General features: G+C 34.3%; 5 protein-coding genes across 5 annotated transcripts in view; 3 read left to right on the forward strand and 2 right to left on the reverse strand.

Moving 5' to 3' along the window:
* The window catches only part of LOC120629952 (protein takeout-like), a 13597-nt gene extending 7753 nt beyond the window's left edge, over window positions 1-5844 (reverse strand). Inside the window, exon 1 of the mRNA XM_039899045.1 lies at window positions 5695-5844. Within this exon, the coding sequence (XP_039754979.1) occupies window positions 5695-5773 (79 nt within the window). The 5' untranslated portion in view covers window positions 5774-5844. The remainder of the gene's footprint in view (window positions 1-5694) is intronic.
* Window positions 5845-26993: 21149 nt separating this feature from the next.
* On the forward strand, window positions 26994-42049 carry LOC120629836. The gene is made up of 5 exons (XM_039898894.1): window positions 26994-27057; window positions 33085-33310; window positions 34990-35141; window positions 39027-39185; window positions 41862-42049. The coding sequence occupies exons 1-5, from the start codon at window positions 26994-26996 to the stop codon at window positions 42035-42037; spliced, it is 777 nt and encodes a 258-aa protein (XP_039754828.1). The 3' UTR covers window positions 42038-42049.
* Window positions 27873-30578, reverse strand: LOC120629835 (protein ALP1-like). The gene is made up of 2 exons (XM_039898892.1): window positions 30162-30578; window positions 27873-29419 (listed from the first exon to the last, which is right to left on the reverse strand). Exons 1-2 carry the CDS (start codon window positions 30446-30448, stop codon window positions 28537-28539), a joined length of 1170 nt encoding a protein of 389 aa, XP_039754826.1. The 5' UTR covers window positions 30449-30578; the 3' UTR covers window positions 27873-28536.
* A 4475-nt stretch (window positions 42050-46524) lies between the features above and the next one.
* LOC120630134 lies at window positions 46525-51591 on the forward strand. The gene is made up of 5 exons (XM_039899284.1): window positions 46525-46591; window positions 47841-48069; window positions 48794-48945; window positions 50208-50366; window positions 51416-51591. The coding sequence occupies exons 1-5, from the start codon at window positions 46525-46527 to the stop codon at window positions 51589-51591; spliced, it is 783 nt and encodes a 260-aa protein (XP_039755218.1).
* A 4164-nt stretch (window positions 51592-55755) lies between these two features.
* On the forward strand, window positions 55756-59299 carry LOC120629892. Its single transcript, XM_039898968.1, has 5 exons — window positions 55756-55838; window positions 56846-57071; window positions 57563-57714; window positions 58498-58656; window positions 59049-59299. Exons 1-5 carry the CDS (start codon window positions 55775-55777, stop codon window positions 59225-59227), a joined length of 780 nt encoding a protein of 259 aa, XP_039754902.1. The 5' UTR covers window positions 55756-55774; the 3' UTR covers window positions 59228-59299.
* Window positions 59300-60948: the final 1649 nt, after the last annotated feature.

The raw sequence follows: 60948 nt of genomic DNA on the forward strand, positions 1-60948 counted from the left end.
AATATGGGTGTGAAAATATTATAAAGAAGTAATGTTAATATCAAATTATATCATCGTCATCATATCAACCCACTACCGGTCCACTACAGACACGAGTCTCCTCCCACAAAGAGAAGAGGTTAGGGCCGTAGTCCACCACGCTGGCCCAGTACGGATTAGTGGACTCCACACACCCTATGAAAACATTACGGAGAACTCTCAGGCACGCAGGTTTATTCACGATGTTTTTTCTTCACGGTTGTTGCAAGTGATATTTTGTTTACTCAAATCATATAAATATAATAAATGCGAAATTGTATTTCTTGTTGGTTTGTCCTTCCCCTCACGCCCTAACAGAGCATTCAATTTACTTTATTTTAGCATAGCGTTAGTTGAAAGGACGAAGAGTAACATTAGTAATAGGAGAGTTACAGTATTTTTGCAAAGGAAACCGATAATATGACATAACGCGTTATTGACGATTGGAGAGTGCCTGTTTGTTTATTTCTTTCTTTACATTGTTTGTCTGAACAACGACACAACTGGAGATGAAAATTTAAAAAAAAACAGCTCAACAAAATCTTGCATGTAGTTTGCATTCTGGAGGCCAACGCAGTAGGTATATTTATATCCCAGGAAAAATTATTTATGCGGGATTTTAAAAATCGGAATAAGCGTGGCCGAAGAACGCGGACAACATAAGTACATCATCTAAAGTAAAGTGTAACAGCAAACCTTTTGCTAGCAATTAAGAAAAAATATGTAAAAAAAGAAACCGTAGTACGTAGCAATGACAATATTAATGCCACGTAAAATCTACAAGAAAATTATGTTTAGGAAGATACTCGTACAGACACTTATTACTGTGAAAATGTTTAAAAAAACTGATTAGTGTTACAATAAACTTATGATTAGCCGACTTATCTTTAGCCACATACATAAAAAAAATCTGAAATATTACTCAATGATCGAAATTGTCGAATATATTATGAATGTTTAGTAAGTCGACATCACGCCACTTTGTGAAGCAATATCTAGAGTTTCGCGATTTATGCACGCGAGCTATTAAGGCGATTGCATCGTTAAATAAAAATTAATCTTTTATTTTGCTTAAAAAAATTAAAATGTATTTAGAACTCGAAATTATATTTTTTTATATTTTTTGGATCTATTAAATGTTTCTTAAGAGTTCGTAATTTGAAATTGGAATTGTTACCGGAAACATTGGATGGATGGATTACTGGCTATTTATCCGCAAATTCATCCACGATTGAATTTATTTTTAAAAATCCCGCGGGAATCGTTGGTTTTCCCGAGATAAAAAACATCTAGTGTAAATCGCAAAACTGTGCGTAGGTAAAAGGACATTTTTTTAAAGCCGGAGGTATTCCCGGAATAAATAGCGTTTCTTTGTCTAAAGTGGTACCTTTCACAAAAAAAAAACTGACACACTTTCCACAGCGTTTTATTATATTTGCGCATACCTCTGCAAAAGTAACCATAAAATTATACTATCAAAAAATTGAGCATATTTTCATAACATTGGAGAGTAACCGCTTAATTGATTCCATTCGGTTTAATTAGAAAAGTTTCCAAGTTTCCGAACAAATATAGCGTGCTTTGTAACTTTGCACGAAACATTTTGTACACATGCCTCGAGGGTGTTTAAAACAATAAACGTCTAAACTAAATAATTAGGGAAACTTCACACCAGCTTATATAGGAAAGATTGTGTTTATGGTTAGCGAATTAACCGAAGTTTAACAAAAGCAATGTTAGTAGGCTAAGTGCCAAGGGCACGAGCACAAGAATTATATGCGTTATTGCTGGGTTCTATCAGGTACCCTTGTTTATATAAGACTTATCTGTGGAAACCTGTTATTAGTTTTAAGTCAACCAATTTGTTAACTATTTAGTATCTACAACTGTTGGTTTTCCAATTAAAGAAAAAATAAAATAAAATATCTAGAGTATTACATCAACTTAACATAGTGATAGACATAATATTATGGATAGCTAACATAAAACAAGCCTTGGCACCTGACGAGTGCCAATCTTTATTATGAAACCAAGTCTCTCATATTATGAAACAAAGTGTGTCTGGTGGGAGGCTTATGCCGTGGCTAGTTACCTCGCCGACAAAGAGTCAGATTGCCGGTATGATATCGACCAGAAACAGATAAGTGGCGTGGGTATAATTGCCGTACCCCTAATAGTTTAGCTCGCTGTCATCTTAGACTGCATCAAAATGACCTGGTGTATTTGTAGTCAAGGGCTAACTTGTAGGAGAATAAGAAAAACATGTAGATTTTCGTATAAATACGTAAATGTGTTTGTTTGTTTATTTATGTATTACCATAACACAGCTTAGTGGCTTAAACAATACTCAATTAAGCACATAATAGCATCGTCATATTAAATATAGACGAAATCGTGGTCAAAAGCTAAATTTATATCTTGTTGAACATAAACAGTTAATTATAAAGATTGTCAGCAAGTTTTCGCCTTAAGATGTGTCATATTTGCGTGTTACGCGGTAACTTTAGCAAATAACACGTTTGTATAAGTCACGTCTCTTAAAAAGTGCGCTGGATGTCTTACTCTTCAAACTCTAAAACTTTAATAATAAATTATTTATTTATTAAAAACATTGCCTACTCTCTGCTAAGATGTTCATACCAAAATAACGAGTTAGTTTTGTAAAAATAACTTGTTTGTACTTTTCACATAACTTGAAATAAGGGCAAGAAGTCTTAAGAAGCTTCATGTTCAGTTAGTCAAAATATGTTACTGTTCGTAACTAGTTTTTATTGCTTTTACATGAAATATATATTGCTTATACACTGTTTTTCCCAAATACGCTTTCTATGGATGTCATTCCGACACGAGAAATCCTCGGGTTCGTTTGATTTTTTTTTTGCCTAGATTAGACCTAAAATATTTGTGTTGCAGTTAATGTGCATTATATAAACAATATTTCTGATACAAAACTTTACTCAACTCAAACAGGTTTATTTAGTATGAATAAATATGGTAATTAAGTATGAATTCAAAATTATTCCAGTAATTTGTACGATAATTTATAAAATGCTCACTACAAAGGTCTGTCAGCGCTCTTTTTACGTGGCATTACCAACACACGCTTGTTGTTGTCGTTTTGGTGAACGACAGTGGGTCATATACCAAGGGCAAAGTATAACGAAAGTCTACGTGATGATACATTCAGATATATTCAGTAGACCATATCGAGGGGAAGGCCACACCGGTTTTCATGGTTTAAAGTTAATTTTGTTCCTCATATCGCAAGCTACACACACACAATCTCGATTAAGAATTAAAATTACGCAAGCCAACCATGCCTATCCATTTGTTTGATTCGGTTGAAGATTATGGCATTTTGAATAACTTAATGCATTTTATTACTCAATATTAATACTATCAATTAGTGCAGTATAAAATATATAACAGAACAACTGATATTACATTTTTGATCGTGATGTGTATCCGATTTGGGACCTAGTTGTCAATAATTGAACATGATAATCAATTAGACCAACCAGCCAGTTACAGTGTAATAAAATAAATGATCAAGAATATTGTTGCAGAAAATTGCTCCAATTCCTCTTTCCCGTATAAATAATATTTATTTTAACAGATATAATATAAGCGTGTAAAGCCTCATACTGTATCCAAAATGTTTTCTATCGACCATAAATTTTACTAGGATGACAATATTACGTCATATTTCAACGATCATAATATCTACTTTAATACAATTTCACTCTCATCATTTTAGCTTAACAACGATTGCCAATATCAATTGAATATCACCACATAGAAAATTGTAAACCAGTAAACTTCATACCACCTAAAAGTTGTTTTGATGCAAACTATTCTTAAGCGGTTAAGCCACACCGTCTATTGAAAGTATTCGAAAGTTTGACACTTGACATACAAAATTGCGAATTAGAATTTTCCAGCTATTTGCTACTTTCCTAATTTGTTTTCCATAACCCTGTATGACTTTTCCTCCTATTAAGGGGGACATAATGAAAAAAAAATCAAATCGGTCAATCCTATTAGACAATAATCTGATGTTGCAAATCTTCGTCCGTTCCCGCTGAATGAAAATCTTTTCCCGGGCTTTCAACCAACATCCATTTCCCTTCACCCGTAGTCGTAACGCTAAACTTAGCTAACCATATCATATCCACGCTAGCGTAAATCTGATATTTTATATGGGGGTACAAACGTCGAACTTAAACAACTCCATACAAACTTGACAGATTAACGTTCCTGCAAAGATTACTAACTTGTTAAGTTACAGTACAGGGGGGGCATAGATCACCATTTTAACTTTTTTATGAGCAATTCCTCACGTATACAAAAACTACACCAATAAGAGGCGCAGAGGTTATGTTGGACTCTTATTGAAGAAATCCCAGGGTAATCAAACTTATCAACTGGTGACTTGGTGACAGGCACAAAGCCGCAACCGAACCAGTGGTGCCCAACAAGGTAGATCTTTCGCTAAGTAAGTATCTCCAGTGTAAGTTCGAGATGACCGTAGAAAAGACACTGGGGGCACTTGTTGTGCCTTCCGATTCGAGGACATATCTCCGACTAGGGCCTCTGATTCGACTAGACAAGTGTAATTAGTAAGATTCGGTATCTGAATTATATCTGCAGGAAATTGTTGCGTGTACTTCCAATTTCAAGTGATAATCACGATTTGTTTCGCCGAACTTTGAAGATCAGTCATAAGTGCCTCAAAAGACCTGCTGGTTACATATGCCATTACTTGTTAAGGCACTTGTTAAGCCTTCCGATTCGAGGACATATCTCAGTCTAGGGCCTCTGATTCGACTAGACAAGTGTCATTAGTAAGATTCGGTATCTGAATTATATCTGCAGGAATTGTTGCGTGTACTTCCAATTTCAAGTGATAATCACGATTTGTTTCGCCGAACTTTGAAGATCAGTCATAAGTGCCTCAAAAGAACTGCTGGTTACATATGCCATTACCGCCAAGTAGGTAGTAAACTTTTTTTTTTTACTTTGAGATGACAGCTGAGGGCCAAATAAGCTGCTAAATTTAACCAAGACTTGAAGTGTCAAAATTGCTACATAATTTTTCAATGCAATTCAATAACTCTACAGGATCATTTAGTCTATCTGCTGGATACAAAGCTAGTACAGAGAGAAGACTCACTCAAAGGAGTAATGGATTAAGACAGTACAGCCTTCGCGTTCCTCGAATGCATGTTGTTGGGATATGATAGGATTTGTATTTTATTTATAGTGATATCAAATGAGGCCGAAGGCTTTCCGTAGCATGTGGTGGGCAAATTGCTGTGCTGGCATTAAACATTTGTTCACAGAAAAGATTCAATATCTAAATTCTATTCCTGGCAGTCGAGCCCTGGATTCTCAGAACTGGACTTCAGTACGCGTATTCAAAGATCTTGAGTAATACATCAAAGAGGCAGTTACGAAATTCAGTGTTATGCTTACAATGATTGATTTGGTACACAGCAGAAATTAAATTAAAATAAACAATTAAATATAACTGGGTTTTAACGAGGATGTTAACAAAAATAGTGAAAACTAATTAATCAGTTTTGCAACTTGCAACGGTAAAAACCGGTATGAATAATAGTAATTATTTATTATTAGAGAAGAAAACCTTCATGATTAGAAACTAAATAGACTTACGCGCTAGCAGGGCTGCGGTGTAATTCTCGAAGGCCACCGTTAAAATCAGTACAACGAATAAAACACGTTTTTCACACATCGTTATTTTCAAAACAACACTCTCCTAGGTCTAGAGACCCTTCGTCACAGATTAATGTGGTCTATCGAAGACCCACGGGCGCACTGACTTATGACCTTGCGTTCTTCTTATGTAAATTTAAACGGGTTCTTTCTCATTTTAGGTTGCATAAATTCGGATAGCTCTTTGCCAACATGAAGCCCGCTTTTCACGCAACGTTGAACGGTAATCCGTTTTATAAAATGTTTTTGCTGTGCACGCGGTGCGTTTGACTGCGTGCATTCAAAAACGGGCCTATTCTGAACTCACGGAGGCTAGCCAGACGTGGTTACACGAATTTGGTACGTCATATATGCCTCCGATTTATACTGCCTTTTACTACTGCATTCTTGTAGCGTGCGGAAGCGAAGGTACCTTTATTTCCATGTTCCTGTATTGAATTTCGGATACAATATCTTTAACCTTTAGATATCACTAATACACAAAGCAATATATTACACGTAATAATACGTAACAGTACACTAAGATCTTCATTACATTGGTTTAAAAGGATACAAAATCAACCTCTCTTCTAACAATATACTGAGTAATTCGGTTAAGGAGTTCGGTTTCTTAAATCCTTAAAATTTAAATGGGAACACACAACACAAATTAAAAAGTCCTATTCTAATAATAATTCATCAAATTCGTATGTTAATAAATTGAACTAATGCGTCAACGTCGATAAAGCTAAGTAAAGGTAACATTGAAAATCTCGTCTCTTACAAAGTAGGTGGCATCATAACGATCAGAACTATATATAACTTATTTACAAACATTATATAAATTCAATTATTATGGTTATAGAAAGATAGGTAAAAGAAGTGAAAAAAAACTAAATCCAGTAAAAGAATGATTTTTTAGTGGTAATTTTATTATTCTATTATAATTTTTATATTTTAAGTTAGTATATATGTAGATAGTGTAAAAGTAGTTTAAAATAAAAACCTGCAGTTAGAAATTTTTGCTGTTTATGAAATCTTGATTGGTTTAATCGTTAATCAGTATATTTTAAAACTAGAAAATATAAGTAGAAATACTATTAAATTATTTATTATTGCAAATCCATGGGTAAGTTTTAACGTGTAAGAGAAGAGAGGAAGGATTTTTTTTATAAAATTAATTGTTGAACCGGAACAGAGTAGGTTGAAGGTTCTACGTTTCATGCAAGAATTTATTAATAATTAATACATTTTTTAAATTAATAACTACTTTGTTTTTCATTTTAACTGCACGAAAGTGAGAAATAAAAAATGTAGGGAAAAAATTAAAATACCGTTGATTCCAAGTGAACTTTATGAAAAGTTCGCACGCTTTTATCGCAGGAACAAATTTTGTAAAAAGGTTAATAGCAACACAAATTTCTTTTTTGAATTCTTTATTAAATACTTTTAGCGAAAAATGGTGAATACAAAATTCTTCTTAACTATGTCTTCGATCTTATATTTTTAGGGTAAATGTTTATAAGATGAAAAGACAAATTTAACGATGAACCGGTACATTTTCCGTTCTAAAGCCTTTGAGTTAAATACGGACACTTCAAAAAGCAAACATTTTACAATGGTTTGATTTGTTTTTATACATTTCACCGTCAAAACAAGTGACATCTGATTGCTTAAATCGAAAACGCACATAAGTGGTAGTATATTTAGCAATGGTGATTTTTTTATATTATTAATAGCTGTTGCCCCCTTTTTTCGTCCGCGGTTTACGGTTTTTTACAAATCCCTTGGGAACCAATTGTTTTCCTGGGATGAAAAGTATCCTATGTTACTCTCCATTCTTACAACTACCTCTACTGCAAAAATCAAGTTGATGGGTTACTTGGTTATGGCGTAAAAGAAGGACAGACAACCACACTTTCATATATGGATGGTTATCGCCATCATCTCACTACCGAGTAATTCGCATCAAAAGTGCCACCTATGGGCCTACTTGAATAAAGATATTTTTGACTTTGACTTATATATAATAATAGTAAGAATTGTCGGTCAAAGCAGATGGCTCACCATGTGGAGCAAGGGACACGTGTACAAAGTGCAGCCCTGTATCCATCAACCTTAGACGCAAGTGCTATGCCTGCAAATACAGCAATGCTGCGAGGCAGCAGATATGAGCAGTAAGCATGGTCATAGTCTTACTTCCCCAGACGAGCTTCCCCAGACGAGCTTTGTCTCAAAAAGCGCTACTACTTCTTCTGATGTCGATGAAGTCAGTTATTATAGTCACATGCAAGATGATACGTAATTTACACCTTTGGAACTTAATACCAGAACATATTAGACACTGCCGATCGGTGCACTCTTTTAAACACAATGTAAAGGAGCATTATATATCGTTGTCGTTGTATAGTATATTTATCACTGTTTACTTTAGTTTATAAACAAAATAAACTAAGCTAATTAAACTAAAACATAAATAATTAAATATTAATTGTAATTATACAGCTTTGTAATTAATCAAATTCTGAATGTTATTAATTATTTTTAAGTTAAGATTTGCATGCCTTTAAATGGGCTAAACATTGTACTGTATAACTTTTTGTAACATCTATAATTTGGCATGTTTTTTGCAAACAAATGATTATGATTATAATTACTTATTATAGATATATATTTATATTTATATTATATACATATTTATTATATTATTTTTATGTATTTTGTATATATAGTATCTTCAAATTTTATTGTATTAGTATGTAGAATTTTGTTATTATTTAGATATATTGAATATCCTTAGTAGTTATTATGAAGTATATTTTACCTTTATTTGACCTATATCACAATTAAATCATTACTACTTACTCACATCCTGGTTTAGCTGGAAGAGATCTCTTAAAGAGAAAAGCTTTCCTTTGTACACTTCATGTATCTTATGTTCACAATCACAATTTATGGTACATAAATAATAAATAAATAAATACGTAATTTACTGACCTTAATACAGGAAAAGGTTGATTTAAAGGTTCTTAATTCCTATTGTATGTCTTAACTTCGAAAACATTCCAACTGAGGTCGATAAACTTTACTGATTTTGAAAGCAATTTTGTCATTTCTTAAATCAGAAATTTTAACTGCTTTAATATAATTTATAGCCTTCCTTACATACAAGATACAAGTTGTGCATCAGGGTTTTGGGTTTTGGGGGTTATTCAGCTAGTTTGTGGTTCAAATTTTAACTAACATTAGATAAGTAATTTTAAAGAGAATAATGAATAATTTGGTACATAAGAAACACCCAATCGTGACCAAGAGCTTTAACGTTTATAGTTACATGTAAGAGATGGATTATGACCAGGAGTCAAGTTCTTTTCGAAGCAGGTAGAAAAACCCAATAAGTAGGTCTTTTAATTGAACGTGTCCCAACGAACCGACCAATGATGCATTTTAATTACTTAATGTACATATTTTTATGCAATAAAATTATTACGAGAATTAATTCCCTATCCGCACTGGGTTGACCTCACAACTCAATTTCCGGTGAAATTTTTACTACTTATAATTAATACATTTTTATCAACTTCCCTGTGCTCTTATAAGTTGGAGGTCTCGGATTTGATTCGCTGCAGGGAATTTATAGTTTCTGATATTTTATAGCTATGGATACCAAGTGATAAGGCCGCCTTTTGTATTCTACTTCTGTCTTTGTATTTCTATTGTTTTTTTTTATTTTCCTAACTTGATAGTGGTGTACAAATAAAGAGTTAAATAATAATAATAATAGTAATAACATCCTATCCGACAAGACGATCATGGCTAATAAGCCAGATATTGTAATAATAGACCGGACGCAGTCTAGGGTGTTTTTGGTGGACATCACGATTCCGTATGACTAGACCTCGTGAGAGCTGAGACCGAGAAAAAACGTAAATATCTTGATCTAGCTCACGAGGTTACCGCCATGTGGCACGTGGAGTCCTCTGAAATCATCCCTATAGTTATATCTGCAAATGGTTTAATCCCAGTTTGCCTAGCACACCATCTAAGGCGACTGGGGTTCCGTGGCAATTCACTGGCAGCCAAGATGCAGAAACTAGTGTTGCTGGACTCGGCTAGGATTGTCCGACGATTCCTAAGCCTGTCGCCCTGACCCTCGGCCGTCTGGTCTCCTCTGCCGGGGTTTATCCTCCGCCCGGTGAAAGTATGTATTTAAGTGTATTAATCTCTATGTATCTAAGTAAGTATATTAATGTTGTTTTGGCTCTTTTTATGTATTTATTTTGTACACGGGCGTGAGAGTAAATCTCGAATAGTAACCATTAAATTAAATCTGACTTGTGACGTTTTGGATTAAATTGATTATTAACGTCCATTAAAATGTGTGTTCTATATTTAATAAGAAAAGATTTTACTTAGTCATTTAAGCTAGTAGTTCTTGTTAAAAATAACAGCGCTCTCATCTCTAAAACTCCAAATCAGCACATCGCGCGTCGCCTTTCTCGCCGACATCTCTTTAAGGTTTAGCCTTGACCGTTATAGTAAAGTTGCAGTGCTCAGCACGTTGTTAAGATAAGACCGACCTTCCTTGTGCAGTAGTAAGTGCTGTGGTATAATAAGTTTGATGTTCCAGGTTCGATGTCCAGGGCAGTTTGAAAGTTAACCTAGTCAAGGTTGTGCTTGTAATGTAAAAAGTGTAATAATATGTGAAAAAAATGCACACGTTTTGAAATAACGTGGGGTTTTTGAAGTAAAAAACACCTCTATTTATGAGAGAGGAGAGATGCACCTTTGCATATGGAAATTTCCTTTTACGCCTTTGGTTGCCTGCAAGAAATCGTTACTTACTCCATTTATTTACATTTCTGTAACTTTTTTATCTGTGTGTACAATGAAAGTGTCTCTATTTACACGTGCATTCATTCCCCCGCAATGGGATATTGTTAGGTTGAGGCTGATTTTAGCCGTATCCTAAATCTTCATCAAGAAGAGGTAGAGGCTTCATAATTCAGGTATTAGTAAACAATTTTACCTTCAACACATTTTAATTTTAATTTCAAGCCGTTATTTTTAAAAACTATACCTCACGTTGTTCAAAATATATAATAAGGCAATAGAAAGAGGTTCAGAAATAAAATGGTAGTTCGGTTACAGTATTCGATTCGCAAAAGTTACCTTACAATGGCTTCACGCCAATAATGCAAAGATTCGACAGGGAAATGGTCGGAAACAATTAGATATTAAAACAGCAACCTTAACCTTTTTTTATTTCCTGTTCAGTTTTCTGGCATTATTGAGCAATGCAATTCGAATGAAAGCTAAAGAATTGTTTAAATTCATTAATTCAAACTAGTCCTTTTTTTTACCCAAATGCTTACTTATAGCTAAATCATTTTCTACCACCCAATCTTCTGTCTTAATGTTCTTAGAAATACTTCTATATCTACCGGTAATGTTACCTGATAATCTGATCAGTTTAATTAGTGGAAATAGAAAGTTTTCTGAGGATGAAAGGTTGCACATAGAGTTACTTACCTAGGTTGCTGAACTAATACAATCGACTGATGGCTCACAACTAGGTCACAACTAGGTCTCACAACTTACGACCCTGAGAAGACAACCGCTTGCTAAATACTATAGCAAAGCAACCAGTGTTGCCTGACCTCAAAGCAACGTACTTACATGAAGTCGGGAATCTCCCCGGGACGAGCTACAAGTGTTGTGCAAGGGAGGCACCGGTGCGTTCCTAGGACATCCCAGAGTCTCACAAAATGTATGAGGCTGGCGACAGGCTTAGGAATCGGTGAAATTTCACATAACCCAAATTCTCCCGCAGAGAATTGGGTATCTTTTAATGATCATATTAATTGTTACATTCCCAAAGTTACATTGTACTCTAGAATCAACTAGCAATCTTCGTGCATTAGTCCATTTTTGCAATTTGTATTGCGTAACGACAAACGTTGCGTGCAACGTTCGCGTTAAGACAATCCACAGAATATTGAACTAAATAAAAATAAAACATTTGTTGAAACTTATTAACTTACAAAAATTTATAGATAACAATTGATTTGTTAAATCTATAAGAGATTTCTAAAACTGGCGATAATAAAGGAGCACTAAGGATTTTGGAAGTATCTATAGAGCAAAGTCTTTGATCTATGAGCTACCAGTGACAGCTTGTTGATAACTATATATGTTATGCTAAGCAGCATTGTCGCAATGTCCCCGATTTCTGACGTCATCCGTGCTTAGGCTCACACCACGGCCTCGGAGGCATGCGGGCTAATCCGACACCCCGTCACCCTAATCGTTGCCTGATCCGAGGTTCGACCTCATATGAGGTGCCGACGTTCCCTTCGCTCCTTATGGCCCTAGGGCTCAAACTCATGACTGGCAGCACCTCTTTCCGAGCTAGAATGACTAAGTATGCCGGTATACCCCTTATTAAAATTAGATACTGACACCTAAAAGCGCAATTTGTGGAGATATGTAAAAGTTATAACAAAATAAATAAATATACTACGACAATACACACACCGCCATCTAGCCCTAAAGTAAGCGTAGCTTGTGTTATGGGTACTAAGACGACTGATGAATATTTTTATGAATAATAGACATAAATACTTAGAATATACATATAAATACACTGACCAACATTCATGCTCATCACACAAACATTTTCCAGTTGTGGGAATCGAACCCACGGCCCTGGGTTCAGAAAGCAGGGTTGCTGCAAACTGCGCCAATCGGCATAACAGGATACAAGATGAAGGATGCCGGTGTCCCCGGTACCTAAACACGTAATTAATTTATTCGTATTTAATTTCTGCAATTATATCCTTACTGGTGCTTGCAGGATACTAAATAAAATAAATAAATATATGTGATAGACAGCTGTGATAGCCCAGTGGGTAGGAGCTCGACTTCACTTTCGAGGGGCCGAGTTCGCATCCCTCGCACCTGTAACTTTTCTAAGTTATATCACTAGCTTCAAGGGTGAAGTAAAACATTGTGAGGAAGTCTGCATGCCTGAGAGTTATCCATAATGTTCTCAATAGGTGTGCAGAGTCCACCAATCCACACTGGGCGAACGTGGTGGACTTCGGCCTTACACCCTCCTCACTGTGGGACGAGATCCGTGCCCTGTAGTGGGCAGATAATGATTTGATACGATGATGATGATGATTTGATTAGAATCAGAATTTAAAAAAAATGACACTTTAGAACACTCGTTAGGTCTTGAACGTTGACTTATTCAATTAGTAAGAGATGTGTAATTACATACCGCCCTATCATTATGAATCAGGTAACGCTCTAGTTACCTTACCTGACTGCACAATAATTGTTGTCGGGAGGTAGCATTGTAGGGTGGGTGTAACTAGAAGGGCAATAGTCTTCAATTACAACTCAATCAGGTTCAATTTGCATGTTAAAATATTTTACTAACACCCTTGTTAGGGAAGTTTTGACAGTAGGTAAGTAGGTAGGTTTTAAGTGGGTGGTCAATATATTTTTAATTTCTGAATTTTCGAATAAGCTTTACGGTACGATGCCGGTCAGGGCTATGGTTTTAATATAACTGATGAACCCCTAATAGGTCATACCGTTAATATCTTAGACTGCATTTTCACCCACCAGCAGGTAAGATTGCACTCAAGTGCTGATTTGTAGTAAAAGAAAATTAAAGAAAGATATATATGTATAGGAAAGCTATTTTAAGTACATCCAATTAAATTGAGTTTACGTGTTAAATAACGTGTTGCATTATTTTGATACTAATATTATCTTACCCTGAATCATGGCAATGACCAGATTAAGAGGTGTGGTGAGGTGTGGTGTGGTTTTAAGGACTTCGCATACGTAAACAATCAGTGAACAGATCACTTTAAGCAAGACGCGAGAGGTAGAGGCCTTAAAAATTATGTGTACCTACTAGAAACAATTCATCGGATGACTATGACGACAATGTTCACGTGGTGGAAAAACTCGGCTGCGAATTTTGTACCATCTTATTACTTTACGAAGCAATCAATCAACCAACGGCATGGAGTCAGTTTAAAGTACGCGGAGAGTATTGTAATTATTACCAGGGATATGAACGGTTCCCACGGGAATGATAAAAACCGTCATATACGCGGACGAAGAACGCGGGTAGCAGCTAGTAGTTTTTATCACTCTTGAAAATTATCTCGTTTGTCTGGTGATTAGCAGGTTTCTACTACGGATCACGAGGTCCCGAAAATGGATTCTTAATGGGTCAAAAAAAACTGGTATTGGATTTGATATCAGCTCAGAGTGACGAAGTTGAAAATGTCCACGTCCGTGCCTCGGAGAGCACGTTAAGGGAGCACGTTAATCACTCCTCATTATTATCAACCCATTGCCCATTATTAGTTTTTAGGCTGCAGTCCACTTTAGACAATTGCGGATTTTTACACGTATTTGAGAACATTATCAAAAGCACTTAGGCGTCTTTTACCGTTATAACAAGTAATGTTTAATAAATTAATTAAAAACGTAAATAGCTCCAAAAAGTTGGAAGTGCGTGACGGGGAATGAACTAGGTCCCCTCCGAAGGAAGGCAGAAGTGTTAACCATTATCACGTAATAATCGTTAAAGCCTGCCAACCCGCGTTAGAGCAATGTGGTGGGTCAGTGGTCTATAATCTTTTCTTCAACGAGAGAGGGCTAACGATAAAAATGATCTTCATAAGTCATATATTATTACATGTAAAAATAACATTCCTCGTGTTAACATGTAAAACAGTAACTACTAGTAGTATAAGTAGGCGACATGTTCGCCCTATAATCCAGTTCATACACATGAATCAGTAACGCTCTACTTAACTTGGCTGCACAACGTTTGTTGTCAAGTAATCGGGTACTTTGGAGGAAAAATAACTAGATGGGACACAGTTCTTAATTTTACAGCTATATTAAACATGTTGCCAATGCAGGGTAGATTTTTGATGTCAAAAAAATAATAATTTAGTATGTAAGTTTTAAGTAAGAAAAGTCAGAATCTACCCCAGTGCCGGTGTACACATTTTAGAAATAATAGGGTGGCGATTTCATACTTTAAAACTTACACTAGAATATACGACATTAGGTGTACTCATAGTTCAGTTTAAACCTGTATGTAAAAATAAATGAATGAAAATATTTTTTTGGAATATACCCTCTGTTCCTCTGATTCTCTTTTTCTCTCTTTCGCTGCTGGAATGCTTATAAATACATCGACCTTGTATAAAACATTTTTATATTAATTATTAATTTTCTCCTTGTTCAGCTTACAATTTTCTTCATAATAATATTCTTGCATCCTGTTAAAATTATAATATGTACTCGAACAGTTCCTACGCAGATTGATTGCCAACAATATTTTCTTTTATAAATTCAATTTTTTTTTTACTGGCTAACATGAAAACATTTTTAACTTCCAACGGATAAGCGATGGGTTGTTATGAGTTTGATGAATTAGTCGTGAGTGTTCTTTACTATTTTTGATTGCAATCGCTCCAAGATGGACGCCACCACAAAATGGCGGTTACTGATTTTTTCACAGCTCACTCAATATGTTTATTTAACTAGGGCTTGACTAGTAGAATATTATGACATACCTACCATGAAAATTTTCAAATCCAAGATCACATGATGGCGTAAGTACTACAAGTTTATGACAAAACTCTCAATATGGATATCAAATAAGAGGCTTGACTAGTAACATCATCATCTTTTAATTTTTAAAGGATGAATGATGAAAACGAGCAGGCATCTCTAACTTTTCTAATTTAATTAAAAAAAATTAAAATCATTTGTTTCAACGGTAAAGGAAAACGTCGTGAGAAAACCTGCATGCTTAGGAGGTCTGCATAATATTCTGCATGTGAAATCCACCAATACGCACTGGGCAAGCGTGGTAAACAGTCCACCACATGGACTAGATGCTATATAAACCTTCTCATTGTGTTAGGAGACTAGTTAGCGCCGATAATTGTTGATATGGTGATGATTATGGTGAGATATGTTAAGTAATAATATATAAAAGTAATATAAATTACCACAAACTAAAATCACAATAGTAATACGTTGTACATGTTTACCATCTAATGCCAAATTAATATCTAGAATAACTTTTATTGATCAACCAATTACTTACGCATACTAGTGGTCGCTGACTGGTCGAAATTCGCATATTAAAGTTTGAATATTATTAAGTATTTTGTCATAGACTATAATCACAGATTTAGGCTACACTTTAAGTTTGCCTGTTTTTTTCAAACAAATTATGTTCTGCTTCTATAGGCAGTTATTGTTGGCAGGTGTTATAAACATATGGTATTACTTAGCTAGTTAAATATGTACGTAATTTTCAAGTAAAATTGCTCTAATAATATCCGTAGGTATTCCGATTACACGAATCAAACATTTTTCTGTCTTTAATGATAGAAGCCTGATACATATTTTTCAAAAGAATTGCACGCCGTCTAGATGCCTCTCGCTAATCTGACGTCAGCTTGGCGGTGCATTTTATTTTTAGTCTCTTTTTTTTTTACGTCGAACTACTAAATATTTTTGCATCGGTATCAAATACTCCTACTACACTACTTCATATTATATCATCTTTCATTTAATTTCACTACTTACCACCAGCAGTTCTGACATACACACCTTATAATAAACCAGTTTGTAAATTACGTATTCAGGAGAGTTCTCGTTTTTCTCTGAAGCTTCTACAGTGAACGGTATTTACACAGATGATTTCTTCAAAAGGTAACACAGATCCAACTAAAAGCAGTAAGGTTACTTCAGAAACGTTGCAATTATACAATTTCCTTGATTTTTCCATCATCCATAGATGCTCGCAATTGCCCCACTTTCCCCTATTCACAATTTCAACACGGTCATACTCGTACCTAGAACTAGTTTGTTAGGTAATATCGAACGAACTTAGAAATAACTAACTAATACTTGTATCGGATCTATACTGACACACATTTTGATGACTACTGACCTAAACAAGATTTCAAGGGTTTTTAGCATGCTTACGCTAAATAATAATTACGGAAAATATCTCCGGTTTTTTTTTCGCGCGCTTAGGTAAACCTATAGATAAGGTAAACCTATACCTAAGATACAGCCAGTATCTTTCGCTGCATATAGCCTATATTAAAATTTAATAAAGTGAAGATTTTCGTTTTTAAAACATTTTTAATGTATAACTTGTTATGAATTGTGAATAATTTGATAAAATTAAACGTTCACTTATTTATTCATTTTTTTGTTTCGCAAAACCTATTGTTTTAAAAAAAAAACTGTATTACCCGGCTAAATTAAAAATAGTCCATTTTCATACATATGACTCGCAGTGAGGTATAAACAAGTAGGTTAATTTTAAATAAATACCGCGTGTCTTATGTCTTGGATTATGAGCCTTATATCGATGTTATAAGGTGGGAGCAAGTGTGTTGAAAAACTGGCACAGAGCTATTAAAGTTTTAACTTCTTGTAAGAAAAGTAGCGTACATTTCTCAAAAACTCTGAATCAGCACATCGTCTATCTCGCCGACAGCTCTTTAAGGTTTAGCCTTGACACTAATATAGTATATTACTACTACGGTAAAGTTGCGCCCAGACTACGTACGTTATAAATTTGGGTACGATAGGCTTTATGACGAGTATGATTACTATACGTCTATGACATTAATAATTATGACTTCTTCGACGACTTCTACCTATAGAACGATTGTACCTATGAAGTATACGGCTTAGCTTTCAACGGACGATTGGCGCAGTGGACAGCAACCCTGCTTGCTTAGTCCAAGGCTGTGGGTTTGATTCCCGCAATTGGAAAACGTTTGTGGGTGTTTCTCTGTATATTATAAGTATTAATATATATTATTCATATTTGTTCCATAAAAGCCTGTGTGTATTGTCGTAGTCAGTGGCGTGCATAGAGGGTATGCACAGGGTATGCAGATGATATAAAATGAAGAAAATCTCCAGTATGAATTATAAAAACTTGAGGGTAGGCTTTTTATAACTCTTACAATGCCTGTCCTTAAGTTTGTTATAACTCGTACTGGAGATATTCTTCATTTTATATCATCTGCATACCCTGTGCATACCCTCTATGCACGCCACTGGTCGTAGTGTATTTATTTATTTATCTCTCACAAGATAGAAAACCTAATGTTAAATTGTAAATTATCGCTGCTAAGTTTAATTTTCTCTCGGCTTAGTCTCGGTAGAGACTATCTGCTGAACTAGTAGGAGAGTCACTACATACAGACAGAGTTGTTTTTTCAAACTTGCCAATAATAGGCCTTCTTGGAGGTATTACATTTAAATGTTTTAATTACATAGTACCATTCCAATACTTTAATTTCAATTGAGTCCGTATGTCTATGTGGCGTGCGAAGGCTTTTCTACTAATTAATTACGCGTCAAGTAGGTACAGTTAATCGGACTCTACATAAAATTCCGATCAGAAAATAAATCTATACTTTAAACATGGTTAAAAATCATTTGTTTCAACGGTAAAGGAAAACGTCGTGAGAAAACCTGCATGCTTAGGAGGTCTGCATAATATTCTGCATGTGAAATCCACCAATACGCACTGGGCAAGCGTGGTAAACAGTCCACCACATGGACTAGATGCTATATAAACCTTCTCATTGTGTTAGGAGACTAGTTAGCGCCGATAATTGTTGATATGGTGATGATTATGGTGAGACATGTTAAGTAATAATATATAAAAGTAATATAAATTACCACAAACTAAAATCACAATAGTAATACGTTGTACATGTTTACCATCTAATGCCAAATTAATATCTAGAATAACTTTTATTGATCAACCAATTACTTACGCATACTAGTGGTCGCTGACTGGTCGAAATTCGCATATTAAAGTTTGACAGAGTTGTTTTTTCAAACTTGCCAATAATAGGCCTTCTTGGAGGTATTACATTTAAATGTTTTAATTACATAGTACCATTCCAATACTTTAATTTCAATTGAGTCCGTATGTCTATGTGGCGTGCGAAGGCTTTTCTACTAATTAATTACGCGTCAAGTAGGTACAGTTAATCGGACTCTACATAAAATTCCGATCAGAAAATAAATCTATACTTTAAACATGGTTAGGCTCCTAAAATATTTATTTCTTTATTTTTACTTCTAAAACTTTGCTATTATACTTTATATAAAACACCTTAAAAGTACAACCACTTTTTGGTATAAACATTTATAAGGCGGTTGCTTGTGTAACTGCTTATGTCTACTTTTCATCATTTTGGCATGCAAAGACTTTTAAAAATGGCTACATAATACATATTTGTTTAATTTCAGATCAATATAATGGCATTGCATTTGCATTTTGTCATAAAGGGTTTTGATGTTATATTCAACTGTATCATTAAAATTGTACAATATCAATGCTAGTGCCTACAATATCAATGAAAACATGCAATCTCTTGATAATTTTGCTATACACTATGACATTATCAACCTACCACCAAAGTGACGCTCGCGTACCAATGTTATACCAATCACTTACGCGTCAAGTAAACGTTTATTTTCAAATAACCTATACTTTAAACGTGGTTAAACTACTAAAATCTTAACTTCTTTATTTTTGCTTCTAAAACTTCGCTATTATACTTTATATACTTTTTGCTATTAACATTTACTAGGCGCGATAGCTTGTGTATTTTGCTATGTGTAGGTATACTTTTCATACTTTTCAGTGTCATATACTATAATTAACAATGTCCTATCACTGGTACCAGGCTATTTCTCTATTATATGTTACTGATGAAAACTGCGATTGTGACGTGCTTTGTAAAGTACGGTGGTAAAAAACGCCAATATCTCAACTCCGGATTTGTGCTAATACAATTTATTTGTCAGAGACAACCAATATCTATAATATTTTGACAATATAGGTACGAGCCTAACATAAATAAAAAAGGAATAAATATGTTTTAAAAATGATGACGTTGGGAAAAGAGCAATTGCTGAGTTTCTTCACGGTAGAATCTGTCTTCTTCACAGGTGGTAGAGTTACTACAAACATACAGACTTGACGTTTCAAAAGTGCATAAATTAGGCCAACTGGAAATAAATGAATTTCAAATTTTACTACACAAGGGTAAGTACTTTGGTCTTATCCCGGCGTACTTTTCTGCATACCAACGACTAATTAAAAATCTCGGCTTAAATACCTGTTAGATGTATGGGTTTAATTTTTATTTACCCCATCAAATTTGCCGCACTACCATTTTATGCTGCCTAATCGTTTAGCAGTCAGGTAAGATCGTTCTTAGTACATTCAAAAATACAGCATTAAGGTGCAATATATTATTATGATATTGTAATGATATTATAAGTGGTTAAACTTCTTTGTAGCTTATTCACTCTAAACGACAACACAATAAAAACAATAATTTGTCCGTTGTAATACGCGTAGATCATCAACCCGTCTGCCCAGAATGGTGATTATGGGCAAAACCTCCCCTCCTGGAGATGGGTTGAGTTCTAGCCCCGGAACGTACCTCTTAATTTTTGGAGTTTAGTACGTTCATTTTACGTTAATATCACTTGCTGTAATGACGAAGGAAAACATCGCGAGCAATCCTGCAAAGCAGTTCTCCACAAAGTTCTAAAAAAGCTACCTAAAAAAAGGTCTACCTAACCTCACCTTGCCAGCGTGGGAGATCGCGACCTAAACCTTTCACATTGTGAGAGGAGATCCGTTCAACGTAATGGGCCGGTTATGTGTTTATGATAATTATGACTTTCGTGTATTTTAGGACTTTTGTTAGCTGGTATATTTTTAACAGAAACATCTGATGTGCAAAAACATGCACTATGTACTGGCAGTCATCTTCCTACTTGGATAGATCCTTTCAGGGGATGGGTTGCGTGGAAGAAACTTCAGCAAGGTAGCCAGTAGGCAATTAACCAAAGCACAATAATGTTAACGTAATGAAATTAGTTCCACCGGTATTTTGAAATTTGATAAAAAATATACTAAAAATAAACTTAAAAAAAATAGATTGTATATTAGTAGAGCTTTTTGAGACAGAGAATTCGTACTACCCCAATTTTTATTTCTGCAATATTGTAATGCTCTGTTCCAGCCTAAAGGGCAGGGTTGCCGGTGTAATAACAGTCACATGAGACTAAACACTTACACCTCAGGTTGATGGACACAGGCGGCATGTGGCAAGACATAATATGTGATCATTGCCTGCATGTTTCAGACGATGGTTTTCCTGGGATGATGGCTGGGGGGATGGTTACCTTCAGGGGAGGCAACTGCTTGTTCTGTCAATTAATAAGATAAAAAATTGGTTGTCTGTAAAGTCGGCTTACTGACGATAGTTGAACGTGACAACGTCGTAAGAAAATACTGATGGAATGGTTGCATTTTTCAAAAGAAAATTTTAATTTTATTTGTTTGATAGATATTATCGTTGCTATAAACAATTGACACCACGTTCACTTTTCACTGCACTTCATCCTTGCCGAAAACATGTAAATGTATTATGGTATAGAAGCTGTCCACGCGGACGCATCGCTCACTCAAGTAGGTGAAAGACAGATGTCGAACGCGGAGGCCAACTGTGCCTCTTTGTCGCTCGTTCCGCGCTCTTGCTTGCACTTCAAGCCTTGAATGGAACACCTCAGAGCGAGGTAACGCCGCATACGTCATGTTTTTTTGTGAGTGCAGCCGGCTCCATCGAATTATAAGACGTTGTCACGTCAAAAAGGGGCGAGAAAATAATATGAAATGACTATGGTTAACAATATGGCATTTCCTATTTTAAACTACAAATTATTTTTCATTAAAATAAACGTACCTACGTGATAAATGACGGCCTAAGATCTACATCAAGCTTCAGATGTAATTATAACCTCGCCATGGTATGAAAGATAACATCCAGTACGTACTATCTCAAGTCATGTCATATGATGTAATGATTTTTACCTTGCATATTGTTGTAGCTATGGTTCCCTTTTTTATTACAGTGATACAGCGTTTTATAAAAAAACTGTAGCTCAAGAATGAACGAACTACACGATTAAAGTTAATGAAATTTTAATGGGACCGAGAGCTTCCTCTTCCGAATGTAAAAAACCTTCTAAACTGGCAAAGAAACCTCGATTTAATCGTTCTACATACACAAAAAAAAACTCTACAACAACAATATAACAAATATGAGTATTATAATGCAGTATGTAATAAAATTATTAACACATTTTTTTTCTTTTTAATTACTATATTTGCAAACATATCATAATATTTAGAACTGATTATTTCTTATTGGCTGTTGCCCGCGTTCTTTATCCGCGATTTTCAAAGTTTCATACAATTCCCGTTGGAACCGTTTTCCTTGGATAAAAAGTAACCTATGTCTATGCCTATAACGCGTTAAGGAAGGACAAACAAACAAACAAACAAACCAATAAACAAACAAACTTTCACATTTATAAAATTACCTAGCATAAGATTTTTTTATTTTTCTAATATACCATCATATTTTAAAGTGATTATTTCTTATTTAGTATAGTTTGACAATATTTTTTATTACTTTTACAAACAGTTTCTAGATGTAGGATGTTAAAGATATTCAATCGGGATCACAGTAATTTTGATGAACTCTTTGATGAATACGCTGTGGTCCTGTACCCGGGACCTTTTTTAATAAACTTTCGGGAAAGTCCTGACACCATAAATAAGTAAGAGAAAATTCGGTAAGGTGCAACTTCTTACCTAATTTTACATGAGCTACTGGATTTCTTGAGTAAGTTTCAATGACTGAAAAAAAAACCAAACGGTGGAAGAGCTATGCCACTTTTCGCGTTTGTCTGTTTATCCGCTAACTCCTCTTAAGGTATGACACGGATTTTGATCAACATTTATGTAGCATTCAATCATAGTTATATCATATCCTTACTAATAAAATTAAATAAAACTAAACTGTCTGTCAGTGTTATAGGCCTTATAGGGTTTATTAAATTATTATAACTATTTCAAAATAACATAACCCGATAATCACCCGCGACATACATTTTAAAGAAATATGACTGTCTGTGCTACTTTTTTGGTTCTGGTTTTGATGGGACTTGTACGGTCAGTCTGTCAGTAGAGCTATCTAAACTTTGCCACTATTCATTAGAGCGTCTTTTTATCGCGGGAAACAGAAATTTGCGGGTGATTATTACTCTAGAGGTAGAACTATAAAGCGATAAATTTAGAAAAGCCCTAGCAACCTAAAAGAAAACTAGCAATAAAAATATAATTATTAAAAGTTTGTTGGAAAAATACTACATCCGTACTCCAGTACACATACAAAAAAATATGACAGTAGAATGGTAACACGCGAATACCTACGGATTTTTTATATTCTCGAGAGTATTTTTTTAATTCATAACTGACGATCAAAGATCCAGCAACCTGAGGCAACCTGAGGTATTTAGCCTTTCATTTATTAAGCATCATGTGTCTTTAGGGCCTGAATACAGCAATGCAACAATTCTGCTTGATGAAATAAATATGCATAACGTACTTTGCCAGACGAGCTCTGAAACAACAAGTACTGTCATTAAAAAAAAATAAGATTTCAGAATAAAAATTAAGCCTTCGCTTATTTATCGACTAAACAGATTTTCAACAAGAGAAGGGTTAAGGCCGTAGTCCACCACGCTGGCCCAGTGCGGATTGGTGGACTCCACACACCATTGAAAACATTATGTAGAACTCTTAGGCATGCAGCTTTTCTCACGATGATTTCCGTTGAAGCAAGCAATATTTTAATTACTTAAAAAAACATAGAAAAGTTAGGAGTGTGTGCTAATATTCGAACTCGGCCCCCCGAAAGTGAATTCGAGCTTCTACCCACTGACCTATTGGAGCCTCAAAATTATAAAATTGAATTAGGTGTATGACTCTAATATTATATAGCCACTGGACTAAAATAATATATAGGCAATAAACTACCAATTGAAATCTTAGAAATGTCTCCTAAAAAAATTTCAAACTTTGTACCTATTAAAAGTAAGCTTATAGAAAAGTATGAAATAAAGAACTACGTAACCGAAAAAGAGCTTGGATGTGAATTATTGCTCTACCAGGTTGCTCTTCTGATAAATTCAACATTAATTTATTTTAACTAGGCCTACTTTATAAGCACTTTTTAAAGGATAATTTTAAATGACAATGTGGGATGTTTATAACTAAAAAGAGCAACCGGCTAAGTTTGTAGTGGGCTTCTTCTATGACCAGGGCGCGTTTGGAATCCTCGTAGCTTTAGTTTTAAGTTTACGAATATGGTTATCGCCATCATCTCACTACCGTGTACACAATTCTCGTGTAATGTTCGTATCATCATAAGTGCCATCTATTTATTTCATCTCTAGGCCTACTTGAATAAAGATATTTTTGACTTTGACTTTGACATTGTAACTGCCATTAACCTAAGAACTGCATCATGTCTTACGAACAGTTGGCATGAGAGGCTTACTTGTAGAGCAATAAAAAAATACTTTGACCACCTATGAAGACCTCCCTGACGCAGCCGTAAAAGCTGTGGCTCTGTGATGTTTTAAGTGTCAGGCACCGGGGTCGACCTCAGTAGGGGCAATTTGGGAGTTTATAAATTTGGAAAAAGGTATTAGATATAAAGGTTATGATAGTATATTTCGATACACTTTATCACTATCAAGAGAAATAAAAACAAAAAAGAGATTTAATATCTTAAAAAAAAAAAAACACTCACTAGACCTTCATCATCTCTTACCTGGTGGGATTGCAGTCATGGGCTTCCTTGTAGAGGATTAAAAGTATAAAAAAAGCAAAACAGTCTAGCTGCCTATGCTTTTAAAAGCATTAACATAACATGCAAATTCTAATATAGTATCAGCTGTGTCATTAAAAAAAAATCATTAGCATTAATTTTGCAAGTCAAAGAGGCCCCTGCATTCATTATGAATAAAATGCATATATGTGACTTATACCGATTGCCACTGTATCGATCGAAAATTATGAGACGAGGGTCAAATTATATAAAAATCGTGAACGCGGAAGTTAAAAAAACAAGAGTTGTCTGGCTCTGGATTTGGCTTAGTCCGTGGCTAGTAACAACAACCACTACTTAGTTATACCACCTTGTAGATCAAGAAGTGCAACCAAGTAAATTTAGCGTTCCGGTTCATAGTAACCGTTTAGGGGGGCCTTAATATACCTAACAGCCATACCCCTAACAGGTCACTATCAGAAGAGATTGCCTCCTTCATGCATCGTCAACCTCACTGCTGAGGGTTATGATCCTTTGCTACTGAATATATAGGATATTCCTGTGACAATGTTGCACCATCTTGACCTGTCCGCGGCATGGTGCAGAACAGTGTGGACAGGTGTGCGGAGTGTGGTACTGATTTGGTCTGCCCTATGAATTTACCAACAGTTTCTCCAGGTTATCTGGGGTTCTGTGAACAATGTGTCCCAAGTATTCCAAAGTTCGTCGTAGGCAAGTGGTCGATAGCCTGGTGGAAATTTGTAGGTTCTGGACGCATTGGTTCTAAAAGCCGTCGAAGGTATTGTTAACATTTTCCTCCAGGAACACACCTCAAAGGTATCTTTGCGTTTGCGGCCTGAGGATCAAGTCGAATAAAAAAAAAATTAAAAAACATGAGATTTACATCCACGCCTACTTATTTAAAATAGGTACTTGTTGATTTTTCTTATAAAAAGTACTGATATTCTATGTAGTATTCCACGACCATATTATTTATGTAACGAAAGTAACTTCGCCTTCACCTTTCCTCTATTCTTTGGAAATTCTCCTAAAACTCCGGCACCGGTAATCAAATGGAGAATTTCCAAAGAATAGAGGAAAGGTGAAGGCGAAGTTACTTTCGTTACATAAATAATATGGTCGTGGAATACTACATAGAATATCAGTACTTTTTATAAGAAATTTGAAGTAAAGTTTGGCATTTGCCAAACTTTACTTTATTCAAATAAAGTTATAGGAGGCAATTTGATGCAGATATCTCAATTTATGAGTACAGTGAGATGATGGACGTAACTACATTCGTTAACTAAAAGCAGATTTACAAGAGTTACTGTAAAACTACGTACGTTGTCAAAAAAGTTTGTGAGCAGCATATTAGTTTTGTGTGACGCTTTTTTCGTAAATAAATAATTTTGAAAACTTACGTTCGTTATCAAGCGAAAAGTAAACAGAAGTTGAATCCCATTCAGGCTTGCCTTCATTAGTGTACTAACGGAAATTTTATTTATTGTAAAATTTAATATTGCTGGAAACAAGTGGCTCAGAAACTGCCTACAAATACGTGCAGCGGTGGACGTCAATCAGTTGAAGTGATGGTGATGATTTTATTTTGTTTCCATTAGTATTTTTTGTCATTGATCGACCTCTGACACACATTTATTGTAATAGCAGATTTTGGGGCCCTGGTCTAAAAAAATATCTACAACGACCTTAAGGTCAAAATACGAGTATTATAACTAATACCTGATTTGGGTGGAGTGAAGAGTTGTGGGCCCGAAATATCCACACTGAGTATACAGTATCGATATTTAGCTAAGCGATTTAGTGTTCCGGTGCGATGTAGCGTTGAAACCAATTAGGGGTATGACCACCATACTCTCTAACAGGTTAGCCCGCTACCATCGTAGACTGCATCATCACTTACCACCAGGTAATGCAATCAAGGCTAACTTGTAGTGGAATAAAAAAAAAAAGCTCTCTCGCTCTCCCTTTTATCAGACAGACACCCTATAGATATACATAGTTCGTTCAATTAAAGGTGATTAAGAAGGATTAGAATTATGACGATTATGATTATATTGATAAACGAAGTGGTAATTTATAGATGTTTGTGTCGAAGCTGGGTATTAATAAAAATATAAGCGTAATACCACCAATTGAAGACTTGTCTCAACCTGTCTGTTTAACATGAGATAAATCATTTTTGGGTGAGTTTTTTGTGTTCTTTACGCAGGTTCCATATAAATGCTTAAGCTTGCAATTATATTACAAGTACATTATTGCTAGGTTCAGTAAAAACCGCGATTTATTCTCGGTTATGTGCTTAAAAACCGGTTAGGTAGAACGTTAGTTTTTACTTGCACGAGTATGTTCTCAGTTTTCGCATCATCCTTATATATAAGTGTGTTTGAGTAGATTTACAATTATTCTATTGTTTAGATAGAAGAGGAAATAATGTTTGTTTTTAATACAGTGCTTGTTGCCAGCGTATTATTATTTAAATGTGATGCCGGGATTGGTAAGCTCAGTGATTTTCCAATACTTTTTTTTTGTTATTAAAGCCATTAAATAGCCTATGCCAAGGCACAAATAACAATTTATGCTAATATTATTTGAGTTTTAGTAGGTTGTTTTTTTAAAACAATATAATATTATTAGATTATAAAATACAGGTCTAGTCCGTGCCTGAATATATACAATGTAGAGTTCAGTTGCAAAATAAACAAAATGGAAATATCGCTCTATGATTTTGGAAAAAACTGTAACTGTTTCTTTAAGTTCAGCGAGCGATAAAATTTATATCACTAGCTTCTGCCCGCGACTTCGTCTGCGTGGACTTCATAATTGGGTCTAAAGCTTCGCTCGTTAACAATTTTTAATCCTACCACGGGAACTATTTGAGAGATCGATATAGAAAGAACATATCCTTTTCCATAGCAAAGGCAACATGCATACCAAATTTCAAAGCTGTCTGCTTAGCTCGTAAACAATTTTCAATTTTTCCTCGGAATCAGGACAAAAGATGTTCTTATGTTCTTTTCCATGTCAAATGCATAAAATGCACGCCAAATTTAATCGAAATCCGTTCAGCCGTTTTTGCATGATTGAGTAACAAACTAACCAACAATAATAGTATAATAAAACACGTTTGTCTGTGCGTCGTTCAAATTAAATTTTTTTCAAGATGGCCTAATTTATAGCCACTTTTGAAACGTCAATACTGTGTGTTTGTAGTGACAATCAATGGTTTATAAGGCAAAGGTGTTGCTCATTTCCAATATCAACATTTTTCAATTTAGCAATCATTATTTAATTTTTTTAATATTAAGCGCTCGTTCAGACACGGCGGGAACCGCGCGATTATAGAATCGCATGGAAATCGCGCGGGTCTTATTTATATGAGTTAGTTAGTAATCGTTCAGACATAACCGCGCGGTTAATCAAGCCGCGCGGTTACCGCAACCCAACCGCCAGAAAATAGAATCGCGCTGCTCCCGCGCGTTTCTATTACTATGGAGTCTTTACTTCGCGTTCAGTTGCGTTGCGGATACCGCGCGGTGAGCACGTCACTGTTCGCGAGTTCGCCATGGATCGTTTCGACACTGAACTATTTATTGATGAGGTGGAGAAGAGACCTGCAATATGGGACATTCAGTGTGATGATTACTCAAATAAAATTATCAAGAACCGAGCTTGGCAAGAGTTGGTGGAGATATTTGGAAATTGCGAAGACACGGTGGAAAAAAAGAATATTTTAAGTAAGTAGGTTTATTCACCAAAAAATAATTGACAGAATTATGTTATAATTATTGTTATGAAGCGTATATTATACTCTCCGTATACTTTAGGTACTTAAATAAATATAAACAAACTTCGGCTGCTTTATGCAGACATTTCGAGCATTTTTCAAATGAAGGTCACAACGGTATTACCATATTTCGTTTGTTTACATTTAGTTATGTACCTAAACATTACAAGTACGGTATGTTAGTTGCAGCTATATCTTTGTGTCTTGCCATGGAACACGCCCATCATTCACAAAGTAATGAGCGAATTTATCTCTGATATTCAAAGATGACGGTGTCCCTCTTCCCGCATGCAAGGTATTGAGATTAGTCATGGGTGCATTATATAAAGTATCTTTAAATTTTAGACCATCTCTAGTCCGCACATAGTTATGTAGAACACAAGAAGCTTTTATTATATCTTCGGCAAAATCTATGTTTACATTTATAGGCCTATGAAAGATGCGCCATTTGTTCGCCAAAATACCAAAAGTGCACTCAATATTACGTCGGGCTCTCGATAACCTATAGTTAAAAATCCTTTTTTCATATGGTAAACATTTGCCTGAATATGGGCGCATTAAATTTTCTGCTAAGCCGAAGGCTTCATCTCCAACTATAACATAAGGCATTGGTGTTAGGTCTACATTAGATATTGGTTTAGGTGTTGGTATGTTTAATGATTTTTCTGTCAGGCGTTTATAAAAAACCGAATTTTTAAATATAGCAGAATCACTGCTTTTGCCATAAGCCCCAATATCAACATAAGTAAAGCAATAGTTGGCGTCGCAAAGTGCTAAGAGCACTATGGAAAAGTAATGTTTATAGTTATGATACAAAGAACCCGAATCAACAGGCTTTATAACTCGGATATGCTTGCCGTCTATAGCACCAATGCAATTTGGAAAATTTGCATATCTCTCAAAGTCTCGTGCTATTGTCTTCCAGATATCTTCAGTCGCTTCGGGCATGACTATGTTTACCAACTTATTCCACAATGATTTACATACTTCGCGGACAATTCCAGTAATCGTCGATTTTCCTAGGCGGTAATTGTAGCTTAGTTCTCCAAATGAACAACCCGTACCAAGATATCTGAAACAAGAATATTATTAATAATGTTATTATTTTTAGGTACACAACTCCAAAAAAAATGGAAAAATATACGAGATTGCTACAATAAAGAATACAAAAAAGAAAAAACAACTCCTTCTGGTTCAGGTGCTCGTAAAGGAGCCCGATATATGTATTTTTCAAGATTATCTTTCCTGCAGAATAGTGTAAGTAATAAAGACACTACAACTAATATTGAAGAACAGAATGAAAGGCAAAGTGAGGAGACAAGTGAACTAAACGCCAATGCAACCGAAGCCACTGAAATACGTCCCCCTAAACGTAAGAAAACACAAGTGCCAGAAGAAAAAATAGCGGTTTTAATAGAAAAAAGTATCGAGTCACGAAAACATTTTCAGAATGAACTTCAAGAAAATAGTATTACCAAGCAAGATGACGACAAACTCTTTTGTTTGTCGTTATATAAAGAACTCAGAAAAGTACCAGAAAATAGGCGTTTAGCAACCAAAATTGAATTACTTCAAGTGATACAAAAAGGACAAAGCTTACCACCCCCTCTTCGCTACAATACTCAGCAGATCACACCTACGTATTGGCAAGGACAACAGTATACAAGCCCGCAAGGATATTTTACTACATCTGGATCATCTCCTCCTGTTCCGGCACCGTCACCGTCACCATCGCAATTTAGTTCTGGCTCTCAGTCCTCTACAGTTATAGAAAATATTTATGCTGATTTTGAAGAACAATAAATAAATCTTACCTTAAAGTTATTACGAGTTTCTCTTCCGGTGACACGCTTGGCCTCAAATGCGTTTCAGAGCATGAAATATCTTGCCTGATCAGTTCAATTAGTTCATCAAAAGATTTTATTGACATTCTCAAATAGTCAAAAAATTTGTTATCATACATTCTTAATTTGGGATATAATGTTACGAACTGACCATGTACTAGTCGGTCACGTAATATTGGATGCACCCAATACCGCCTTTTTCTTTTCTTTTTTTTAAGGAGCAACCACAGTAAACACACTTCTTCGTCGACCTCCATTTTGAAACTGACGCTTTACCCGCACGAAATCGCATACTAACCGCGCGTGTCTGAATAGCATCACAATTTTGCGGTTTGAAACCGCGCGATTCGTAAACGCACGATTCCCGCATGTCTGAACGCACGCTAATGCTGCAATTAATGTATATTTAACCCAAACTAAGTTCTTCCACCTTAATTTTCCAACGGTGCGATTAAAACGCGTAGTTATAAAATTTCCACTCCATGGTTGACCTCCATGGTCTACACGTCAAAGGAACAAATAAGTTACTCGCTCTCTATGAGAGATGCACACTTGTTCCGTTTACCGGATTTAGCCATCTCAGGTGTGGCTCGCGGTCTTGATGCTGGCTCCCTGATATATGAGATGTCAAAGCACGTTGAAAACCTTTAAAGCACCTGTCTTTGTTCAAATCATTATATCAAATCAATCCTTTTGTTTCCTGGTTCAAAATTCTAGTTTATGTGGAAAAAACGGTGTAGTCGATTGCTCCCAGATATTTTGGTCATTAATGGCTCAATAAATGTTAAAGGTGTTTTCTTCAATGTTGAAATTTTTTGAGTCTTCCATGCAGATGAATGAATTTAGACGTGACTTTTAATAGCAGGCAGAGAAAAGGGAATACAAGAAGTACGTTCATAGTAGTACAAAAATAAATGAAGAAAATTTCTAATATAACTCAATTACTGAATTCCAGTTTAGCAACTTTTGCAGTTATGAATTATAAAGGCTACGCTACTACGCTATAGGTACAATACAGACATTATAATTTAGTAAGGGTATGCAATGTATGAGAAGCGGTAATAGCGCCGTTGGTTGGACTTCGGCTTCATTTTTGAACCAACGAACGCACCTCTAACTTTGCTAAGTTATGTGCGTTTTTCAGTAATTAAAATATCACTTGCTTTAACCGTGAAGGAAAACATCTTGTGAAAAAAGACGTATGAAGTCCACCAATCTGCACTGGGCCAGCGTCGTAGATTACGGCCTGACCCTATGGGTAGATATGATAATGACGATGAAGTATGCATAGTAAAAAAATATTAGATATTTTGTATAAATATAAATTAATTTTACGGAAGTCTTTATGTTAGAACACTATTTGTTCTTCTTTTATTTAAAAATAGGGCTAGTAAGGGTTCATTTTAATAGTTAAAGATTCCGAGTTTGGAGTGAGACATAGGCTACTTTTTATACTGGAAAATTGCCTCTATGAATTTTTTCTACATACAGGGTGTTCTTGGACATTGCCTACATCGGGATTCTTGTTTATTTTAAGTATTATTCTTTTTTCAATATTTATTTTAGTTTTCTTTTAACATATTTTATAATTCCAACGTTTCAAATATAAGAGATTTGAACATCTTTCAATATTTGTATAATAATTTAGATAGAAATCGATCGGGTCATCTACTACTATTATTTGACTACGGAACCTGTAAAGCAAATTATGATTCACCAATAAGTACCTACAATGCTAATAATTCCCAATCGGAGATTATACTTGAATAAAATACATAATAAAATAAATTAGTATCATGCATACTATTTATCACAGTGACTAGATAGAATAAAGCATTATTTTAAATTGAAAAATGAACCAGGATCACTTGTTGATATTGATAAAAAAAAACCATATTATTACTATGTTATTAAGTCCTGTTTTACCACTTCAGGGCAAACGCCTCCATTTACGACTCAACGGACAAGCGCTTTATCTTAGTGCTTCTACACACTACAGTGGTGAAATTAGCGACAATCTCATTTCATTTATTTCAAAATAGCTGTAGCCCTCTTCTACGTCCGCTTTAATTACGGTTTTTTACAAATTTCGTGGAAATCGTTTGTTTTCCTGGGATAAAAAGCCTTGTTTACTCTCCGTCCTTTCAACTAACTCTATGCCGTAAGTCAAGTTGATTGGTTACGTAGTAAGGGCATTAAGAACAAACAAACAACACTATAAGAAATAAATGAATTTTCAATTTTGAATTTGAATCTTTAACCTAACTTTACAAAAACTTTTGCAACATGAAATTTGTAAAAAAAGCATCTGAAAATGTATATGGAAAGTCGATAATATTGAAAAATAAAGACCGGAAGTACATCAACTCCACATGGCAGAGCGTTGGTATGTACAATAACAGCAGTAAGCAAATTAGCTGTCGCCAAGCAGCTTTGCTGTGTTCCGGTCTGGTGTAATTGCAGACATAGATAGACACAGTGTGGCAGTTTTCAGAACATGTCTCTCGCATACCCTACGAAGTGTTATTCTGTTTATAGGCAATGGTTTTGAATACATTTCCTCATAGCATCTTGTGGGCAATCTGCTTGGTCTCTGAAAAAAACAGAACAGTCCACGTATCACAGTGCGCCAACTCAAATGCGAGTTTCTAAATGAAATCCCCACGAGAGCGATTTCCTTCTACAGGACGATACGTGTTACCTAATCGCACGCTTTAAAACGCCTAATTTGTACAAGCTCTAAACTCTAGCTTACACCAGTCCCCGCGCTTTTAATAAAAAGATAGGTCGTAACATTTCTCGTAGGTTCTAGGCCTGTCCGGAAAATCGTTCGTTTGTGGGGGCTAACTAGGAATTTATAATTTCCGAATTATGTAGTTTATTTTTTTTCCAGTGGACACACTACAAAAATGCAGCATAAAAAACGATGAGTGCATGAGTGCATCATTCCAAAAATCAGTACGCGAAATCGGCAGCGATGGTATTCCTGAACTAGACATACCTCCCATAGATCCCATGCACATCCAAAATGCATCTGTAGTAATATTGGGAGGGATCACAGTAACCATAACAGAGGGAGTCGTTAAGGGAATCAGTAAATGCCAAATAAAAAAATTGCAGTAAGTAAAAAATTATTATTATCTAAAACATCTACGCCTATAAGAGTTCACTGCTGGACTATAGTCTTACAGGTATTAGTAGCACAGAAGACGCTGCTGTCCATTCCTTTCACGCCTCGTATGATACCCGCGGGAAGAGCAGAGGTTTGACCACTGTGTGTCACTATGATCTACTGTGAATTTCAAGTAACTGAGTTTTGCCTGGGCTCATTTCTAAAACTGAGCTGATTGTTGAATGAGAATGTTGATAATCTAGGGTTTCAATGAGGTTTGCAATTAATTGTGTAATAACTTTAGTTTTAAAAAACCACCCTTGTAAGGTCGAGGATTAAAGATGGTTAAATTGTAGGAATTTTCTTATTTGTCCCTCTTACCTGTCCTCTCAGGGGGACAGATAGGAATTATAAGTGCGATTTGTCCCCCTGCTCCCGACGAGAAGACAGATCAAATTAATTATTTCCGGTATGTCCTCCTCTGTTTCTTCAACCAAAGGTTGTCTACAAAGTTGTTTGCGCATATATTTTGTCTCACTGTTTGTTGTATTAACCTACCTTTCTATTTGTGTGTGCATTAAAGACTTCTTCTTCTTCTGCTTCATCTGTTTTCTTAGCACGTCAGATGGGATAAGAAATTTGATCTGTCCCCTCGTCTGGAGCAGGAGAACAGAATAGAAATCGAATACGGACCACCACTCGTGCTATAAACATAATATATGAGCATTTGTAGTTTGCAATACTATGTTTATCATTCTCATCTAAGACCTCGATAGGGTTCTAGTATCACTGCTTGCAAATTATTTTCCTGTTATTTATTACGATGATTTGACAGGTAAACAGATTTTTGCTTAGCGAATGTTCTCTTAACACTTAGAGTATATACCTATAACAGTGGCGTCACTCGTGAAGAATCATTTAGTTAATCAATTTCATAAAATATTTGAGATATATCAAGTTATAGTTATTGATAACTATAAGTTTAATTATTTACCCACTTTATAAAATTACAGTAAGCGATTTTACAAATTCTTCCGCCTGTAGAAAGTTTCATTCACAGCGAGTTAAAATGGGTTGAATATATGTAATGGAAAATTTAACTGTTGTTTACGAAATCTTCGTCAACGGACGAAATCCTGAGCCACCGCTAAAAAATATAAACCAGCCAAATTGAAGACCACTTTTAATTTTGATGTTAGTTTGAAAATGGAAGAGGTTTTAGACGGCCCGTTGACGAGTTTCCTTAAGTTTTTATTACTCCATAACTATATATATTTTATTAATTATTTACTAGGTATTGCCTACCACTTCGTTGGCACGGAAATTTTGATGTGTATGCTTAAGTTATTCGCTGACCCATGAACTACCACAATGCAAAAAACATGTCGATCTTTTACTCTGTGAAAAACAAAAATAAAACTTTTAAATGGGTTATTGACAAGATGACGAATTTTAAATGAACTTTATACACGACAGTTTCAATTTTACAAACAAAACCATTTCACGGAAACCCCAATTTTTTTCGGGATTCGTCCGTAGTCTACGTCCTATTCCAGGTTATACTCTGTGCACATCCTATCCGATTGAGTAACATACATCTGCACTTTCGCATTTATAATATTAATAAGTTTAGATAAAAAACTGACAGATTTTTTAATCATTTGATTCGAAAATAAATGATTTCAGTATTGATTTGGACAAACAAGTTGGCACGCAAGAAGTCCTATGTGACCTGACAATCAAAGGGCATGTCACTATCGGGGGTTCGAGTCCAACTATCAAAGGTCTCTTAGGAACTTCTTCGATTGATGGCAACGGGAAGGGCAAGGTGAAACTTGGTAAGTAATCCCTACTAATATTTTTGAAAATGCAGTAGCGTGTTCTCTGCAGTGGCTTGCTCTTGTTTCACGCAGCATTTGTTACTAAGGAGTCTAAGGACTCTACCTACAAATATTTCAATGACTTATAGGATACACACAGGGTATTTTTTTTTAACCACCGAGACAAAGTTAGTTTACTTTATTTCACTTAATATTTTAATTTAATTTATTTTGTTGACGACTTCATTTATTTTATTGATTTTGCAGTTTTTACTTGTATGATAACTTTTTATTCATGCTTTCATTACAGTACTCATTTGAAACACCGAGTTGTGAGTAATACTTTAGTAAATATTACTTAAATATATAATACTTTAGTAAATAGTACTTTGACTTCTAGCTTAGATAAAAAGTATAATGATATTATTTGTGTTACGATTAGACTATACTTATAGGTGCACATAACAGGCTATGTGCAGATTACTTATTTATCTAGTAGTCTAATTAGAGGGTTACTAATTTTGCTCGCCAATATGCGCGTGTCCAATGTGGTGGGTAAGCTCTTTTTATCTCTACCCTGATTGTTAGTTGTTGTGAGACGCCGATTCTTAATCGGAGTGTGTCAGACCTACCGCGAACATTGCAGTATGTCTTTATATCTAATTTTATAATGGCGTTATCTTACGAACTCGCTTTGGAGCAGCTTGCTGTGTCTATGCTTTCAAAACCGTCTCTCCTATGAGAAGCTACAGGAATGTGCCTAGGAGTAGGACGTTAATAGGCTCCAGGATGATGCTTATCATATAAATTAACTAATGATACTGAATTTTAAGTTGATCGTACAAAAAACCGCAAATAATGCAAATGACGTCAACTGCATAATACAATATAGGGATCCCAAAACCTTATCAAATTAATATTTAACCTAACTCTAAACTTCACTTATTATAAATGTAGTTATTACACAATAGTTAATGACCAAAATAACTTATACCTGATTGACATTCTATCATAATATAGTTTAAATTTACTTATATAACGATAGGTGTTTTTTTCCTAAATTAATTGTTTCACAACATTTGTTTCTTATTTCAGTATGTGGTTCTAGTGTACAATATTAAGGGAGGTATAATTAAGTTTTTGTGATTATACATCAGCGGGCTACACATTATTATAAAGATTCTCTTAAAAATAAATACAAAGATGATTGGTATAATAAGTTGTTATTACTTAAACAGTTACGTCACAAGTACGTGCCATCCACTTTAAGGATATTTATTTTTAGATATTACGCAAAATACAGTTGTGCAATCTAGAATTTTTACAATTCTCAATTTTTATTGCAATAAGATGGGGTAAAGTGCAGGATAAGGTTGAATTCATCCCATATTATTGCAATCTACCACCTCAACGTAATTTTTCCTTCAACTTAAGTTATTTTTAACTATCGTAACGTTCAATTATTAAGATTAGCGAACTTTAAGATGTATACAACAGAAATAAAGATTACATTAATATTTATTTTTGTTTCTTTATTTTTATTCATAACATAAAACTATAAATTTTAAAAATGTAATTTTAAAAATAAATTGATAGGGTATGTACTAAGCGGGCAGGTGATATAAAATGGTTTAAATCTCCAACTTAAGAATTGGCATTGGTAAGAAACTTAAGAATTTGCATTGGTAAGAGTTATAAAAAGCCTATCATTTATTTATTGTAACTCGAACTGGAGATTTTACCATTTACCCACTAAATGCATACCTTGTATGCACGCTTAAGGTATTTAAAAAATAATTTGTGAAATAAATTCTTACGTGTAATAGAAATTCTATCGCATCTAATACATCTAATAAATTTTTTATTAGAATTAATAATTAATTTTTAATAAAGTATCTTTCTAAATATCCCAAAAATGGACGTGTAACCTAAGTAATAACCTTGCTAATATTTTAAATAGGAAACCAAAGGATAATATCATATTCATTATCATATTCTTTTGATATCCGAATTATAATAATTTACGAAAACGTTGATGCATTGTCATCTGTAATGTAAGTTACATTACAGTTGACAATGCATCAACATTTTTTGTCTGGAAACACATATCTTTCGACGTTGGCCTTTAGGCAAATCTAAATGATAATGACTCTTGAGCCTAGACCAAACGACCTTTTAGGCGTAGCTGTTTGACGACTTTGTTACTGACTAGAAGGTGATTTGATTCTTGAGTCTACATTGTGTCTTTAGCATATCTACTGCTGTTTATATACATGCATATGCATAGATAATAAAAACAATATGCTTATTATCAGTTTAATTTTCGAGATTTTTATTACAGATTTTTACGGATAAATGTTAATATTTCCGAAAACAAAAAGTTTGATTAAGCACAAAGGTTGGGGGTTAAAAAATACTTACTTATCGTACGGAACTTAGTATTTATTATTATTATTATTATATAATAGACTAAACAGCTTTCGCTCTTTGTATTTTTGATATTTGCACTGTGACCCCAGTTGTTACCCCAGAACGTAAATTCGTCTAAGAGAATAAAAATACTGTTATTTCATATTATGTATTAAAAAAAACTTATCAAAATTGTCTCAGCAGTTATGACTTTTTTATGTATTTTATGAGATAATAAAAATTATACCTATATACATTGCCTATAACCTGAGCTAAACTTCGTAATGCATGCAAGGAACACGTCCTTAACGTAAGACGTACAGCCTAACCTTGTGTCCATCAACCAGAGACGTAAGGCTCATGTGCCTGTAATCCCACCATTTGGACTAAAACACAGCATGGCAACAATGCTGCTTGGCTGTATAAATTAGCATGACATGAGCTGCAGGTACTTCCCCGCACGAGCTCTGTCACAAAAAGCTCTACTTCTCCACAAACCTGAAACAGAAACAAAACAAGTCTATCACAAATAATTTTATAATTATTATTTGTTTTTTTAGCTACACTTCGAATAATTGTCATATCTCTATATATATATTTCTTGTGTGCGTGTGTATGTCACTGAACTCCTCCTAGACGGCTGGACCGATTTGAATGATTTTTTTTGTATACGTTTGGGTGGCACCCTGGATGGTTTAGATTGACAAATTAGCCCGACAGAGCCCGGCGATGGGGTCCGCTAGTAATTTTATAAAATTAAAAGGCATATAAAAATTTTCGGAATAGACTGGATTTTAACCCGCGACTCTGGTAATTGCGCCATGGCGCTTTTTTATATGCATTTTGAATTTATAAAGTACTAGCGTACCCAGCCCCAGCTTGCCGGGCTAGATATATCTTTATTTTATTTAAACAATAAACTTACATCATTAAATTTTTAACTTAAGTCTCATAATATATTAAATAATTTATTTCTCTCCGTATTCCTTCTCTTCTATTCTCTTCTCGAGCGGGTGAAAATTATTATCTACACCCATGTATACCCAACAAAATAATATCATCATAGTAAATAAAAGCTGTATTTAACAGTTCAAAAATAGGAGCAGAAAAAACTTCAGCAGAACGCCTTAGCACGGCAACTAGAAAAAAATATTGTTTGAACTTGTATTTTCAAGGGCATAAGTATTCTTAAGGCCTTCAAAATACTTGCAAACCACAGAAAGATTACCTGACCTTAAAGTACATATAAAATGAGTTTTTTTTTAACTTTTAAAATAACTACGCTTTTGAAGCCGGTTCTCAAAAATAACATTTTTATTTGGATTGTGAGTGAACATGAAGTAAAGAATCTCGTCCTTTTTTAGAATTGATTAAATCACTTGTTTTTATTCAGGATATTTTAAACATAAATATCCGCATTATTTCCAAAATAACAGTGAATGGACATCTAAATCATGTACGTTACTAAATATTATGAAACCTTTGGATTTCCAGATAAACTGTACCTGAATTTCGATTTTCCAATTTATCCTATTAAGAAAGAAGATGGTAACACTTATTTTAAAGTTTTTTACGAAAATGTGGACTACAAATACGACATTGAAAAAGCTACTTTCGCGGCCGAGAAGATTTTGATTGGAAAAGACGATATCAGTAAGTTTTTATTTCCTCATTAGATTTTTGTAACGAGTCAGCCTTTGACTGCCATTTCACATGCTGGTAAGTAACGATGCCGTCTAAGATGGTAACGGGCTAACCGCTTTAGGGGTATTCAGTTTCTATGCGATGTCGTATTGGAATGTCAAATCTCTGCAGCACATGTTCATCGGTAGGGTGGTGACTCCGAGAAACATGCACCTCCCACCAGACCAAACCAGAGGTTCCATCAAATACTGGAACCAGGATCCGTAGTCGATTAAAACCAGCAAACCAATTATTAAATGAAAAGCAAACAAAAAATTGAAGAAAAAATGCATGCTCATTTTAAATACCAAAGGAGGGCTGACGGAGTCAAGACAAAAAGATCATCTCGACCTTCGGTTACCGGTATCAATATTAAAAATTGTTGTACAATAGTAGGCAGTAGTGCAGAACTAGTTTTTAAGATGGAATCATTAAAAACTAATTAAATAGCTTTAAACTTTAATAAATTAAGAAAAATTTTAAAGGTAGTTAAAGTTATATTTTATCTTAATTTAACTTCTTTCGCCGAATTAAAAGTGGCAAATTGGATCTAAATTAACGATATTATTAGTATTCGAGTTTTACTCTCACGCGCGTGTACAAAATAAAGAGCCAAAACAATAATATACTTACTTAGATACATAGAGATGAATACACTGAAGTATACATTACATAAATACATATTTGCACCGGGCGGAGGATTATGCCCCGGCAAGGGAGACCAGACGGCTGGGGGGGGGCGATTATTATTTATTATTATATTCTTTATTGCACACACAAAAACAAAATACACAGAGAAACACAATAGATAAAAAGAAAAAAGAAAAAAAAGTAGTTAGTAGGTGGGCAAAGGCGGTCTTATCGCTAAAGCGGTCTCTCCCAGACAACCTTTGTCGGAAGTAGTTGTTATAAGGAACATAAAGTAGTTGTTATTAATTTATTACGAAGTTTTTTTTTTTAATTCTTGTATAGATTCATTGTATGCCTGTGGGATGTTTATCTATGTCTCTATCTGACTGCTCTTATTAAAAAAAAAAACACTTGCTTTTTGAAAACTGAATAATACCAAATAAATCAATTACATATTAATAAGTGAAGCACAAACTTTGTGCCCCTTTATACGGAAAATTGCGCAGACAGAGGAGCATAAAATAAAAAAGTTTATTTTGTAGTTGGAAGGAGTGCAGAACGCTAATATTTTTTTTAAATTATGCATAAAACATGCATTAAATCAATAAAAATTAAATACACCACCATATACTCGTATTTGAAATAAACACGCATAGGTATATACTCTTTTTTATAAATTTTTTGGACTATTTGTGGAAAATAAAATCAGGCAAACTAACAGTGCAGCCTTGGCAAAATCTGTGATTAAAGAAGTATATCTTTAACAATAGAATCTTAACAAATTTACAATTTAAGTTCATTATATCCAAATTTCGATAAGAGGGCGAACACTAGTATAAAATTAAAATATTAACTGAAAAAAAGACTACGTCTGTTTTATATGTATTTCGTCTTTGTTTGGTGGAATGCTTCGGTTTTGGCACGTTGCTGGCCAAGATGTGCCGCCACGTGTTTTAGCTGTCCGTTATTATGCCGTGTGGAAACCGAATAGGTGTTCGGGCTTAAACACCCCTATATCCCGCAATTATGTAAGACTTTCCAGCAGAGCTAGCACAGTCATGAGACAAAAATTATTGTAATATTTAAAAAAAAATTGTTTCATTTGATCTCCAGGATATAATCTATGTCCTTTAAAAGTTTCATTAAGGTCCGTGAAAAGGTAAAGCACAAACAGACTGACAGATAGGGTTTTACGCATTTATAATATAAGTATAGATCAATTAGTTTTTAAATTAAAAAATATATCAATTTAATGTCTCTCACTTCAAAAAGATGCAGTTTCAATTAAACACCACCCTATTATCTTATATCTTTACACGAGCAATTCTTGTATGTATATAATTGGAATCTCGGAATCGGCTCCAACGATTTTCATGAAATTTAGTATACAGGGATTTTCGGGGGCGATAAATCGATCTAGCTAGGAATCATTTTTAGAAAATGTAATTTTATTCGTGTTTTCCGGTAATAACCGATTTGGTGCAGACGAAGTTTCACGGGTCAGCTAGTATTTTTTTAAAAGCCGTGATGGTTTAGGACTGCTGCCGCTCTTAAGGGAGTAACACGTTCGATCCACAGCACGCGCCTCTAACTTTATAGAGAATGCACGTAGCGTTTTAAGTAATTAAATATCACTTGCATGCCTGCAAGTTTTTCTTAATAGATTCTACCAATCCGTATCATGGCCAGCACGTTACCGTTCTCATTTCAAATTCAAATTCAAAATTTATTTATTCATGTAGGCCTATCACAGGCACTTATGAAGCGTTCATACATACGAGTATATGTTTACATAATTGTAAGGGAATGGTGATAACTTTGTTCGCCAACTTAAACCTAAAGCTACGAGGGTTCCAAACGCGCCCTGATCTAAGAAACTCTAAGAGCATTCTCAGAGGAGATCAGCCAGAGGAGAAAACCCACTATAGGGCTCGGCGACCTGCAGTTGGCTGATAATGCGTTGATGATGATTATTATAAATTGCTTACTCAAAATACTTTTATTTTTTATTTACAGCTCAACTTGTTGTTCCTTATTTGAACACAAATTTTAAAACATTGATGAAAAATATCGGTAAGAATTTAATGGACAAAGCCATGGAGTACTTTCACGATTTTTCCAAGAAGTACTTCGAAGGCATCCCAACAAAGAATTACATCACCGAAGATCTTTCAGACTACGTTAAAAACTAATAGCAAGTAAAAAAATATATATGTAATAAATAAATAAAAAATGTTAATTAAATGACTTGTTTTATTCTTGCACACTTGACTAATTTTTATGTTCGCACCTATATATGTTTTTGCTATTTGCCAAAGCGCGTACTGATAGCGGAAAACAATACGGACAGTTATCCACAAAACCTTTAAAGGCGCTTTGGATTGTTTCAACTGAGTTGAACTTTTTCTCTTGCAAGAAGTTATCCCTATTTAAAAAAAAATGGTAATCTGTTGGAGCAAGGTCCGTTAAGTACGGTGGATGTCTAAGACATTCAAATTGAAGCTCTTCTAATTTGTGTATGTGTGATCTAGCGTTGTCCTAAAGCAGCAGTGGCCTAGAGAGATTAATCAGCTTAGGTTATTTAGCAGCTAGATTTACAATCATGTTTTGCAGATGATGACAATAGACATCAACCGTTATCGCCTGACCAGGTTTAAGACTTTTAAACGACACCGGCACTAGTCCACCAAACGCTCACAGTAATTCATTTTCGAGTAATTTTCGCTTGGGGCAGGATTTCGCTAGTTCGCCTGGGTTACGCCATTGCCTTGAACGTTTCCGATTATTGTACAGGATCCACTTTTCATCACAGGCAATGATTCGATTTAAAATCCCTTTACTATTGTGCCGGTTGAGTAATGTAAAACAGCAGTAAACGCGCGTTTTCCGGTTTGCTGCACTTAATTCATTAGGTACCCACCTTTGAAGCTTTTCCACCTTTCCAATTTGTCTCAAGTGTAGAATTTCAACTAACATTAGTGGTAACATGTTATATACGGGTATATGAACGCTTTTTTGAACATATTTTAGGAAGTATTTTCACAGTCAGAACCATTTACTTTTTGTATTTATTCCACTACAAGTCCTTGACTGCAATCTCAACTGGTGGTAAGTGATGATGCAGTCTAAGATGGCAGAGGGCTAACCTGTTAGGGAGTATGGTAGTCATATCCCTAATTGGTTTCCACGCGACGTCGCAACGGAACACTAAATCGCTTAGCGGCACGTCTTTGTCGGTAGGGTGGTAACTAGACACATCCAAAGCCAGACCAGACCAGACTAAAGTTAATTCAGAAATTATAAATTTTCTAATTGCCCCTGCCGGGAGTCGAACCTGGGGTCTCCATTAAAGTCGTAGCACTCACCGTTGCGCCCGGGAGGTCGTCATAAGGAATACCTCTCAAAGTTCAATGTATGGAAACTCTAGACACGTTTAAAATATCCGACAAATTGTAATACATTGATCTCTATTAGTATGTGCTGTATCAAAATAATGTTTAATGCGCCATTTTGAAGATTTTTTTTTAATGATAGAAAATAAAATTATTATTTTAATATTAAAACTAGATGTTGCCCGCAACTTCTTCCGCGTTTGTGTTTGTTTGAAAACATCTATTTTGAAGAGTGTATTTGAGAAATGTGTGGCAGGGCCAGCAGTCGATTGCGCTGACTAAGCAATGTTATGGACAGCTTATGGGGTTTGAAGCAGAATTTAGTATACTTTGGCTTCAGCTTTAATTGCTAACAACGAATAGTAATCGATAAGATCAGAGAGAAGATACTAAAATACGTATTTCTAGTTATAGTTTTGAAAATACTTTTTCAATTAGGGTGAAACATAATTTTGACCATTTTAAAGCTTCATTGAATCCAACGGAATAATAATAATTTCAATCGACTCATTAACAAATAAGTTATGCGCGGACAATATTATAAAAAAAAAAAAAAAAGAAAAAAAAAACTTGGCGTGCCCTGCGACTTCGTCCGTGTTAAATATGGGACGCAGCTACCCAACGTAAAGTTTTTTTTCGATAGTATTGGAGGTGCCAAATATAAAAATCTATAATATGAAGTAAACAAGCTCATGCCTTTATAATGCAATAATATCCTTCCTCCGTTCCAAAAACGTACAGACATACAGTCAAAGCGGCGAAACTTATCACCATATTTTTCGTGGGCGGTTCATAAAAAAGGGCTACATTAATTTTTAAAATCATACTGACAGAGATTTAGTAGTGGGTGAATAAAATCAATCAAAAGGCAAAAAGGACAGCTATAGTTTTTTTCTCCCCATTCGTATCTAATAAAATTATTATTCACGACAAAGCCGGTTGACATGTAAAATGAAGTCAATATTTCGCAGTGTATATATATGTGTGGAGGATATATTTTTTCGTACTATTGAGCTGAAGTGCGAGAAATCAACATGTTCGATTTAAAAAGTGTTATATTTGTGTATTTGTTATCATCTTTCGGTGATGCCAAATTTAGTAAGTATATTTATATCATTAAATAACTAGTTAGTTTCTAGCTTGGTGACAGATGGGCTGATAATTAAATTTAAAAATAGATTATTTATCGTTATTTTTTAATAGGAAGAGTAAAACTCTCTTATAAAGTGGGTCAATTTTATCATAGGAGATTTTTTAAAATTTTAAAATTTTATAATTAAACAAATTTAAATTATAAAATTAATTGTGCTTTAATTATCTTATTATAATTATATAATTATTTATTAATCTACTTTCATATGCTTGGTTCTTTGTAAAAACATCTAACATTTTAAAAGCACGTCGTGTTTGTATGACGGAATGTTTCAGCGGCACTTTGTTACTTATCAGCTGAGTTCTTCTATTGATCGATTTTATGTGTATATTTATTTTATTTTATTTATAACTAAGAAAGCAATAACGCGTTCTTATACAAGCTGCGTGGAAACAAATACGCTTGTAGGTTTCATAAATTGCCATGCCTGTTTCAGGTTATCTTAGATTGCTTCGTCTAATTCCGTTCTAATTGAAATAACAGAGATTATTACATGGTTAGGTAAGAAAGTCTGCCATATCACCTGATCGTAAATTAGAACTTGACGAACCGACCGGTTCGTTTCTTTCAGTCCATCAATAAGTTGTAAAAAAGATTTTGAATTATTGTTCGAACCTGACTGTTACAAGGAATGACTGTAACTGACTGAATGATCGGGGTTATGGGATGAGATAAAGTGAAGTCATTATAATAGCTCGTCAGGATTGAGTACATGGTATTATCATCATCACTTTATCACTTCAACCGATTGACGTCTGCCGGACATTGGTCTATTGTAGGGAGTTCCAAAATCCGTGGACCTTGGTTCCATGTTTCGACTCCGTTTAATGTCGTCAGTCCACTTCGTTGGGCGCGGTAAAATTTATTATAAAGGTGCATTATTACGGGGTTATTACAGAAATGGGGAGATTCTGAATACCAGTTTGGATAATTTTCGGCTGCAAGATAAATAAAACATGATCAAATTTCACTGACATATGTAATTTTGGTTTGATGTTTTTGTATGTATCATATTTATGTTAGGTACATACAAATACATCAAACCAAATTAATAATTATGTTGCAGACAAATAACTAACTTATTTCCTTTGTTTATTTGATATTTAAAGAATGATTTACCGAAGTTCTAAGAAGTTTCTTACCTAGCTTTTCCTCGATTAGTTTTCTGTGTTTGTGCTTGAATCAAAATTTTTATTTGCATAAAGATTGAAATTACTAATGTATTTAAAGAAATGTTAAGTTAAACAACTAGTGTAGATGGCCCAGTGGTTAGGACTTCGGCTTTACTTTCGGGGGGCCCGAGTTGAATTTCACCCGCACCTATAACTTTTCTAAGTTATGTGCGTTTTAAGAAATTAAAATATCACTTTCTTCAACGGCAAAGGAAAGCATCGTGATGAAACCTGCATGCCTGAGAGTTCTACATAATGTTCTCGAAGGAGTGTGGAATCTACCAATCCTGGGCCAGCGTGGTAATGGGTTGATATGATAATAATATAAAATTGCTTGTTACTTTTGTAATAAAAACACTACACATACCTACTACTTTTCTTTATTAACTAGCAATATCAATATTCTAATTATAACGCTTTGTTTTGATGCTATATTGATGTACCTTAGATAAAATAAATCATTTGAAGTTTGAATTTTTTTTAAATTAATCTTTGTCCGGTGAGAGCCTTGGACAGTGGGTTGTTACCTCCCTACTAACAAAGGCATGCCACCAAATGATTTAGTGTTCTGGTGCGTTGCCGCATAGAAGCCAACGCCGGGTATAGGTTTAATATAACTTGTTTATCTCTAACAGAATAACCACTACCATCTTTTACTGCATTGTTATTTATCACCAGGTGAAATTGCATTTAACTTTTAGTGGAATAAAACAAAAAAAAAACTAGATTACATAATATAGCAGCGCTATAATTTTTCATATTGTATGAAAAATTATAGCGTACAATCATATTGTTTGTTTCAAACATTCAAACAAACAAACTCTCTAGGTTTATGAAATGTTCATGATTGTTGAATGTTTTGAAGTTTTTCACAAACTTTTACAAAAAGTAGAAAATTTTCTCTCGAAAATTGTTTTTATCAAAAAAAAAAAAATAACAAAAACAAAAAAAATATGTATAAAATGCGCAATGGAGGTGTTACCGCTTTAAACGATCTCCTCCAGCAACTCTTTAACTTTTTAATAACTAGTGATCAAATAAATTGCACACACTTTACAAAATAATTATCTTAATATATATAAATCTCCTGTCACGATGTTTGTCCGCGATGGACTCCTAAACTACTTAACCGATTTTAAATTAAATTGGCACACCGTGAGCGGTCTGGTCCAACTTAAGAGATAGGATAGCTTAGATCTTTAATTATAGTATATATATATACTACTATACTCATTTAAGGCTTAGCGATACTGAATACTTTAAAAACGAAATCTTACGCAGACGAAGTCGCGGGCAACAGCTAGTACATTATATATATAGGATATTGTGCTAGATAAAAAAAGTTCTTTTAAGCGATTTTCAAACATATATAAATTAATTATCATACACCATCGCACGACTGGCATGAATGTGCAACCTGTTACCATTATAGCCCGCAAAACCTCTAAACTTTGCTACCAAGAAAGTTGAATCGCTCTTTTAAACATGATGGAGTTTGATAACAATACAAAATAGAGAACAGAAGTAAAAGAGCGTACACGTTTCTACGTGATCCCATTGGTAGCAATTTTAACTATGAGTGCAATTGAGACACATCATCAAACTTTCGTAGACCAAAGAAGAACCGTATCTAAAAATAGTACAATACATTCTGCAGCCTCTCCAGCTTGTTAAGCATGTTATCTAAGTAATAAATTGTTCTTACGCACTTCTCATCAATTTATACCATAAAATAAAATAAGAAAAAAAGAAAAAGCGACACCTTAGTCCAAGTGATACCTTGGACAATCTATATGCGATACAATAAAATTCATTAAATTAAACTTAAAAATTTATAGTACTGCTGCGCTTCTATTATCTTAAATTTATGTTAATATATTCTAGTATTTCGTGTAAAATGATATAATATTCATGCAGAGATATATTTTCTTTATAAAAGATTAATTTTTAACAGCGCATCGAATTGTACCCCACGGCGCTTTAAGAAGGGTGTTTATAGTTTGACCGTTTTGTCAAACTTTATGTGCTATTTAAACATATTTGTTGTTGCAATGCTTAAACGGATGAACTGATTGGAATACAGTTTTGTGCATTACATTCCTGGATGGCATATACCTTCTATGCCGAATTTGATGCAATATTATAGCGATTATTTTATTTAAAAATGAACTGTTTAATTTAGTCAAACCAGCTATCAACACTTTTAATATAAATAGAAGGATAAAATTTAAAATTTACTGCACATAGATTAGTAACTAATTATTACTTTTTCTTTTAGCGGACACTCTATACAAATGCAGTATCAAGAATGAGAATGGATGCTTCTTATCTTTATTCCAAAGCATCGTTTATTACGCATCTGAAAATGGTATTCCCGAATTGAACGTACCACTCCTAAATCCATTGACACTGAACGATACCTCAGTAGATATTCTCGACACATTCACTGCTTCTGTTAACGGTGGCAAAATTGATGGTGTCAAGGACTGCGTTTATAGCCAATTTCTGTAAGTATTAAATCGTTTCTTGCATTTTAAACAATGAATGAGATCTCTTTTTGTTAGAAGGCCTTTTAAGCAAAACAGCTGGTTGAAAAATGTGGATATTTTACAATGACCAGAGATTATTTTTCGAGCCTAGCACATAGTAGTATTGTTTTAATTATTTTAATGCGTAAATTTCAATATGCCACACATAATGCCAAACAAAACACACATTGCTATCTAGCCCCAAAGTAAGCATAGCTTGTGTTATGGGTACTAAGATGAATGATGAATATTTTAATGAATAATACACCCAAACAACACCCAGACACTGGAAAACATTCATGTTCATCACACAAATATTATCCAGTTGTAGGAATCGAACCCACGGCCGTAGAGTCACAGAGCAGGGTCGCTAGGTCGCGCCAATGTCGCATTACATCTGGTTATTTACGTGACTGACATATCACTAGACCAACATTGAAAGAGTTGTGTTACATTCTACGCAAAATGTTGTGGAACTTATTTTTATCATCATAAATTCAAACGCATTAGCAAAATGTTTTCAAAGGTTTAAGCTGAACCCCTAAAATGCCCCTAATTTGATAACATAATCAAAATCGAGTACCGAATATCTATACCCAATTTATATCCTCGGAGTATAAACAATAAAAACATTGGACATTCTTCGTCATCATTTCCGTGACGTCATATCAGATTTTAAACGTATTAATTTGTATTATTTCAGATTTGATTTAGAAAATCGTATTACAACACAGGAAATCACTTGTGACTTAACAATTGAAGGAGCTGTCAAATTAACAGGTGAAAGTCCAGCGGCACAGTCTGTGCTCGGAGTCTCATCTATGAATGCTGATGGAAATGGAAAACTGAAACTTGGTAAGAATATTTTTGAATTTAAATCCCAATGGATTTTTTTTTGGGTACTTGGGTTTTACTACAATCGCTTTAAACAGTGCTATTATAATATTGTTGACGCATTGTTAATCCATAGCTATGATGTAAAGGTAACCAAACTGTCATAACACTGTTTAAAGCTACGGTATAAAGACACTGATCTTAATTAAATATGAATATTCAAACAATATTTGAATAGGTACCTTTAATCTTTATGTTTTACATTTGGTATTGTATTTAGGTTTTCAAATCTCAATTCATATAATTAAGATTTATTAGGCATCCAGTGCAGTTCATAAATTACTTAAGAGCAGGAGAATACAAGATTGTATCAACAGTTTCATCACTATTCTATAATATTACACTGCTGGGATAAAGAAGTTTCCCCACTGGAGGGGTCTGGGCAGACGTATTGGTCATCGCAGTAGATGGTAGTTAGCCGCTGGCACTCGTTCTCCGTTTTACTTCTTTCCTGAGTCGCCTCGTCCGACTCTCGCGGGAAAAGTAGGGCAACTGTATTCTGATCTGCCGTCACCACATGGCGCTTCGACGGCTTATTTTACCTAACTAAAAATAAAGTTTAGGTAAAGTGAAATATAATAAAAAAAAAATTATATATATATATATATATATATATTTTTTTATAATATATATATATATATATATATATGAAATTATTACTTTTCACACCTTTTGGTACTTTTATATAATTCTTCCTTTATGTACACTAAAGAAAGACTCTCACATTACATTGGATCTTAGATTTTAGTTGTTCATGTTTATTAGTTACATAATTTTTGATTTTGATTAAATAATAGTAGGCATTTTTAATTTTTTTTTAATTCTTTTGATTGTGGTTTTATTTTTATTATTTACATCTTACTTAGATTTTGATGATTTTGTTTTTTATGATGTCTTTCAGGGGTTAATAAGCTTGTGTTAATGTAAAAAATATCATTTGTTTGTTTATATATTATATTCTATGTTATTGTCCTTTTTTATGATTATTTTTTTATTGTTTAGTTGCGAGGATTCAGTGACGACGAAGATAAGGGCTGAAAACCAGTGCTGCGCTTTTTAGTATGCAGCTATACTGAGCCAGCTCCTTTGTCACACAATTATTTTTATACTTTAACAAATTTATGACACAAATGTAACATTTTACACAACTGTGTGACAATAAAGACGATTTTTCAAAAGAAGAAGTATAATAGTATGAATTAATGTAATTTTATTTATTTCAGATAGATTGACTTTAAGATTTGAAGGCCCATTTCAAGTATTGAAGTACAACGATGGTGAAATTTACTTGGTTCTGGACGACAAGAACGTGAAATTCCAATACAATTTGCCAAATGCATTCTTTTCATCTGATAGGCTCATTATTGGAAACACAGACTACAGTACGTACCTGAGCTTATGTGTTAAATAAGAAAACCGGTCGATCTTAGTTCCCTTCCCAGACAATACATTACCATTTATACACAAAATAATATTTCGTAGGAGGTTCTTTGATGTTTCTCCTAATTCTCCTTGTTTTGTAACCCGCCCTGTATTTAGACAAACGAAACAAACAACAAAATAAAAAATCAATCTAGCCATTTTATGAATCATCCCGTGTCATGCACGTCAAATCTTATTATATTTATATAATAAAAAAAGAACAGAATATAAAATATAAAATAGATATAGGGTAGTTTAGAGGTTGAAAAAGAGCAATCTGCTGAGTTTTCTTGCCGGCTCTTCTAGATGAAATCTGCCTTCTGAACCGTTGGTAGAGTCACTACAAACAGACTGACTTGACGTTTCAAAAGTGCTTATAAACTGGGCCTACTTGGAACAAATGAATTTTGAATTTAGCTGCATCTAGACAACCGTCTTGATGGAATACAATTATTGGGAATAACACACTTTACGGAAAAAAAAGGCTAGACTGAACTGGTTTCGTTGACACGTTGGCAGCTTTTCACTTGCCAGTACGTCCCAAAAAGTGGCAGCAGCTGCCGAATCTGCTCAAATAAGCATTTGAGCAGATTCGGCGCCGAAAATACTCCGTTATTTGTAATGAATACGTTTTTGCGGCGCTTGCGTTTGAGACTCTGGGGCCATGATCTTCGGACACGAAAAATTTTATTAACATAGTGTCACAAAAATTGGTCCTAACCCAAGAGCTGACGCTTATTTTGGTAAAAAATTATACTATTTTAAGCAGCTTCCGTACAATAAGTGGTATGTTATGCATCATTATCCTCTAACTCCAGCTCCCTCACGGCACGAGATGGGTTTCATCTCAGAATTATTATAAGGGCTTAGGTAGCAGTCCACAGCTGGCCAAGTAAGTGCTCTTGAGAACATTCTGAAGAACTGAAAGCATGCAAGTTTCTTCCCTCACGGTGTTTTCCTTCACTGTTAAAGCAAGTAATATTTTATATAAAAAAAGTTTATTTTTCAGGTAAAGAAGCAGTTGATTATTTAAATAAGCACTATAGGGAACTCATGAAGGACATCGGCGATTTATTCGTGGGCACAGGTAAGGTTATCTACTTAAACGTGGCAAATCAGTTCTTCCGGTCTCTACCCGCGAAATACTACATCATTGAAAACTTGTCTCCGTATGTTCAAAATTGAATAAGTTACTTTAGTAGGCTGTGTTTATATATATTATTTTAATTAATAAAGAATATACACACATCCATATATTTTGTTTTTATTTTATTCTAAGATGGTTTGACGACCTCCCTGGCCTTATAAGCGATTTAAAACGCGGCATTTTTTTTTTAATTTTCTATGGTCTGGTCTGGCGGGCAGCTTTGATCTTGGCCACAGTAACCACAAAACCGATTCCAATTAGGCGTTTGGGCCAACAACTGCCATAGCCCGCCACCATCATATACGGCATCCACCAGCGGGTAAGACAACCCGAAACTAAGGAATTTAAAAAAATCTTTACCAAATAAACTTACAAAAAATTGTGATAAAATCTTTCTGGAGCCTTTTTAAATCAATTAACACGAAAATTATAAGGTTCAATTTTATATGGTTTAAAATACTATATTCGATATTTTCACACAGATTTATCATATTGCTAGTTGCTGCCCATCCAGCGGGAACTGTTTTATTCTATCTTCCCTGGCAAAAATAACCGGGGTGCAAGCTATATCTATACAACATCATTTTGTCGAGATCGGTTTTGCTGTTAATTCATACATAGGTCACAGTTTTTTAAATCTCTCATAAGCCCCAAGATCGTCTTATCATCACGCACCCACTCTTGGACATAGGTCTTTTGAAGGGAGTCCCAAATGCCTCGGTCTTTTACCGCTTGGGTACAGCGTCTCCCTGCGACGCGTTTCAAGTCAACGCTGCTTTTACCGGTGCGACGTCGTTATTCCAGCACAATGGGACTCCAAAGTCTATCGGTTCTGTGAGCTATGTTACCGAGTAACGGCAATGGGCATTGCCAAGGGAACTTACAGAGATAAATCTGGTTCTTCTACGGATCTTCTCATCCCTGATTAGATCTCGTATAAATACCTACTCCAAGTATAGCTCTCTGTGAGAGCCATAAAGATCCATCAACCGCAAATAGACTTTGAGTCTACTTATGAGACCCATAGGCATCGACCACGTTTCTGAGAAATCACTGGCCACACGCACTGTTCCAAGACTTTGGTCTTCAGGCACTAAGGTATTGCTCCCAAAGATTTTTTTCTCAAATCCTATGTTGGTCTCTATATGTGTGCCAAATTAGGTCAAGATCATTCGATCAGTGGTTTAACTGAATATTAGTGACAAAATAACATATTATATAACCAACAAACAGAAATCTTTTGCTTTTATGATAATGTTAGTCCCTGTGGTTAGTATGGATGCTATGAGTTACACACTTAAACGAATGCTACGTAATTAAATGGACGATGCAACTTTGACGTGAAGTTGCTTTGCGAATAATATATTTTTATTGTTATTACTACAAACTCACTTTCGTATGATTAATAAAGTATTTTTGTAGGAATTAAAAGTAGTCTGTGTTCCTAAAATAAGTTCCAAGACCTATTTTATAGATTTAGCTTTTTTGTACGATTTAACAGCTCAATCCACTTCATCTCGCATCCTATTAATATACATACAAATATGGGGTATCTGAAAATGTGTCCGTTTGTTTATTTGTGTGTTGTTACCTATATTTGGCACATATATAGCTTGTATCCTGGAGATAGACATAGGATATATTTTATCCCTAAAAAGTATCAGGGTTCCTAGGGGACTTGAAAGGATTTCTCACCTATGCACGGTTTTTATTTCTTAACCAAATTAAGCTACTCGTATGTTCTGCGTAGAGATCTTTTCCATCCTGGAGACGGCGTAGAATAATACTTTTTACCCAGGGAAATGTGAAGGTCCCTGCGGGATTGTCAAAATAAAAAACAGACGTAGTCAACAGCTAGTTGTTCAGTAAAAAAAAGTTTATATCACACACTATAGCTTGAAGATGTAAGCCCAACGAACAAGAAAAAAATGTTATCGTAAAGCAACGCCACTTTAAAGTTACATCGTCCATTGATTTACGAAATAATATTCTTTCAACGGTCGATTTACATTGTAATAAAAATATACAATGAATTATTGGTATTTTATTTTTATGATTCTTGCTTATGCATATTTCTTTTGAACTGGTTCTGCCATTCATATTCAAAAAAAATTCTGTAGCATTTTTATCGTCAGGTTTTTACCTTAAATATAAAATAATTTGTGTCGTTATTGCATGCAGTGTTATGATTTCAAACAAAATTCGCAAATACCTGGGATCTGTATATTATAAGTATTAATGTATATAATTCATAAAAATATTCATCTGTCATCTATACATTGGGGCTAGGTGATGAGAGCATTGTCGTAGTATATTTATTTTATCAGTATGAAGACCAAATTTGATTTATAGGTCTTCAAAAGATAGATTTCTCCACCAAAATCCAAAAACAACGGTACTGCTGCAAACTGAATGATACTGCTACCATAGATGTACTCCTAAATATCAAAGTTACTTGATTTTTTAAAAGCGAATGTTTTCTTTTCCATAAACGAAATCATTTCATGATTATAATGCCTGTCAGTGTTTTTTAAATCCACTACAACCACTTGGCTGTAACTTCTGTTGTACATTTCTAAGTAATAATGCAGTCTAAGATAATAGCGGGCTAACCTGTTAGGGATGTAAGGCAGTTATAGAGTAGTTGACAGATGCGATCAGGGACTGAAAATCGAGCCAGTACTTAAAACGGAAGCAAAGAACCTTCTCTTTAAAAATTTTTACCCAGTTTCCTTTATTCAATATTTTGACCACACGGACGTGCCCGCAGTAATTTACCATGAAGATGGTTAGAGTTTTATATCTCATATATTATTTTTCTTAAAGGTATTTTTTGTCGGTATAATGCAGTGAGCTTACAAAATATTAAATCATATAACTCTTTATCATGTAATAACTAAAGTTAATATTTCATACGCAATTTTGAAGATAATTGTGATGTAAAATAAAATGTTCACATTATAAAATAAAATTTAAAAACTTGAATTTTAAAATTTTTGTTTATGCTTGTTATTATTATGTCTGTTTCATTTAAAGTTATAAAATCGGGAAAAAGCTATGGAGCGAATACATTCTATTTTAAAATTAATTTAGTGACTTAAAGTTCAAAATCTTAAATCAACTTTGGCGGTAGGTACATCCTGATATACCTGCATGCCTGGGAATTCTCGGTAATACTTTTAAAGGCGTGTAAAGTCCGCCGATGGCCAGCATGATGGACTACGGCACAAACCCTTCTCATTTTGACACCCGTACTCTGTAGTGAACAGCTAATGGGTTATTATTTATCATTCACTGTTGATTATTAGTTAGAGCTTTTTGTTACAAAACTTCTCTGAAGAAGTACTGCGGCCATGCTTACTTCTCCATCATTGCATCATTCTGGCTTAACGTGGTTGCCAATGAAATTACGGACACCTGAGATTTATGCCTGAGGCTCATGACAAACGCCTCAAGATGATTTCTTGTATACCCTACGAATTTCTATGTTTAATGACGATGGTTTTCCACCAAGCGTCAATGAGCCATCTGCTCCATAGTAGCCATAGTAACTATAAAAAGGCTTAAGTAGGTTACGTAGGTACAAGGCTACGTGTGCTAAGCGGGCATATTTATATTGTTTTTGGCATTTTAAAATTTAAGACAGATGAATTACTGCCTAGCATAATTAGTTATAAATAAAAACTTATTTACAAACAAAGATATTACTATACATGCACTGTTAAACACTAACACTTTATTACCCTTCCGTAATATTTGTAACGAATTCCGGAGCGTAGAATTATTATTGTTCATCGCATTTTAGAGTTCCGTAGTTGAAGGGTGAACGCCTATAACTAAGCCTTCGCTGTCTGTGATTGGTGTCTGTAAATAAAATAGTTGAAATTAAGCGAGGGCCAAAAATTTTTGTTTCATTTGTTTTCTGCTCACTGTTAATAATGTTTATACTATGTGTTTATCTTGTGCATTGGTACGGAACCTTTTTGGGTACAAGTCCAACTCGCACTCAGGCGTTTTTTTATAATTATCAACATATTGTAGTAAAGTATTTTTATCTCAGGGATTTAATTGAGTTTAGGTTTAATTAGACAGACCGGTTGTATGGATGTTAACTACATTATGTGATGCCTGATTTTTTTTGCCCTTTTAACCTACTTATATAAGGATATCTTGGTTAGTTCAATTATTCTGTACGGAGCAGCTGTAACAGACGGTTTCAAAATGATATCAAAGTGGACAATTGCGTTAACATGCGCGCTAGTTGCATTTTGCGAATCAGCTTTTGGTAAGTGTTAAAAATATACAAATAAATAATAAATGTTAAAACATATCCCAAAATAACAAATTTAGGTGTAAAATTAACAATAAATTCAAAAAAATAAATTCATCTCTATGTCTCGTGCCACAGAAAACCTAAATTCGCAGTGTTATTTTTAGCAAAAATACATTCATTAGATAACAATAAATTAAAAAAAAGAAACAATTTATTTACCTTTATACATTTATATTAAAAGATCCGCGTAGATTAATATTGTGACGCTAAATTACACAGACGTTTGCTTTTTAGTAGCACTTTAGGTAATTTCTAGAAACTTTACTTAACAGTTTTTTTTGCGCCATTCCAAAAGTAAATGTAAGACACTAATTAGAATGGTCACTTAATAGTTTTTTTTTTGCCGATCAATGGTTTATAAAGTTATACAACGTACCCGAATTACGTAATCCTTTGAAGGATGCATAAGTATATTTCACAAGGAAAAAATAGGAAAAATATTAATTCAAAAAAAGCATATTTTTATTTTTCTTAAGTTACAGGAGTCACTTGATTTTAATTTTGCATATGATGGTAGTGCTGTATTTGATTTATTTCAGTAAAAACTATGACAGTGGTTTACTCAAAAATTTGTAGGTTTTCGCTTTCACAGATAAGTCTTAGACAGTACTTAATGTACCTGTAAAGCCTGTGAAGTGAGATTTTTGTTTTCATTTACACGCTGTATATGCTGGTCCGGAAGCAGCTATATCGCACTGAGCAAAAATATTGCTGAATATTAATTTCTGTCACCATCATACTAAAACACTTAAAAAATTTACGTATACACCTAGTGGCAAAACATAAAATGTTCTCATATCGATACCTATCACCCAACAGTGCTGATCTCCATACATGTTTTAATCACGCTTTAGCTTTTTCTTCAAAAATAAAAGTATAATAGTTATAATAGTTATAAAATATGTATAGTCATAAAATGAAAATGTTAAACAATCAAATAATTAAAACAATTTTTTCAGTGGAATCATTACAAAAATGTAAAATGGATGACACAGTTTGTTATAAAGATCTTATGAAGAATATTCTTCAGGATATAGACCAAACTGGCATTGCAGAATATAATATACCACCAATTGACCCATTTTCTTTAAGTGAATTTAAAGTATCAATTCTAGATATGTTGTCTATTACTGTAGTAGAAGGAGAAGTACGAGGAATTAAAGATTGTGTGTTTGAAAATATTATGTAAGTATTCTATAAAAATATCTATATGCCTGAATTCGAATAATTTATGTGGTCGTAAAAATCTTCCCTCCATTTCATCATTATGGGATTAGCGCTTCCGGATTTGATCCCCGGCAGATGATTTCATAATTTAATTAATTCCTGAATTTCCTCTGGTCTGGTCTAGTGGGAGGCTTCGGCAGTGGCTGTCACACTACCAACAACGACAAGTCGCCAAGCAATTTAGCGTGACGGCACGGCGACGTTTCATATAAGTGCCATATACTCCTAACAGATTATCTACCATCTTAAACTGCATCATAACCTACCACTAGTGTTGTATTGGATTTAAAAAAAAAATCATAACAAACCTACTAACACTGCCGCGCCCAGGCTTTCTCGTAGAGCATATACCCCGAACCTGCTCCAAAATAGATTGGTGGATTAATGAATTAAATAAAGATTATGATTCTACCTTACCCCGTTATCAATATATTTTTATAATCCGTCAGATCTGAACATGAGAAGGGGCATCTTGTTTTGGAATTGGTTTGTAATCTAGTCATGAAAGTGAAAGTCAAATTGGGAGAAATAAGCCCACTTCTCCAGAATAGTCTTGGAAGCAAAGCACTCGAAGGCGGTGGTAATGCCAAAATTAAACTAGGTGAGTTATAACTTATCCGGCAGGTAATAATTCAAAAGTCAAAATTAAGGTATATGTAGGAATCACTTTGAAAATTGTTTGTGGAAGTTGTTACTAGCCTGAAGATCATTCGCCACTTCTCCCTATTTGCAAATAGTCTGGTACAAAAATAATATGATGGAAACAAAACAATCGTTCAAAAAATAAATTACTGAATTTTAAACTACGATTCCATGTTTCAAAATAAAAATCATTTGAAATTCGAATTCATAGCCAAGCATAAATTAAAAACGTTTTAAAAGGCCAGTAGTCATTCCTAAAGAAGAGCAACTTTAAAGCTATCATTATAATCAATCATATTTGCAATTTACTATTTTTATAATAAAGTAACTATGCGCTGCATTCAATATTAAATTTAAAAGCGGAATTGGTGCATAGGCTTAATATAAAGTTATTGAAAATTTCATGAAAATCATAGTGATGGAGTACGAGGAAAATAAAATTTATTGCAACCATAATAATAAGTATCGTACCTTAACAATGGTGTTGTATAAGTATATATAATAATGAATAAAATAACCTTGGCTAAGAATATATTCTTACATCTTTTAGACTACCAATTTTATTTCGTGTGAAATTAATGATTGAAAACCCAATAAATAGGTGACTTAATAAATATTGCAGGATTGATTTACGATTTGATTTCAATATAAGAGCCCGGGATTGGAGCATAATAAAATTAGCTCCGCTATAAAAAATTTGATAACTATTCAAAATCGCTAAAACCACGATTCTAATTTACAGATAATATGCACTTGAAATTGGAATATTTTTATGATACCATTAAAAAGCAAGATGGTGACGTATACTTCAAATGTAAGCCAGAAAAATCAATTCATGACTACAAAATTGTTGATGCAACAATGGTTGTTGATAAAATGGTGTTAGGAAAACAAGACGCGAGTAAGTATTAATATTTATTAGTACTAGAGATTTTTGTGGACGCTCGTCCGGGGAAATACGCTCGTTCGCTGCCACCATGATTATTTCTGCAGCCAAGCAGTGATGTTGCAATGCCAAACGTCATTTTTTGAGGATTAAATATGATAACATTGAATATCAATTTAACTATTAATTATTATGATGCCTAGATTATAGTCTGCATAGGAGAATACGTTAATCTGTCTGTAAATGTCATTATCACTGACATCTTATGATAATCGTTACCATCCAGTATTAATGCAGCATAGTTGGACAAGAGTTGCTATTCTTATATAAAGGAGGCCAGTGTCCACAATCTTAATTAAGCTTATGTTATTGATGATTATAAATTACAGCTATTGAAATGTTTTCAGCTAAACAGATAAACGATTTCATGGGGAAAAACGTGCAGTTTTTGTTCAATACATTTTCAAAAGATTTCTTCAATGTGGCTATGGGACATTTATCTAAGGTAGTAGACAATTTCTTCGAAAACACTCCTGTCAAGCATTTCATTAGCACAGATTTATCAACATACGTGAAGAACGTATAAATATAACTTACAACATGTGATTTCGTTTATTTATCTTGTCACTATTTATTTATTATAAATATTGTATAAAAATATAACACATCAAATACTTAAACATTGTTTTATTAGTAATGGCTTACACTAAGTTGTTTCATTAAAGAATATCTGTTGAAGTTCAGGATTGTTGGGTTAAAAAATAAAGGTACATGTCTCAGATTGAGAGAATGAAGAAAAAATTAATTTAATCGTATTACAAATACGATTAATCGGTATCGATTTGTCGGTAGAAACTAGTCACGTCCTACGCCTGCTGCACGAAAATTTCAAATTAATAAACACTGACCTATTAAAAGTTGCCTCTGTCTTAAATCTTAAAAAAAAAAACAAAATAAACTAGAGTTCTATGCTCCAGGTGCTCTCAAATCAACAAACAATAATTGAGTCAGTGCACGCGGGTTAAGCAGCTCAAAAGCACGTTTTCTTCTGGCTTTCTTTACTTAAACCATTATTTCAGACTGTAATTATTACTACTGAAAAAGAATAAAGTCTATGTTACGTTTCTTTTTATTCCACTTCAAGATGGCCTTTTACTGTAATCTCAACTGTTGGTGAGCAATGATGCAGTCTAAGGTGGTAACGGCCTAACTTGTTAGGGTATATAAGTTTTATTAAACCTGTACCCCTAGTCGGCGTCAGTGAGAAAATGCGAAAATAATAAATTCCCAAATTGCCTCTGTTGGGGCTCGAACCCGGAACCTCCAACTTAAAACCACATCGTGGGATTGAGTATACGCTTTTATAATATGATTCCTGAGTTGATTTTGGACCTACCAATACATAAGTTTAAAGAATATGTTAAGACATATTTTTCAGCGAGGTAACTACACAATTGATGAATTTCTTAATGACAAGGTTGCTTGCAAGCATCCCGCTCCGCTTTCATCTCTCACAAGATAGAAAAATAAAAGTTAAAATGTAAAATGTAAATTGTTGATGTTGGAAAAGAGAAACTGCTGAGTTTCTTGCCGGCCTCTTCTCGGTAGAATCTGCCTTCCGAATCTGTGGTAGAGTCACTACAAACAGACAAAGTTGACGTTTCAAAAGTGCTTATATTAGGCCAACTTGAAATAAATGAATTTTGAACTTGAATTTGAATCGTTTACCGCTGAGCCAGAGAAGTAGTCTGGATAAAGTAGTTTTTTAATGTTATCCGAGCTAAGCGGTATAGTAGTTAGTTTACCAATGAATGGCACATATTTTTACCCCACCTAACTTTAGGTTTTGTTAACAAAATCATGTATTGACAACAAAACAATAAAAGGAATGCAAAAATCTTTATTAGTCTCCAACTATCCAATCCTTTGGTCCTTCTTAAGGTTTTCACGAGGACTTCATTTGTTCAATTTGTTCTCCTGACAAAGTATAGATTCTCTTAAGTATTGACGATTCTGTGAATAAATAGTGTTGTTGCATATCATTAATTACACAATAAGTTTTAGATACCAAAATAAAAACTGTAGCCTATAAATTAAAAAACAAAAAAAGGTTAACAATACCTATATCTCAAGTATTCAGTATCTCAATGTCAAGATGATCATTAATTAAGCCTGATAAAGTGAGGTGAGTTTTTAAATCTCGACTTTTGCCTAATTAGTTTCAACTGACCATCTTACTGTGAATGTGAAAAAGACTTTTGATACCAAATTGTTTTTATTTTGGCAATTGAGTTAATTAATGTACCA

The sequence above is a fragment of the Pararge aegeria genome, chromosome 15 (genome assembly GCF_905163445.1).
Source record: "Pararge aegeria chromosome 15, ilParAegt1.1, whole genome shotgun sequence".
Lineage (NCBI taxonomy): Eukaryota > Metazoa > Arthropoda > Insecta > Lepidoptera > Nymphalidae > Pararge > Pararge aegeria.

Bases quoted from the DNA above. Each gene is read 5' to 3' on its own strand.
- LOC120629836 (XM_039898894.1), top strand. From the start codon at position 26,994: ATGTTTGTTTTTAATACAGTGCTTGTTGCCAGCGTATTATTATTTAAA. The intron at 33,311-34,989 runs GTAAGTAAAAAA...AAATGATTTCAG, and splicing joins TGCCAAATAAAAAAATTGCA to TATTGATTTGGACAAACAAG. The intron at 35,142-39,026 runs GTAAGTAATCCC...TTGGATTTCCAG, and splicing joins GAAGGGCAAGGTGAAACTTG to ATAAACTGTACCTGAATTTC.
- LOC120629835 (XM_039898892.1), bottom strand. From the start codon at position 30,448: ATGGAGGTCGACGAAGAAGTGTGTTTACTGTGGTTGCTCCTTAAAAAA. The intron at 29,420-30,161 runs GTAAGATTTATT...TTCTTGTTTCAG, and splicing joins AAACTCGTAATAACTTTAAG to ATATCTTGGTACGGGTTGTT.
- LOC120630134 (XM_039899284.1), top strand. From the start codon at position 46,525: ATGCGCAATGGAGGTGTTACCGCTTTAAACGATCTCCTCCAGCAACTC. The intron at 48,070-48,793 runs GTAAGTATTAAA...GTATTATTTCAG, and splicing joins TGCGTTTATAGCCAATTTCT to ATTTGATTTAGAAAATCGTA. The intron at 50,367-51,415 runs GTACGTACCTGA...TTTATTTTTCAG, and splicing joins TATTGGAAACACAGACTACA to GTAAAGAAGCAGTTGATTAT.
- LOC120629892 (XM_039898968.1), top strand. From the start codon at position 55,775: ATGATATCAAAGTGGACAATTGCGTTAACATGCGCGCTAGTTGCATTT. The intron at 55,839-56,845 runs GTAAGTGTTAAA...CAATTTTTTCAG, and splicing joins ATTTTGCGAATCAGCTTTTG to TGGAATCATTACAAAAATGT. The intron at 57,715-58,497 runs GTGAGTTATAAC...TCTAATTTACAG, and splicing joins TAATGCCAAAATTAAACTAG to ATAATATGCACTTGAAATTG.